General features: G+C 54.6%; 1 protein-coding gene and 1 long non-coding RNA gene across 2 annotated transcripts; one reads left to right on the top strand and one right to left on the bottom strand.

Annotated features, from left to right (window-relative positions):
• Window positions 1-46119: 46119 nt before the first annotated feature.
• On the bottom strand, window positions 46120-47540 carry DIO3 (iodothyronine deiodinase 3). Its single transcript, XM_061182905.1, has one exon. The coding sequence runs from the start codon at window positions 47538-47540 to the stop codon at window positions 46626-46628; it is 915 nt and encodes a 304-aa protein (XP_061038888.1). The 3' UTR covers window positions 46120-46625.
• A 4055-nt stretch (window positions 47541-51595) lies between these two features.
• LOC133085714 (uncharacterized) lies at window positions 51596-54053 on the top strand. Its single transcript, XR_009699587.1, has 3 exons — window positions 51596-51662; window positions 51920-51952; window positions 52867-54053. It is a non-coding gene; the product is annotated as an uncharacterized LOC133085714 (long non-coding RNA).
• The last annotated feature ends 16207 nt before the right edge of the window (window positions 54054-70260 follow it).

Genomic DNA, 70260 nt, shown 5'->3' with positions numbered 1-70260 from the left:
TAGATTCAATAGATAAAGTTGGGAAGAATTGACATCTCAAAATATTGAGTCTTCTAATCCTTTAACACAGAATATGCACCATTTATTTAGATATTCTTTGATTTCCTTCATCAGAGTTCTATAGTTTTCTGCATATAGATCCTGAACATATTTTGTTAGATTTATACCTAAGTATTTCATTTTTGGTGCCATTGTAAATGATGTTGTGTTTTTAATTTCAAATTCCAATTGCTTATGCTTTCATAAGGAAAGCAAATGACTTTTGTATTTTAAAATTGTATCCTTTGACTTTGCTATACTTGCTTATAGTTCCGTGTGTGTGTGTGTGTGTGTGTGTGTGAATTCTTTGCAGTTTTCTTTATAGATAATCATGTCAACTATGAACAAAGACAGTTTTATTTCTTCCTTCACAGTCTGTACATTTTTTATTTCCTTTTCTTAGAGCAATAGTTGGAACTGCCAGTATGATGTTGAATAGGTGTGGTGAGAGGGAAATCCTTGCCTTGTTCCTAATCTTAGAGAGAAAGCATCAGTTTCTCACTCTTAAGTATGATGTTAACTTTTTTTTTTGACAGATGTTCTTTATCAAGTTGAGAAAGTTCCTCTCTATTCCTAGTTTGCTGAGAATTTTTAAAAATCACAAATGAGTATTTGATTTTGTCAGATGCTTTTTCTGCATTAATTAGTATGGTCATATGATTTTTCTTCTTTAGTCTGTTGATGTGGTAGATTACATTAATTGATTTTCAATTTCAATTGATTTCAGTTAATTGAACCGGTATTGCATACCTGGAGTAAATACCATTTGGTCAAGGTATATAATTCTTTTGTGTATTATTGGATTCAATTAGATAATATTTTATTGATGATTTTAACCTTTATGTTCATGAGACATATTGGTCTGTCATTTTCCTTTCTTATAATGTATTTATTTGGTTTTGGTATTAAGATAATGCTGGCCTCATAGATGAATTAGGAAGCATTCCCTCTGCTTCCATTTTCTGGAAGAGACCATAGAGAATTGGTATCATTTCTTCCTTACATGTTTGATAGAATTCAACAGTGAAATCATCTGGGCCTGGTGCTTTCTTTTTTTGGAAGATCATTAATTATTGATTCAATTTCTTTAATAGACAAGTCTATAGAATAGGCCTACTTAATTTTTTCAGCTTTATTGGGATGTAATTGACAAATAAGAGTAGGCCTATTTAGATGACCTTACTCTCCTTATGTGAATTTTGGTAGATGTGTCTTTCAAGAAATTGGTCCATTTCATCTAAGTTATCACATTTATGGACATAGAGTTGTTCTAGTATTCCTTTATTATCCTTATCCTTTTAATGTCCAGGGGATCAATTGTGATTAACTCTCTTTCATTTCTTATATTAGTAGTTTGTGTCTTCTGTCATCTTTTCTTGGTTAGCTTTGCTAGAGGTTTATTAATTTTATTGACATTTCTAAAGAAACAGCTTTTGGTTTTGCTGATTTTTCTCTACTGTTTTCCTGTTTTTGCTTCCTGATTTGAGTTCTGCTCTAATTTCTATTATTTTTTCTTGTGCTTGTTTTAGGCTTAAATTGTTCTTGTTTCTCAAGCTTCCTAAGATGAATGCTTAGATTATTGATTTTAGATGTTTCTTTTTTAATGCATGCATTTAATGCTATACATTTCTCTCTAAGCCTTACTTTCACTGCATCCCACAAATTTTGAAAGTTGTATTTTCACTTTCATTTCGTTAAAAATATTTAAAAATTTCTCTTGAGACTTCTTACATGACCCATGTGTTATTTAGATGTGATTTGTTTAATCTCCAAATATTTTTGGATTTTCCAGCTATCTTTCTATTACTGATTTCTTGTTTAATTCCACTGTGGCCTGAGATGAAAGTTTGTATGACTTCTATTCTTTTAAATTTGTTAAGGTGTATTTTAGGGTTCCAGATGTGGTTTGTCTTGGTGAATGTTTCATGTGAGCTTGTGACAAGTGTATATTCTGCTGTTGTTGGAATATTCTAGAAATGTCAATTAGATCAAGTTGATTGATAGTGCTGTTCATGTCATCGATATCCTTACTGATTTTCTGCATGCTTCATCTATCGATTACTGAAAGAGTGGTGTTGAAGTCTCCAACTATAATAGTGGATTTGTCTGTTTCTCCATGTAGTTCTATCAGTTTCTGCTTTGTGTATTTTGAAGTTCTATTGTTAGGTGCATACACATTAAGGATTATTATGTCTTATTGAAGAATTGACCCCTTTATCATTATGTAATGTCCCTCTTTATCCCTGATAATTTTCCTTGCTCTGAAGTCTGCTTTGCCTGAAATTAATAAAGCTATTTTAGCTTTTTTTTTGATTTGTGTTGGCATGGTATATCTTTCTCCATTCCTTTGTTTTTAATCTATATGTGTCATTATATTTATAGTCGGTTTCTTATTGATACCATACAGCTGGGTCTTGTTTCTTTAATCTACTCTTTAATTGGTGTATTTAGATCATTCATATTTAAAGTGATTACGGATAGAGTTGGATTACTATATACTATATTTGTAACTGTTTTCATTGTGTTTGTTCTTTGTTTCTTTTTTCTTCTCCTCTTTTTTCCGCCTTCTCTAGTTTTAACTGAGCATTTTTTAATGGTTCCATTTTCTCTCCTCTCTTAGGCATATCAATTATACTTTAAAAAAATTTTATTGGTAGCCCCAGAGTTTGGAATTTACATTTATAACTAATTTAAGTCTATGTTCAAATAACATACTACTTCACATGTAGTGAAAGTACCTTATAACAGAGTATTCCCAATTTCTCCCTCCTATATCTTTTAAATTTGTTGGCATTAATTTCACTTATTCATATGCTATTAGCACAAAATATGTTTTTACTATTATTACTTTAAATAAACATTTATCTATCAGATTAATTATGAATAAGAAAAATAAAATATTTTACTTTACCTTTTAAAAATCCTTCTCTGATAATTTTCCTTTTTTAAAAAAATGAAGGTTCAAGTTTCTGACCTATATATGTTTTTCCTTCTCTTTGAAGAACTTCTTTTAACATTTTTTTGCAAAGCAGATCTGGGGATGAATTCCTTCCATTTTTATTTGTCTGGAAAGCTTTTGTTTCTCCTTCATTTTTGAAGGATAGTTTTTCTGGAGCTAGAGGTATATATTGGTTGGTGGGCCTTTTCTTTAAACACTTAAATATTTCACTTCACTCTATTCTTGCTTGCTTTCTGAAGAGAAATCTGATGTAATTATAATCCTTTTTTCCTCTCTAGGTAAGGTGTCTTTTTCCTATTGCTTCTTTCAAAATTTTCTCTTTTTCTCTAGCTTGAATATGAAATGCCTAGGTGTAGATTTTTTGGGTACTTTTCCTACTTGGTGTTTTCTGAGCTTCTTAGATCTGTGGTTTGCTATCTGCCATTCATTTTGGAAAGTTCCCGGCCATTCTTGCTTCAAATATTTCTTCTTCTCCATTCTCTCCTTGTGGTATTGCAATTATGTGCATGTTACATCTTTTGAAACTGTTCCACAGTTCTTGGATGTTTTGTTCTCTCTTTGTTTCATTCTTTTCCTCTTTGCATTTCAATTTGGAAAGTTTCTATTGACGTATTTTCCAAGCTCACTAATTCTTTCCTTGGCCACGTCCAATCTACTGATGAGTCCATCAGAGGCATTCCTCATTTCTGTTACTGTGTTTCCAATTACTAGCATTTCCTTTTGATTCTTTCTTAGTTTCCATCTCTCTGCTTACTTTATCTATCGATTATTGCATGTTGTCTACTTTTTCTGCCAGCACTCTTAGCATATTGATCATAGTTATTTTAATTTCTTGATCTGATAATTCTGACATCTGTGTCACAGGCAAATTTAACAGGCAAGTGACAGATGAAGAGCATACTTGCAACATCTAAAACTGACCAGGGGTTAACGTCTAGAATATACAAAGACTACAAGAAAAACCCTGGAAACCTCACTGGAAAAATTAGTGATCAATAATAGCTACCATTTATACAGTGATCACAGGCTTCTAAGCACTTACACAAATGTCAGAACAGAATGCATAAGACCTGTGAGAATCATGAGGAGGGAGGTTTTGGGTGGGTGGTGGTGGGGATTGAGAAGGACTATCTGGAGGTCATGGGTTCTGAAGAATAAATAGGAGCTTGCTGGGGAAGGGGCTGTGGTACAGGCATTCTGGGCTGTGGGAACAGCCTGACCAAATGTGTGGAGAGAGTCGTATGCAAGTCAAGTTTCTCACAAATACATGAGAGACAGTGGTAAGAGATACAGCCAGAAAGGCAGGCTGAAGAGCGAGGATGTGATCCTCTAGGTAGTAGGGAGCCATGGATGGTTCTTGAGCGGGTGCACTGTGAAGTGAAAGCGCTAGTTATGAATACAAGATGGACAGTCAGGGTGGGAGAAGATCTGGTGACGTGGTCCGACAGAAGTTGTCTTCAGGTCTAGTGAAGGAGGTAGAACATGCGAGACTTTGTGACTTGGCACGAGGTTTGAGGGAGAAGTTGGGGGCTGTCCCCCATCTCTGGTTCAGAGTACTGGGCAGATGGAGCTGCTGGTCAGGAGGGTGGAAGGGCAGGTGGGGGACACGAAGAGAACAGGCTGGGATGGGTCTCAGGAGCCAGGGGCGGCCAGGGGCTGGGGGTGGAGGGTGGGCTGCTGTCCCCGAGGCAGGCACTGGAGAGTGTAGGGAGGCCTTTGAGGGACTGTCTAAGGGTCACTTGCACTTAGTGGGCGATTGGAGGCCAAGGAGCAGGCATGGCTGGGGATGTAGGACCCTGCATCCCGGGCACCGTGGCCACCTCAGTTCCATGAGGTGGTGACCAGACCTGAGGCCAGTACAGCTATCCTGCACTTCCTGGGCCTGGAGTGTGGGGTGGTCAAGCCAGAGCAGTGAGGTCCTACCTGGACCAGAGACCCAGGACACTAAACAGCAGCAAGAAGGTTTGGGTGGAAGAAGTCAGGCATGGGGTGCTCCAGGCCACCCCCTTTGAGAGATAGGAGGACAAGGGCCCACCCCAGGGTCTTTCCCACCACCGCCCCATTTTCATGCTGAGGGGAGGGGTCTGAGCTCAGCTCCAGGCACCCTCTGGGCCCCCTGCACCCCCAGGTAGAGGCTGGGGGTGCCTCCTGAGCCTGTATGTGTGAGCCAGAGCTGTCAAGAGGTGGGTCTTGATTTATGCCTTGGTGTCTGTCCTCTGCCTGCAGACACATCCCTTCTGCAAACCTCAGCACGCCCGTCCCCCACCCAGAACTGCCCTTAGTCCATTTTCTCTGCTCCGAGAATGAGAAGGCCCGCTCTGGAGATGTGCACTTTTGACCTCCAATGGACACCCACTTTTTCTACCTCTTCAACAGCCTCCAGCCACCCTGCCCCCCGCTCGCACCTTCACTACCTCTTTGCTGGAACAGCTGAGCGTGTCCCGACTCTGGACCTTTGCTCCTGCTGTTCCCGCTGCCGCCGGGGCACCTCGATGGTCTTTCAGGCCTTACTCAGGTTAGAAGGGATCACTATCATCACCCTACCTTGCTTTTTCCCTTTAGCTTTTTATTTATTTTCATGTTTTCTTGTTTGCCTGTCGGATGAGTGTTGGTACATGGCTGGGCCTTCAGATCTTGTGGTCATTATGTTTGTAGAATAAAGCTAGTTAAAATAACTTAAAGACACCACTGGAGGGGTGGTCTTGAATTTGGGGACACAAATCCTGCAGTGAGTTTAAGCAGTAAAACTATAAAGTTATGTACTCTCTCACCTTCTCTGCTGAATGTATGCTTCGACTGATAATTTGGGTTTATATTTTCTGATTCAAATAAGAGCCACAGCAGTAACTTCACTGTGAATGATTTTAAACATGCCATTGGGAGACTTTCTGACAGAAAGTCCATACGGGAGGTTGGAAAAGCTAGAAGTGTTTAAACCTTCAGGGACAAGCTGATCCAACTTGTTCTCCATTGCCCCTGTGGACAGAGCCAGGGCTGGGGTGAGGGTGGGAGAGTTATGGAGCGGACCTAACTTAGCCAAAGGAAAAACTCTCTATATGTGAAGAATGAGCCAAAAAGCTATGTGCCTCTGGGCCCTTGGAGGTATGAGATCTTTGCCACTGGAGGAGTGAATGGAGAGGGTTCTGCAGAGGAAGAGTCCAGGATATGGGAAGGCCTTGCTTACACCTCTAGGTTGGGTGGGGTGGCCAGCAGGGCCCCACATCTGGAACTTGTGATTTGTAGCTTCTTTAGGCAGGTCCCAGGGGCTTGGACCTCAGAGCCGGGGGACAGGGTCCTCCTAAGAGGATCACAGTACTACCCCAGTCTACCAGCACCCTCCCCCTCCCCTGAACCAGAGTCCCAAACTTCCTTCTTCACAATTTCCCCCACCCCCTGTTTTCCCCAGAAGAAATTGTAGCTGGAAGCCCATAGTGCAGGTAAGACATGGGCTTTCTGATGGGCTGGGAGGGAGAAGAGCTGCTTACATTGCCTTTTCCACAAGCCACTCCTTCTAAAAGGCTCCTCGGTGGAAACTTGTACTTCAGGGACAGCCCAGGATAAAGGCCCTTCCCCTTCTGGGCCCAGTGGCTGAAGACTTGCCTGCCCTGCCACTCCCCATGCCCAGCCATACCACCCAGACTTACCAAACATGCCCTTTCTTATTATCCCTCACACTTTTCCACTTCAAATGTCCAGTTCCATTCTGCCTACTGGATGAACTCCTATACATCCTTCAAAGCCCAGCCTGGTTTCTCCCTCTCTTGTAAGCCTTCTCTACTCCTATGTAGTACTTTTAATTCTTCCCCTGAGATCCCCCTACACTGGATATACAGCTCTCCTACAGCAGGCATTGCCCTGTGTTATCATTATGTGCTGATGTGTCTGTTGTCAGTAAAGGACCGTGTTAGTACTTCTCTGTGTGTCCCTGGTGCCCTGAAGCTGCTGGGGCCAGGATGGTCTGGCAAGAGCAGGTGTTTAGAGAATATTTATTGATTCAATGCATGGATGGATGGGTGGGTTGATGGATGGATGGATGGATGGATGGATGGGAGGATGGATGGGTGGGTGGATGGCCTGGCTGACCTCAGGCAGTGGGCCTGAAATGCTTAGTTCCCAGAGCACAGATTTCAGCCCCCGCCTCCCCCGGGGCAGAGGACACAGCAGTCACTGGGTAGGAACTTGTCACAGGTGCGGCTTGCAGCTCCTGCCCGAGCAACCTCTGCTCACCAGGCCCCAGACCCACCTGCCCTGGTTAGTAGGGAGCCTCCCTGCCCTCTAGAATGAAGAGAAGAAAAAGTGACAAGGCCTTTCCAGAGAAGGCTTAAAAGCCCATTAGCACCCTGCTGGGCCCCATTCTCCAGGGAAGGGAGGACTGAGGGAAGCATTTGGTGTGAGAACAAAGCTCAAAGAGTCTTGGGGATGACTCGGGGCAGGTCCTGGGAGTGGGGTCTGCTCTGGGCTTGGCCCTCCAGCCGCTCTCCAAGGGCTCTCAGCATGGGATGCGCTCCCCTCCTCCCTCCATCTCCTCCCTCCCCTCTTCCCCCTCCTCCCTCCTTCCCCTCTTCCCCCCCTTCCCCTCCTCCTCTCTCTGCACAGGCCTGCCCCTGCCATGAGGTCAGACACCCAGGGTTCAGTCCCACTGGCATACCACAGACCAGGCTGAAGGACACCGTGTCTGGAGGATCAGCCTTAAGGCAGGACGTAAGTGGTGGGAGGAGCCCGCAGGGCGTGGACTTCAGAGGCCCTGGCAGCCCTCAGATGGCCTCCGTTCCCTTCCAGGGCCACGTCGACGATTCAATTTAGCAAGAAGGCCGCAGGCAGATGCGAGGTACTTGGAGATCTCTAGTCACCTTGGTCCTGGGGCAGCCCTGCTGGGTCGCTGCCCCTCAGGGCCCAGTGTCCTCATTCATAAAATGGGCATGAGTCGCTTGCTCCCTCCCTCTCTCCTCCCTGTCCCTTCTTGCCTCCCTCTCAGGTCCCTGGAGGCTTGGCTACTGGGCTCAGGGTAAGCACCTGGGATGGAGCTGCTGGTACCACCCCGCTGAGGCCTACAGAGCATATCCTGTTCCTGGAGTGATGGGCACGGGCAGGGGGTAACTGCCCCAGGGTACGGACGCAGCACAGGGGAGGAAGGGCACATCCAGCAAATAAGCCGCAGAGCTGGGCTTCCCACCGGGGCTCCTGCCTGTCAGGAGTCACTGGGTCAACACCGTGGTGACCTCTGTACCGCCCTCCCCCAACTCAAGGAAGCAGCACAGCTTCGAGGAGGGCTTCCAAGGACCCCCAAGTGGCGCCTATCCCGCGCTCTCCTGGATCACCTGCTCCAGTGGGCTACCTGCCCTGTTCCTGCACCCAGCCAACTCCCTTGATCGTCCCAGGGCCTGGGAGCCAGGAGGCTGCCCTTGGTCCTGCTTCCTGCTTTCCGTCCTTCCCTGAGATCCTCCACCAGGGTGAGCCTGGCAGCAAGGGGCGGGGCTGCCACCCTTGGCGGGGCCACAGGGCTCTCCCAAACCTGGGTCGTCCTCGGGCAGGGCAAGGCCTACTGCTCCTGTGTCACAGCTGGGGAAACTGAGGCCCAGAGGGGCAAGGGGCTCCTGAGGACCCTGAGTTGTGGGGAGCAGCTGGGAGGCGGTGGGATCTGTGTCCCCTGAAGATCCCCTGCCCAGGCAGGGGCTGGGGAGTCAGGGGTCTGCACCAGGACCGGCTCCCAGAGACCCTCAGCACAGGCCCTCCTGTCCCCGGGGCTCCCGGTCCACCCTTGCCCGCAGGCTCTCATGCAGGGGTGGGGCTGGGGGTGCCCAGAGCACGTGGCCTGGACGGGCGCATCCATTGTTTGCACATTACATGCGGCAGACTGCAAGTTAGAGCAGGAGCCCTCGGCCCAGCAAGTGGGGGCTCTTTCGGGGCTGGAGGCCCCCCAGGGGAGCTGAGTGCTGAGTAGGGAGGCTGTCAGGCCCGGCGTTCCCCGTCGCCCATCCCACCCTCTGCACACACAGCGCCCTGCCTGGGACACCTCCTCCTCCGGGAAGCCCAGGGGATGCACGGGAGCCGCCAGCCTCTGCGTGCACCTGCCCAGGCCCCCTTGTGTGCAGGAGGGGAAACCGAGGCTCGGAGAGCTGCCTGGACTCAACCAAGTTCGTGTGGGAGGAGGGGCAGCCTGGCGCTTTCCACGTGCAGACCCATGATCCCCTGAGGTCAGACCACTGTTGAGTGAATCAAGGAAGCTGCGGTGAAAGGGGGGCTCAGCCAGGAGTGCCTGGGCTCCTGGCTTCAGCCCCCCTAAGTGCTCCTCAGCTGTGCACCCTTGGCAGTCACCTCCCCTCTCTGAGCCTCCTATCCTGTGTCACGGGATGCCCCGTCCACCACGTAGTGTAGCTACAGTCCCCCCCGAGGGCAGGGGGTCCAGCGTCTGCTCTGGCCTCACTCACTCCTGAAGCAGAGGGCACGGGAAGTGAATATCCTCGCAAGACGGACAACCTGGGTTTGAGTCCCAGCTCCAAGGACCCCTGACTGTGGGTCCCTGGGTGAGTCACCCATCCGCTGGAGCCTCAGACTCTTCTACAGTAAAATGGGTGCGGCAGCCCCTCCCCCTCTGGGCTCCGGCGGGGCCAAGGGCCTGGCATGATGCCAGTCCCACCGCAGGGGCTCTTGGCGTCTGGCATAATAAGTAGGAAATGGCAGCGGTGGGAACGAGGTAGTCCGTGTGGGTCAGGCTGGCTTTGGGCTGGCGGGTCTGGGCCAGGCTTACCAAGGGCCTCAAACGTCGTTATGTGGTGAGGCAGCTGCTTTTGCCCGGAGGCAATGGGGAGCCATAGCAAGCTTAATCAGGGTGGTGATGCCCTCAGATTGCCTTCGAAAAGTCACTTTGTCTGAGGAGTGGAGGCTGCCTTGCTGGGAGGAGAGCGGAGGCCATGAGATGGGAGGGGAAGTGGCAGCCAGGCCCAGGGCAATGGAAAGGAAGGTGTGGCTTTGAGGGAGAAGCAGAAGGGGAGACACTAGGAGGGTGGATTTTCCAGTCTGATGATCTCTGAATAGTGGCTCTCTGGGTCACTAGCTGTGATCTTGGCAAGTCACTAGTGATCTTGTCACTAGTGATCTTGGCAAGTTGCTTAACTTCTCTGAGTCTCAGCTTTTTTCAGCTGTAAATCTGGAGTCGTGATGCCCTCTTTTGGGGTTGTTCACGAAGAAATACAGGCGAGGAGAAACACCCAGAAATTAGCGGCTGTGGTTATTTTTAATGGATGGGGCTTAACTATTGAGACTCCCAGGTACTGCCCTGGGAGATGAGGGGACGGAGTGACCATCAGTTGAGATGGTTTCTTAGTTGGGACATAGGTTGGGCTGCATGGGACAGACTCAAAATAACTGCGACTAAACAGGGTAGATGTTTATTTCTTTCCCATAGAAGTCTGGGTTGCAGGCCAGCTGTGCTCCGTGAAGCTGTCATGGCCCCTGCCATCCCTGGCATCTTGCCCTCATCTGCATGGTCCGAGGTGGCTCCCATCAGGGCTGCATTTTCCAGGGTGAGAGGAGGAGGAGAGGAAAGGAGCAGACCCATGCTGCCCCTTTAAGAGCATGACCGGGAAGTGGAACATAGAGTATACTCTGCTCACCTCCCATTGGCTAGAAATTAGTCACATGGCCACACTTGGCTGCAAGGAATGCTGGGAAATGTAGTCTTTATTCTGGGTGAGCCTGTGCCCAGCAAAAATCAGGGGTTCTATAATGTAGGGGGAAAAAATGAAACTGGACGTCTCTGCCAGAGATGGGGAATATGGGAAGAGGAGCAGATTGGGGTGGTGAGGGTGGGTGATAAGTTCCTTCTGGGCTGGATCAGTGAGGAGAAGACAGTTTACTCCCAAGTTCTCTGCAGCTGCACCATTGTGCCTCCACCCCTGTGTTGTCCTTTCCCCTTGACCTTCTCGCACGTACATCCTCTTGTATCACACAACACATGTGAGTCACATTCGAGAGCCACTCTCCAGGCGGGAATCCAGGGCTTATTTGGTGCCCCCTGGGACTGGGCTGTGATAATTTCCCAATTACTCTGTGGTCCCATCTTACGCCCACCCCAGTGATTTCTTTAATCTCATTTTAGGGGGTCATTTCCTGGGGCAGGGTCCCCAAAGCAGGGCAGACAATGACAGGCTTGAGCTAAGTTCCCTCATTCCCCCTGGCTGCCCCACAGAGTCAAGTGTCTGCCAAGGAACCCCGGGGTCCTCTGCTTGTCTCATCAGCTCCAGGGACTTAAAGCATAGAAGCCCTTGGTCTGCAGCAGACAGGGCTGTCTTCATTGCTTGGCAGGGAATCCCCAGCACAGCCTTTTCTGTCCCAACCTGGAAGTGTCCACATGCCTAGTCTGCAGCCAAAAGCTGGGGTGCTGTTCTCCAGATGATGAGATGGTAACCTGGGAGCGTGCAGGAGTAGGAGGTTTGTGTGTGACTTGTCTGCACTGTCTCTCCTGACACAGTATAGGGGCTAAACAAGTAGTTGACAAGTGCCTGGCACTCCTGAGACCAGGATGTATTGCATCCTTTGCTCTCCTGGGCTGGGGGACCACAGGCAAGTTACAGCTTCTCCTGAGACCCTGACATGGCTCCATGCCATGGACAACATAAATCTTAAAACAGACTGCATATCTTTTTTGCTTTGGCTGCTAGGGAGCTCAGTGGCAAAACTGGAGCCCAGTTTTAGGAATTGTACTCTTATTGACTTTCTGCTCTCATTTCTTTATCTACATCTTTATTCTTCTAATTCTGCCTTTTCTGATTTCATGGGTATTTGGGGACACAGTAGGTGAGCTTCATCTGCTTATCTACAAGATGGGGAAAATTGCATCTCCTTGGGTTCTTCTGAGGATCACAGGAAAAAAAGGGTCGTTTGCAGGAGAGGCTGGCCGGGGACTGTTGCACTGATGTTGGGATTTGGTAAAGTCTCACTCCGGCTGTGGACTCCCAGGGAGCCACCTCCATTGTGGGCACCTGCAGCTCTTAGAGATGGGACCAGGGATTCCACTCAGAAATCCTCCTGCTTCCAGGGGCTAAGTCTGGACTCCCTCCCCCCTCCCCCCTCCCCCAGCAAGAGTCAGCTCTGTGAGGTCCAGCTGGGGACCAAGAAACAGTTTCTCTCTTGTTTCCTATTCCTCATCCCAGATCCCTCCACTCACTGGGGGTGCTGACGACTGGGACCCCCCATCTTAGCCTCCAGACAAACTCTTCCCCCAGCCTCCCCCAGGATACCTTTGGGCTTCTCCTTCTGACTGGGCACCAGCTAGTGGGCAGGATTCCCCACTCCCTGGGCCTCTGGAACCCCCGAAATGAGGGCAACCCAACTTTCTGGAAAGGCTGGGATGTCCTGGGGTCTGTAAATTTTCCCCATCATAGGCGTCTTGTTTTATGGAGATGGGGGCAGGGTGGGTGCTTCCCCTCCTCTGCTTCGGAAAGATCTCAGGGTGCCCACGAACACAGACAACTCCAAAGCTATTGCTTCACGGAGGAAAAAAGGGCTGATTCTGCGGGAATCTGTGACTCCACACATGAGCTCTTGCCTCTGACTTTAAATTCACCCAAGTGGGGCCACTGGAAGCTGCTTTCCATTCTTCTGTGGAAGAGCTGGGCCCTTGTGGGGAGGCCGGGGAGACGCCCGGGAGCAGAGAACATCCTTGCATCGAGAGGCGTCTTGGGGCTGGGGAGGGGTGCTGGACGGGGTAGGGGTGTGGGTCAGAGCCCCGCTCTCCAGCTGCTTCCCTCCTTGGCTGCCCGCATTTTGTTCTTCTCGGGTCCCAACACTGCAGAGCGGTGAGGCGTGCCCTCAGAAATAGGGTATTGGCCGCGTCCTCTCATCGACCACGGAGGACCCCCCCCAGCTCGAGGTCGTGAGCTGAGGCCTGGCCAGCGCAGATTCCTCAAAGGGGGTGGTCCTGGGGCGCCCCCATGCCCGGCTTCCTCCGCCCAAAACTTCTGGCTGCCGTTTAGTGTCCCGGGTCTCTGGTCCAGGCGGGACCTCGCCGCTCTGGCTTGACTCCCCTCCCCCAAGGGTGCCGGCGCTTGCACTCTGTGACTGTACACTGAATGGGTGATGAGGGGTGAAGGGAGTCTGAGTGTGGGCTGTGAGTTACACGCACCAGGCGTAAAGGAGCTCTTCCCAGGCTCCGCCGCAAACCCTGCAGCCCCTCCTGGCTCCGTCTGGTGTCTTCTTTCCTTCTCCCTGGACGCACGTCCCAGGGAGAGCCCGGCCACCCTGTGGCTCTTGTATCCCTCACCTCATCACCGTGAACCCCACTGACCGGCCAAAGGGTGGAGCTCTGGGCTTGTCCAGGGGCGCCTCCGCCTGGATGACCCGGGAAACTGAGCTCATCGACCGCCCTGCCCGCCCCGCGCTCTGTGTCCGCGCTTCAGTCAAAGGCGCCGCCGCGCACACCAGGTTGCAAACCTGACATCACCTGCCCCTCTCCTTCCACATCAGACCCAGTATCTTGGCCCCGATTCCATCCCCGCGCTGCCTGTAACGTCTGTCCTCCGTCCTCTTCCATCCTCCGGGCTGGGCGGGCCGCTGTCGTTTCCGTGCCTGCAGGTTCCCGGCTTCTCCTCCCGCGGCCTCTTGCTCCCCCCTCTCCCCGGGGCCAGCGTGAGTCTCCTAAACTGCATACCCCGTCACGCCACCCCTCCCCTTGCTCAGCATCATTAGATGGAGGCTGAGTCCCTCAGGAGGCATCGTGGGTCGGGCTGACCCTGAGACAGAGCTTGGGGCACGAGACATTTACGGGGAATGGGCAGCTGTGAAGCCAGAGGCCCAGCTGTGATGCAGGCGCAACCAAGCCCGTTAGAGGGTCCCTTACACCTTACAGGGCCCACATGGCGGGGCCCATAGAAGGCCAGCCCGCTCTCATTCACGCCAGCAGAGGCAGCTCGGGGAGGCAGAGGCAGGGCCAGCAGGAGCTGCCCACTGGCGGTGGTCTGATGGCCACACTGCCCCCGGGACACCAGTCGCTCCTGGAAGGGACACTGGGGCGGCATGTGTCTGGGCCCGCTGCGGCCCGCTGCTCAGCCCCACTCCTCTGTGTATACTTGGGGAGCAGCTCCTTCAGAGTCCTGGTTGTCTCTCTTCCCGAGGGGAAGCTTTGATGAGGGATGTGACTGGACGCCACAATTGGTCTCGTGCGTGACACCCTCTCCCATGATCCATTCTGGACCCACCCCCTCCGCCGTCAACTCTGTGAACTCTGCTGCTTCCACGGCTGACCTGGAGGCGTGACTCAGACCCTCCCTCCCCGCTAAGAGAGGAGGCCGGCATTGTTATACTTATTCATTGGGAGTCTCGGTTTGGCAGGGAAGCACCGCGAGTCTCCCCTGATCCCACAGGCAGCCTTTCCTGCCTCGTCGTGTACCAGTGGCTCTGGTTCTTTCTGTCCATCAGTCAATCACTCCTTGAGACAGGTAATTCTTCTGCCCAGAAGCAGCCATAGCCTCTAATTCAATGGGGCCCCTTCTCTGTCCCCTGGTGAAAGGGTGTGCCTTTGGGGAATGGGGATCTTTAGCCCCGTGGAGCCCAGAATTGTGGGGGTGGGAAGCATAAAGTTCCCTAGGGGGTCAGGGAGCCCCTCCTGCTCTCATCCCTTGGGTTGCTCTACCTGGTGGGCACACGACACCACAGAAACCCATGGGCTGCACACAATTCATGTCCTTACAGAGGCCGCCTCCAAGCTAGTGCTCCAGGGATGCCCTTAGCGGACACTGCGGGGCTGGCAGCTCCGAATGGTGTGGTCTTGATAGGAGCAGAGGCTCCTGGGCCGTCTCCCACAAGTCTTGCTGTAGAGTGGCTCCCCTGGGCTGCTGTGATGTCTCGCAGGCTCCCGTGCCGGGGGCAGAGTAAACACTCTGTAAGCCTTTGGATAGCGGTGCTGACCAAGGTCCTGAGGTCAAGAAAGGCAAACTCATATCCAGAATAGGTGTCTATTCTTAGAAGAACAAACTGCCTATGATGGACGTGGCCCGGTGTAGTCAAGGTGCCACCAAGTGGCTGGTTGGCTTCCTCTAAGGAGGGTGCCACAATGGGGATCAGCGATGGTCTCCATTGCTGTCATGTTGGACGTTCTGTGGTGGCAGCAGACCCACCAGGTTTGATAAGTGGAGGTCCACGTTCCTGGGGCCTCAACACTGCAGCCACCACGGTCACTTCTTTCATGTGCCCATTGTGTCGGCGCTGGGGTGGTCATGACCGGCTGCTGGTGTCACGTGGCCGGGTCATTTTGTCCACTTGGTAATGTAGGGCCTCCCTTCAGGTGGCTGTTTCCTGGCATTGCCTTTTGTGTTTGCACCCAAGCGTACATCATGCCTCTGCCTCAGAATTCCTTGCCCCTCATCCACCAATTTTCTTTTTTTCCATTCAGGATCCTATCCAACTGGCCAGGCCACTTGTCACAGCCCAGGAGTCCATCTATACCCTGACCTCTGGCTGCTTCTCTTTCCACACAGGGCCAGTGACCCCGTGAGCTCTGCTGCTTTCAAGGCTGCCTTTGGCCGGGGTGGGGGTGGGTGGGTAGTGCCGTGTCGTCCATTTGGGCTTGTATCCAAATACTGAACCGACTCATTCATAAATCACATTCGAGATTCCTCCTCACCACGAGCACGGGCCTGAGCAGAGGGAGGGGTGCCGTGGGGATGGGGGCCCCCTGCTCCTCAGCCACGCCCTCTGGTCCTGCCGGTGTCTGATCCTGGAGCACCGTTTCCATATGGTGCTGGATTGCTGCTTGGCCTGGTCAGTCTTCTGACCTGGGTCTGATGGAACTCACGGTTTGCGGCTGAAGGTGCGTGGTCACTACGTGTTAACATGGTCAGGCATCCTGTCTTTATTAGGACCAAAGAGTACTCCAGGAGTTGTTTCCCCAAAAGTGTAATCCTCTGTTGCAGATGGTCTGCCTGGCGGCCTGTGCTGTGATCGTCCCACTCAGCTTGCCCAGACTCCGATGACATCTTTTCCTGCCCTGGGTACCTCCACTCAGTAGAGTCTGTTGGGTCCTGTGGCCCAGGATGCAGGGCTGCTTGTACTGCAGCTGCGACGTGCAGCAGAGCCAGCTCCTGATCTGGACCCTACTCAGAGCTGGCAGCCTTTTGCTTAACCCAGGATGTGGGCAGAGCAGTGTCCCTTGGGGCTGGGGTGGGGTGGGGTGGCAGTGGGTGCTGCTTCTAGAACCCGAACCCATCAAGCACAGTGCTTTCTTCTTCGTGGTAAGAGATGCACGCTGCAACAATTTGTCTTTCACTTTGAAGGGATGGCCCAGAACGCCCCTGACCGCTGCACCTAAAAAGGATAAGGATGTGGTAACCCCTGATTTACCACCCGCCCTTTGGAGCGTATGTGTCTCACCAAGGCCTTTAGTGGTCTGGCTCTGTCTTGCTTATTTGGCCCCGTCAACTCAATGCCATTGGTAAAACTGACCCCTATGATTTTCTGTGGACCAAGACACAGATTCTCTGGTCTGTATAATGACAGAGGGCAGGAAAGCTGGCACCGCCCCGGGGACTGTAGATGTATATTGTCGTTCCTACCATGTGTGGATGTGCAGTATTTCTAATCCTTCTTTTCGTCTGGGATAGAAAAGGATGCATTTGCTAGTGGGTGGCTGCATACCAGGAGCAGACCCTTTTAGTCTGCTATAGCAGAGAAGCCCGTCCTCTGGCACAGCCCTGTGGTCCAGGCTGTCCCTTGGTGGAGCCTGTGGTGGTTTTCATGATCCTCCAGGACCCTTTACGTTTCTGCTCAGGCCAGACTGGTGAATTAACCTGAGACATAATGGGGACCAACACGCATCCTTTATCTCCTTAAAGGTGACACTGATCTCTGTCATCCGCTTTCCTGGGATGTGATGCTGTTTCTGACTTGTGATGTTGGCGAAGGAGGGGTCAGGTTCAAAGCCTCCCACTTGGCCTCCCCCTTCCCATGGCTCTCACCCCCCAGGCCGGAACCCAATGCAGGAAGTGCACTGATTGCTGGGTATGCTGACTCCAACTGTTCACTTGGGGGTCATAGAAATCACTTCTTGATGGGTCTGTGGACCCCGTGGCTTCATGTAAAGCGGACCTTGGACAGGAGTCCATTTATTACCTGGCCTCTGTAGGCCCCGATCTAGCAGGGGCCGTGATGATGCATGACGTCCCTGGTATCAAAGCCAGTTCAGGCCCTGTGTCCAACAGTCCTGAAAATGTTTTTGTGTTCCCCTTTCCCCATTGCATTATTAGCCAAGCAGATGAACATAGGTCTCTTGGGAGGAGAATTGGGGAAAATATTACCGTGGATACTCGCTGTTATATCGTGGGGTCCTTCCTCCCTGGGAGTCAGCTGTCTCTTCAGTCGACGAGTCCTGCGTCGAAAGAGTGAGGCAGGAATGGAAGCTGGGCAGGGTGTATGCAGCTCCTTTGCCCCTTTTCTGTTTGCTCATCCCTGTTTTCCTTAGACCTTTAATCATAAAGATGAGATCATTAGGCAACATTTAACTTAGCTCCTGATTTCTTTTCTAAATATACACAACACCTTACCTAACCTGTTGATTCCTTTCCCAGATTAGAAGGAATAAGGGTGAAGAATGAAGTAGTTAAAGAAGGACTGACTCTCTACCCCTCCCTCCCCCTTAGTAAATTTGCAGGCGGACCACGTGGGCAAGACAGTGTCTCAAGGAAGATCAGGAGAAGTCAGCAGGCCTGCAGGCAATGGAAAAATGACAAAGAGTTTGACCTCCTGCCTTCATAATTAACTGAGATTGTTTCTCCCTTTACCCTTTAAAAATTGTCATGGCTGAGCAGAAGCTTCGGAGTCGGTCTCTGGACATAAGTCCACCATCTCCCCAGGTTGCTGGCTTTTCTGAATAAAGTCCTTTCTTCTTTACTGAAGCTTGCCCCTCAGTTTATTGGCTGTTGAGCGGCGAGTGGCCGAACCTGCGTTTGGTTACAGGGGGATCACGACTTTTTATTGCTGGGAACTCCCTCAGCCTTGGGTTCATCTGTACTTGATTTCTTCTGTTGGCACAAACTAAGAAATGCCCTTGTCTGTTCTGTGTCTCTGGCCCTTGGGTCGTAACTCTCTGTGGGCCGGGCTTTGTGGCTGCTGTGCTGGCTGGTCATGGCAATGATTGCAAAGCCCCAGCTCCTGGTGGAAAATGCCGCCCTCTGGCCTTTATTGCTTGGGTCCCTTGTCCCCAGGGCCATCAGCGGGCAGGGTTCTGTAACAGCCTTTCTTGCCATCAGCCCTGGCTTCCTTCCAGAGGATGGCCACCCCCAAATGTTGTGGTGATGCTGGAGCCCCTCAGATCTCCGCACTCGACGTGTCCTCTAGGCCTTTCCCTGGAACGTAGTCACCTGGCTGCCCTCTGGCCTGACAGTGTGTCCACTCCAGCTGCCTGTTTCCCTGAGCCTTCGAGTCCCTTCACCATGGTCTGCCACAGCCGTCCTGGCGTTTCAGCGTCAACCGGAGTGGCTGTCACTGGTTCAGGCTCCCAGGAGTCCCCTGAGTGTCTGCACCGTCTCTTGGGGTCCTTGCTGGAGTTGATCCTGTGTCTCAGGAGAGGCTACTGAGTGAACAGACCTCTCCCAGACAGTTCTGTGTTCCGGCTCTGACCAGACGGGAGCCCCCGGGGGCCCTGGGGCCCTGCCAGTGCGTGCTGGCTGCATCCCGCGGCTCCTCTGGGGCTCGGTACCTTTCCTCCCTTATCAGGGCCCAACATATCCCTAACCCTCGTCAGAGGCGTGGGAGTGGGGGAGGGTGGGTGCGGGATGCCTCGAAGGAGACCGCCCTCTGCGTGGTCTCCGTCTGCTGTTAGCTACTACTATGGGGGGCTGGGCGGCCACCTCCGCAGGCCCTGAGGGCTGAGTCGCTGGGGGAGTGAGAACCTTCAGGGGCATCTGCCTCCATCCCATAACTCAGGGTCCCCAGCTTTTTTTTTTTTTGGCTGTGCAGCCGGCATGCGGGATCTTAGTTTCCCGACCAGGGATCGAACTCATGCCTCCGCAGTGGAAGCGCGGAGTCTTAACCACTGGACCGCCAGGGAAGTCCCTGCTTTCCCAGCTTTGACATGACAGCCCCGCGTTGGTTGGATTTAGTCTTCCTTGAACTTCAGCCACTCAGACTGCTGGACTCTGGGCTTGGTCTGGGGCTTCCTCTGTCCTGCCCTTGAGGGAGAGGAGAGCCTCAGAGAGGCCCCCGGGGTTTCACTGGGCCTTCCATTGCCTGTCACTCACCGCAGCTGTTGTCACCTTTCCACGGAGCACCACTCCCCGTATCCTCACGTCTCCTGTGTCCCCCACGTGACTCAAATGCGTTAACCACAACACAGAGCTTCCCTCCCACCGCTGCCCCTTCCCGATTCTCCCCAGTGACTTTGCACCTGCACCCTGTGCCCCTCCTGCCAGCCGGGGGCCTCAGTGCCGGGCGGGGGCGGGGGGGGCCGGGCGCTGAGGGACCCACCTCTCCGCCTCCTGGTTGGCTTCTGGAAGCAGATGCCGAGAAGGATGTGGGTCCAAGAGGGTTATCAGGGTTGGCACCCGTGGAAAGGATGGGGAAGAAGTGGGTTTGGAGCGAGAGGCAGGCCTGACGGAGCCGGCCCTGGATGCGGGCTGCCTGGTGGGTGGTGGGACCCGGGCAGGTGGGCAGGGGAGTGGCGGCAGGAGGCCCTTGCTGACCACACTGCCCGCGAGAGGGGGTGGTCCTTCGTGCAGGGGGCGTGTCCGGCCTCTGTCACACCCCTCCCTCTGCACGCCCCTCCCAGTGAGTCCACCGGCCACGACGCACCTGCCCGTCTCAGCTTGCACGGCGGGCCGGCGCTCTCCTGACCCCCAGCAGCGCGCCCTGCCTGTCACAGCCACTGCTGCGCTGAGTCACAGGTGCTTGGTTTCCATTTGTTGGCCTGACCTCCCCCCTCCGCAAGTACAGGCATCCTGGTGGTCTGGTCGCCTGTTTCCCCGGCTGTGAGCGCAGAGGGGGCACTCAGTAAGTGTTGCTGAATCGAACACTGAACACCCACTCTGGGCTGGCTGTGTCCTGTGCATGATTTTACTTCACCTTTCACGAGAGCAGGTACAGGTATCCCCACGTTACAGGTAGGGAAACTGAGACCTAGACCTTCCTGCCACACCCATAGCACCCATAGAGGCCGAGTCAGGGCTGGACCCTGTGCAGCCCAAACAGGGGCCCTGGGTCCCCTCTTTGCAGGCAGCCCCTGTCATGTCCCTGCGCCCAGGTGTCCATCTCCAGGAGACGCCGCAAACCTCGGCCTCAGACTGTCTTTGGAAGACCACCAAACCCAAACAGGTTTTGTCCTTGGCGTCCCAGATCAGGAAGAGCCACCCTTAGAGGTGCTTGGTCCTCCCACTGGGGGACGGTGGTCTGGATGCTGGAATATTGGTGCCTTTGGGATGACGCAGTGGGTTTTCTGAGGGGTGGAGGATATGAAGGAGGCCTGTCTGGGGATCTGGCCTCTGTGTCCCCTGAGGTAGCCCCTGGTGGAGCTGACCTGCAGGCTGACCTCCTGCCCTGGGTCAGCCACTTCCTCCCACCTGGCCCCAGAGCTGGTGGTCTCAGGCGTGAAGTGTTTCCCCTCCAGGTCAGGTGCCTACTGTAGCCCCTGTCGGGGTCCCACAGGGAGGCAAGCTGACTTGGTTCCAGGGGCTCTGTGGACTCACACTGACCCTCCCAGGTTCTTGGCCCCCTGTCCGGGAGACCTTGGGTAAGTCTCTGCAGCTTCATCTGTAAACTGGGGCTAATAATGCCCATCCCACTGAGAAAATGCATGAAAAATCTCAAGATTTCCAGCCCAAAGTTGGTGCCAGCACTGCAAGAGGGAAAAAGATGCAGTTCTTTGCAGGGAAATTGGTTTGCATGTGAAGTGCATAACTTCTCCTTTGCCCTGAAACAGGAAGGGGGCGTGGGGTGCTGGGCCACTGCTTCTGGGGGGTGGATGTGGGCAGATAGGAACCTGCTACAGAGGCTGAAGCCCCACTGCAGTGCTCCATGGCTCAGAGTTAAGCATTGCCCACTCTAGGCTTTAAAATGCACCCTCCACCCACACGAGGCCCGGGTATGTGCTCAGAGGAGGAGCGAGGTGGCCCTGGGACAGGCAGGTGGCCACTGGGTGCTGTCCTAGCTGGGGGGCTGGCTCATCAGTGGCCTTGGCAAGTCACTTCTCCCAGGCCCTCACTGTCCCTGACTTGGGGACCTGGGGGTGCAGGGAAGCATCGCACAAGGCCCTTAACCCTTCCAGACCTTAACTTCCTCAGCTGTAAAGTGGAGATTTGAAAGTGCCTGCCTTCCAGGGCTGTTAGATGACACACATGCCTGGCACACAGCAGCTCTCCATAAGTGTCAGCTGGCATAATCATGACTTTTGTTGTCATTGTACAAGTCACTTGTGCAAAAGGAAGGCCAGCACTGGTGGGGACGTGCGTACCGGACTGCTCCTGGCATCCTTGTGTGCGTGCAGGCTGGTGCGGTCGTGCTGCAGAGACGCTGGACAAATGACCTGCGTGCCCACCCTGTGTGCGGTGATCCGCTCCTGGATGTAGCCCAGTGGTGCCCTGAGCCGCCCCACCGCAAGGGGCGTGGCCAGAGGTGTGAGTGGGAGCAGGAGTGGGTGTGTAAGACGTGCCCCGTGGAAGCTGAGCCGTGGCTAGACCCGAATAGACACAGCCACGGAGACGGATCTTCCAAACACAGAGCCGAACGGAAAAAGTAAGAGAAAGCATGTGACCTACTACATAGCGGTGTTTATGTTAATTGAAATGACATGCAGACAAAACATAGAGGACCAGTCTGCCGGAGCACATGCAGTCAAACAGTGCCCGGGCAACGCACAGGCAGGGCTGCTGCCCTTTGTCGGGGGTGGGGAGGAGAGGGTCTGAAAACCAAACAGTGAGCCCAGGACTTGTGTACGCACGCGTGACGGACCATGTGCTGTGAACCGTGCGGTCCATTAACTCAACTTTGTGCAACTGAGGTTAAAAGAGAAATGAAGAGAGACAGAGACAGAGACAGAGAGACAGACAGACAGAAAGACAGACAAAGTGCCCAGTCTGCTGTGCTGAGTTAAAGCCGGAAAGGGATCCTGGCCCAGGTCCGAGGCGGGGGCAGCAGCGGAGGTGCCCGGAGAGCCCAGCGGTGTCCTGCAGGCACTGCCAACCACAGGTGGGAGAACGCTTTGACCCGGCTTTTACAGTGACAGCTTTTTCCCTTTGTGACCTGCCTCCAAGGACAGGGACTTTTCTTGAGATTACTGCCCCCATGTTACAGAAGAGGACGCTGAGGCCCGGGGTGGGTGGGGTGACCCGAGGTTAGCATCCATGAAGGTGGGAGGGGGAAGGCGCTCTTGCTGGCGGCTGACTCAGAAATGCAGAGCTCGCCCTGGCGCAGAGCTGGCAAGCCTGGATGGAACCCCGGCCAGCTCCCTCCCTCCTCCAAATCCCGTCTGCGCCCCCTCGGAGCTGCCCTGCGAGCATTCATCTGAATCTAAGCAACCAGCACGTCCAGCGAAGCCCGGCAACACACGCACGTTTTTCTCCACAGCTCACTGTATGGGGACGATGGGTATTTACAGCAGCCCTGAGACGCTGCTCCAGCCGCCGAGGCCTCTGGCATCGCTAAGGACACTTCGACAGCGTGGAGAAGGGTTTTAGCAGCGAGTGCGTTTATCACATTAGCGTTCTTGGAAAACGGGCAAATCCCCATTACCTAAAGCAGCCACGTTACTGAGCCAGCACCCGGCCCCCCAGTCTGGGTAATCCTTATGGATTCTTTTGAACTCCACTGATTCCCCTGGCTCCCGCCTCCAAGGCCTGTTTTTGAGCTCCAGTAGCCGGCAAGAAAAGGTCCAAGGTCTTCGCCGGGGTGTTTAAGGCCCTGCACTGGTCCAGTCTGCAGGCTGTTACCTCATCTCCCCCAGCCCTTCCCCCACCCACAGGTCCCAGGCCAGTGGTTCTTAGGATGGGGCCTCTGGGGCTGAGGCAGGCCCCCACCAGCACTCCTCCGGCCCCCAGGCCTTTGCTCTGGACATTTCCACCTGCTCTTCTGGATCAACTCCGACACTTCTCCTCGGCCGCAATGGGCCGGTGCATCCAGAGGCCTCGTTCACTTGTCCCCCCAGCTGGGCACAGGCCAGAGCATCACAGTCACCCCGTGACATTCGCTGGGCACAAGATGACTTCCCAGGAGGACGGGGAGGCCCTTTCTCTGTTGCACTGGTTCCAGGGCTGCCTGCAGCTGAAGAGGAGAAATGGGCATGGCTTCCTCCAGGGACGGGGGACCACCTGGGCACAGCCAGGCAGAGAAGCTTCGGTGACACCAGCATAGGACGGGGTGACGAGCTCCGTGCTTCGAGCAGGGCCCCGGGGCAGAGCCTGAGACGGAGCTTGGGTGCCAGGCTTTACCGGGGAAGGGGCCCAGGGGTGGGAGCGGGCTGGGGGTGCAATGGCAGGGAGGGAGCACCCACCTTGGGGGCTGGCTGCTCGGGCCCACGGGGTCCTCCAGGAAGCTGTGACGATGTCTTAGGATCGTGTGCCCCCAGGCAAGGGGGAGCAAGTTCCTGCTCTGACCTGCAGAGGTCGGAGGTCGCCTCCAGGGTGCTAACTGCCCCAAACTCTGGGTTGACACACGTGATGCAGAGTGGGATTTCTGGGAGAAAGCCCAGGGCAGGGCCAGGAAGAGAGCGGGGGCGGGGGGGGGGCTCCCGAGCTGAGGCCTACATGGGGCTAGTGACCACTGCTGTGGCAGAATACGAGGTGACCCGAGAGGGTCTCGAGTGTTGCCTAGGACGGGTCCCATCCTGGGGCCCCATGCTGCTTTATTTATTAAAAAAAAAACAAACACTTCCTCTATTGTAGAAAATTTGGAAAATACAAAGTGTATAAAAAAGGAAATAAAAATTTTCTGCAATTCTTCCTGTTAATGTTTCCTTGTATTTATTTTCAATCTTTTTTCTCTATGTATACATGCTTCACACATAGGCATGTATGTGTGTGTGTGTGTGATGTCTGAGACCATGCAGATTTTGTCATATTGATCATGGATTTTATGCAACTTTATTTTTCCTTCGATATGAATTTCTATTTCTGGTTCCATTTTCTCTTTGCTCTTTGACGCCCTGGGCACCTCCTGACCATCCATCAGCACCGGTCGGCTGACTGAGACCTGCCCACTGGCTGGTCCTGCAGAGATGCTTGCTTACCGCACACCGTGAGCAAGGCTTTGCTGCTGCTGGTTTACACGTCTGCCCCCGCCCCAGCCCCTCAGGATGGCAGGCTCACAGGCTGCGGGGCCGTAGCAAATAAGTGAGAAGATGTATGAAACGTGTCAAGATTAATTCTTGGCACAGAGCAGGTGCCAGAGCGTTAGCTCCCCCCCACCCCCGCCCTTGAGAGAGGAAAAGCAGTGTAACTGTTTGCACAGGGCAAAGTTGATCTCGCTGATCCCTCTGTCTCGGTGCCCAGCATGGACCTTGGCATACAACAGGCACTCAATAAATGTCTACTGTAGCCAGCAAAGTATCAGACAGACCCTTTATTGCCACCAATAGGAACACAACTGGACTGGTTTAAACAAAAAATGGCTTTCCAAATGGGGAAGTCCGTGTGCAGTCTGGCTTTAGGGACAGCTGAATCCAGGAGCTCAAGCTGTGTCAGTGGGACTCAGTTTCTCTTTTCATCCCCCTGCTTGCTTCTGCACAGAAGGGGATAGGAAGGCCTTAACACTTTATTTTTGTTATAGTGGATGATCATAGCCAAAGAGGAGAGACCTCCCACAGGTCCCTATAGCAAATCTCCAGGAAGAATGGAAGGCTGGGCCTGGGTCATGGACCTTGTCCTGTGGCCATCTGGGATCAGCCTCATTGAGCCACACTGAATGCTCTTCCCATAGGAAAAGGGGTTCATTATTAAAGGAGGGGTAGGGATGCTGGACAAAATGAAAACCACATCTACTTCCTATGGGTCAATTAGGACACAGATTGTTGGGATGGGGTAGCAACAGATTTCTTTGAGGTGTCTGGAATGGCGACCCCCAGCCCAGTCTTCCATGAAGTTAGTCATCACCATCCCCAAATCCTGCCTGCAGGTGATTGGTTCTGGGGAGTCCCCTGAGCAGTTCTGCTGGGGGCTTCTGGGAAATTCCCTCCTCCCCCAGAGTCCCTGGGGAAGAGATGCTTCTTCTTTCTCTCCTCTTCCTTGGGCCTTGTTGGGCCTGCGTGTGACACCAGAAGGGCTGCTGCCATCCTGCCACCAGCTCTGAGGGTGCAAGAGCAGAGAGAGGAAGAGGACCTGTGTCCCCCAGTGGCCCTGTTCCTGAGGCACCGCATCTCACCACGGAGCCCTCCCTCCTCCTGGTTAACCGTCAGGAAACCCATTTGAATAGGAGTCAGCCATGACTTGAGGACCAAACCACTCTAACTGATAACAGCTGTCACGTTTTCTGTGCTATCGAACAGAACTGAGGCGTATATTTCACAACTTACTAGCTGAGTCCGTGAGCTTTTGACAGCTCTATCGCATTTCCAGAAGTTCTAAACATGTTTCTCCTCTGGGAATGGGGCTGCGCATGAAGAAGGGGTCCCCAAGATGTACAAATCGTACTTAGGTAAAAAGAATGCCATTTCCTTACCGACTCTTGTAGAATTGCATGGATGCTGAAATCAACAGAACTAACGAAACTGCAGCCCACCCTTCTCCAGGGCTCTGGAATATTTAAACTCAGGGGAGACCAAGAGGCTGGGTGACATGGAAGGCTTGGGTAGCCTTGGTCTTGTTAATGATTTCAGTCCCAGAGCCCAGCCCAGAACGAGGGGTCACTGAAATATCTGTTGAATTGATGGTCTTCCCCACTGCAGACAACTGAATTGCTGAGCGGATGGATGGATGGATGGATGGATGGATGGATGGATGGATAGGTGGGTAGGTGGGTGGGTGAATGGATGGATGGATGAGTGGGTGGCTGAATGGTGGATTTTGGATGGTTGGATAGATGGGTGGAACTTCCTAATTTGGGGAAGCAGGTGTTCAGACCGGGGTCCCGTTCTTCCAAGGAAGTCCAACATTTTTGCCTCACGTCAAGGAAGGCATGTGCCCTCACCTGCACCTCGAGCTCTGACACTCAAAGAGGGGTGGGTGAGGATTCGGTTTGCTAGCTCAGGGCCCAACAAGCTCACCCAGATACTCCGCAGGCTCTGTTCTGGAAGGCCGGGGCGGAGGGAGAGGGGAAGAGGGGAGGGGGAGGGACAGGGCTGCAGTGCCTGGGCAGATTTGCCCACTGCCCATTCAGTCCCGGGCTCCTAATCCTGGAGTTCGTTCTCCCAGGAGTGAATTCTAGGATAGGGAACAGAAATCAGGGAGTTGTTTATGAGGTTCAGGGTTGAGAAACATAGGTAGACTCAGGGACACAACACGGGAAAATCCTAGGCAGGAGAGAGATATATATATTTTAATATCTTTATTGGAGTATAATTGCCTTACAATGGTGTGTTAGTTTCCGCTGTATAACAAAGTGAATCAGCTATACATATACATATATGCCCATATCCCCTCCCTCTTGCGTCTCCCTCCCACCCTCCTTATCCCACCCCTCTAGGTGGTCACAAAGCACCGAGCTGATCTCCCTGTGCTATGCGGCTGCTTCCCACTAGCTATCTATTTTACATTTGGTAGTGTATATATGTCCATGCCATTCTCTCACTTCGTCCCAGCTTGCCCTTCCCCCTCCCCGTGTCCTCAAGTCCATTCTCTACCTCGGCACAGGCAGAGTATTTGAAATGAGAAATTGGCCTCCATGGTCACGACATTAGGAAATCGGGCCCCAGGGCCCCCGTGTCTGAGCATCCCACGCCTCCCGGGGACGCCCTGTGTTCTGTGGGAATGGCTCCCCCGGGGTTGTGCAGTGTATCAGCTAAGCATGCAGAGGTGGCCTGCGTCCCCTGTCCTCCAGGCCTGCCATCCTTGGAGGAAACTGAGCATGGGAGCCTGGGGCTGCGTGTGTAGACATGCACACGTACGTCCATGAGGGGGTGTGTGCGCCTGGGTCTCTGGGTAGAGTCTCCTGCGCGTGCACGCCTGCCCGTGTGTTGTCCGTGCTTGCTTGTGTGTGTCTCTCCGTGTGTGGCAGTGAGAAGACACACCGGAGCAGGGGTGAAGCCTCAGAAGCCCCGTGGGACACGGCGCCCTCACGGCCCTCTTTAGCTGGTCGGCTCCACACTAAACAGAAACTCTCTTCAAGGCTCTGAACTCAAAAATCTCAGGTCCACTTCCATCTAAATAACCAGAGTTCTCAGCACCCTGCAGCCAGGAACTGTTTCCGAACTTCTTGAAAACAAGAAGCCATGCTGGACACAGCTGGAAGTCACCCAGCCCCAGAGGAGGGTTGTTTGGGGTAGAGGATGGGGGTGAACTTGGGGCTGGGAGTGGGGCGGCAGCCCCGGTTCCTTCCGCAAGCCTTTGCTGTCGGCTCCAGCGCTGTCAGCTCTGGGAGCACCCGGGTCCCTGCTGCCCCAACCCAATGACACCCTCAGTCTAGGGCATCTGACCGATCCCCCCATACTGGGTCCTGGGGACCCTCTCTCCTCAGGGACACTGTGAACCCCACCCTATTTCCCACGGCTGTCTTGGAACCCTGGTTCTCCCTGACTCAGGTTTCCCAAACTTCCAGGCTACGGCAGGGCACACGGGCCTGTATGCAGATGCCAGATACCTGCCAGAGCCCACCACCGCTCCGTCTGCCTTCCCCAACTGTAGCCAGAATGAACCTTCTAGTGGGTTTTGCTAAAACCCCATTGAGATGTTGGGTCATCTTGCTAAGAGGCCAAGGTAGGCCAGTCACCATGGTAATAGCCCGCCTTCAGTGAGCATGGGCCCGGTGTACCACGAACACCCAAAACCACCTGGGCAGGTAGGTGCCTCTTTCAACCCCATTTTTTTTTTAACATCTTTATTGGAGTATAATCGCTTTACAATGGTGTGAACCCCATTTTTCAGAGAAGAAATCAAAGGACAGAGAGGTTAATTCACTTGCCCAAGGCCACACAGCCACAAATAGAGGAGCATAGATTTTTTTTATGGTTTATTACAGGATGTTGAATATAATATACAGTAGGTCCTTGTTGTTTATCTATTTTATACATAGTAATTTGTATCTGGTAATCCCAAACTGCAGCCCCATCCCTTGACCGCCCTTTTCCTTCCATGTCTCCGAGAGGTGTTCTTTGACAGTCTCATGGGGTGAAGCCACCTATGCTGTCCCACCTGGGCTCCAGGTGAAGACCGCTCTGACTGAGGCATCCCTGTGTCCCTGTCTAAGGGAGACTAACTCCGCCGGGGGCTGACACCAGTGCCAGGCCAGGCGCAGTCACCTGGGAAAGGTGGGCAGGACCGGGTTGACCCTGAGCAGTTACAAATCAGGTGAGTGTGGACGGACAGAGAAATTCTTTGCAGCCAGGAGCTGGACCCCAGGGTGGGCTTTGTGCCCGCCTTCCCACCCTCGGGGTGTGCTCGCCAGTTGTTTTCTTAGACTCTCCCTTTCTGGCCGTATGACACAGGGTCTAGGAGCCCCCAGAAACTCCCAGGCTTATCTGTTTATTGATGGGAGGTACCTGTCTCCATGAAGATGGGCATGTTATGGCCGTGGAAACAAAGCTGGTATGTAAAGAAAAGCCCTTTAAAAAATTTAAAAAAAAATTTTATATTGGAGCATAGTTGATTAACAATGTTGTGTTAGTTTCAGGTGTACAGTAAAGTGATTCAGTTATACATATACATGCATCTATTCTTTTTGTAATTCTTAAGAAAAGCCCTTTACCCTCCATCAGCGAGGGGGAAAGAACCCCGTGATGGCTCCCCTGAAAGCCCTGAATTCTGGGAATGTCACTTCCACTCCCATTACGCTCACCACGTGCTGGCCTTCTGGATGGACACAGCCCCTGGGTGACGTCTCTGCCCTCCACCTGTCCCCACTGCTTTAGAAAATCCCACCTTATTGATGATATTTCTCTCTGGAGTGCTGCTGACAGCGAGGGGCTGCAGCCACGGGAGCTGTGAGTGGGGGTCTGGGAACCGGGGCTTCGTCCTGGCATCTGGGTGACCCTGCCTCTCGGTTCTCAGACGAAGGGTCGTGCTTGCAAGACGAGGGGCTTGGATAAATTTCTCTCCAAGCCTCCTTCTAGTCTAGGCATCTAGGCTATTTATAACTCTAGGAATTATTTGCTGATGCCCGCCGACTGCTTTTCCTTTTCAAGTGGCCTGTGCAATATCTGCAAGAATGAAAGGCGATAAAAAAAAAAAAAAAGACTCCTTCTGTAAATGATTTATTTTCTAGAAGTGTCATGGCAATTGCAAACACTTCTGAAATCTGGAAGCTTTTAGACCTGGGCCATATTGTTCAAACTGGGTCTCACTGGGGAGAGATGAGATTTATTTGGAGTGGGGCGCAGGGGCTCTGTGTGAGCAGCAACCCTCATAGCACAAAATAGCGACAGCCAACATCTCCCTGGCGCTGTATCCAGGCACTGTGACACGCACCTTACTTTGTCAACCCCAGTAGTCCTCACAAGAACCCTATGATGTAGGTGCTACTATTATTATTTTTTAACAGAGAAAATAATTTTTTACAAATAAGATATGTTGTTTTTTTTCACACACACACACACACACACTGTATTTTATTTTTACAAGAGATAAATAGACTGACACCAAGCATTGTACATGGATGACCACAACAAAAGCAACAATGATTGCAATTACCAAACATGAAACACACTCATACTATGTCATAATATTGACATTCAGTCCAGTAATCCTCCACTGTAACAGCTCCTTTACTTTGCAGTGAAAATTGATTTGTATATTCTTTGCCTCTGAGTCCTTGTGGGATTTTTTCTTTTTTTAAATTCAAACAGAAAGTCACAAAAATTATACTCATCCTCATCAGTTCACTCAGTCCCATGTAATTAATTTTTTTTTTTTCATCTTGATCTTTTGTTAGCACTTTTATGAGCTCATCAGTTTTTCATTAGAGTTCTGAAAATGCTTATTCATTCAGTTCAGCAGTACAGTCAGGTACCAGAAACCTGTACTTGTCAGAGTCTTTTCCATGAACTTCCTGAAGATGAAACCCTTTTATAGGAACATATTTACAAAAGCATCAGAGTACACCCAGAACTGTCTGTAAATGACAAAAACTTAAAAATGACCACGGTTAAAGATTTGATGAAAGTTCATAATAATGCAGTTGACAAGAAAATTAGTTATTTCTGAGATATACATTTTAAAGTAATAACTAGGATTATGACTTATAACATTATACCAGAACATATAAGATTTTTAGAAATTTCATGTGTCTGAAACATTTATATTAACATATTTCCATACAAATAACCCAATGAAAGTTTAGTATTAGTTGTTTTGTTTGTTTGTTTATACTGCAGGTTCTTATTAGTCATCAATTTTATACACATCAGTGTATACATGTCAATCCCAATCGCCCAATTCAGCACACCACCATCCCCACCCCACCGCAGTTTTCCCCCCTTGGTGTCCATATGTCTGTTCTCTACATCTGTGTCTCAACTTCTGCCCTGCAAACCGGCTCATCTGTACCATTTTTCTAGGTTCCACATACATGTGTTAATATACGATATTTGTTTTTCTCTTTCTGACTTACTTCACTCTGTATGACAGTCTCTAGATCCATCCACGTCTCAACAAATGACTGAATTTCGTTCCTTTTTATGGCTGAGTAATATTCCATTGTATATATGTACCACAACTTCTTTATCCATTCATCTGTTGATGGGCATTTAGGTTGCTTCCATGACCTGGCTATTGTAAATAGTGCTGCAATGAACATTCGGGTGCATGTGTCTTTTTGAATTACGGTTTTCTCTGGGTATATGCCCAGTAGTGGGATTGCTGGGTCATATGGTAATTCTATTTTTAGTTTTTTAAGGAACCTCCATATTGTTCTCCATAGTGGCTGTATCAATTTACATTCCCACCAACAGTGCAACAGGGTTCCCTTTTCTCCACACCCTCTCCAGCATTTGTTGTTTGTAGATTTTCTGATGATGCCCATTCTAACTGGTGTGAGGTGATACCTCATTGTAGTTTTGATTTGCATTTCTCTAATAATTAGTGATGTTGAGCATCTTTTCATGTGCTTCGTGGCCATCTGTATGTCTTCTTTGGAGAAATGTCTATTTAGGTCTTCTGCCCATTTTTGGATTGGGGTGTTTGTTTCTTTAATATTGAGCTGAATGAGCTGTTTATATATTTTGGAGATTAATCCTTTGTCCGTTGATTCGTTTGCAAATATTTTCTCCCATTCTGAGGGTTGTCTTTTCGTCTTGTTTATGGTTTCCTTTGCTGTGCAAAAGCTTTGAAGTTTCATTAGGTCCCATTTGTTTATTTTTGTTTTTATTTCCATTACTCTAGGAGGTGGATCAAAAAAGATCTTGCTGTGATTTATGTCAAAGAGTGTTCTTCCTATGTTTTCCTCTAAGAGTTTTATAGTGTCCAGTCTTACATTTAGGTCTCTAATCCATTTTGAGTTCATTTTTGTGTATGGTGTTAGGGAGTATTCTAATTTCATTCTTTTACATGTAGCTGTCCAGTTTTCCCAGCACCACTTATTGAAGAGACTGTCTTTTCTCCATTGTATATCCTTGCCTCCTTTGTCATAGATTAGTTGACCATAGGTGCGTGAGTTTATCTCTGGGCTTTCTATCTTGTTCCATTGATCTATGTTTCTGTTTTTGTGTACCATATAGTCTTGATTACTGTAGCTTTGTAGTATAGTCTGAAGTCAGGGAGCCTGATAAGATATGTTTTTTACAAATAGAAAAATGCGACTTACAAATAAGGAAATTGAGGCACAGGGAGAAAAACGACCCTTCCTTGGTCACACAGTAGGGCAACCTGTGTGCTGTGGTGATTCGAAAGGGAGAGGGCTGGCCTTGGGCGATCCACAGCCCCGAGTTCAAATCCCACCTCTACTGCTTCCTGGCAGCCTGAGCCCCCGCGCTTTGCGTCTGGAAGCTCCACTGCAGGAAGCCTGCTCCTTGGGGCTCTATGGGTGTTTGCTGATGGGGGCAGCCGTAGGGTTGTCTGCCCCAGGTCCGGGGTCTGTGGCACTCCTCCCAAGCACCTGGGGCTGCCTTTATCTGCTAAACCAGGAAGACTGTGCTCTGGGCCCCAGCCCTCTGGGAGCTGCCCTGCAGATGCACCCATACAACAGGCTCTCAACCAACGGCACGCGTTTCTAGCCGAGAGGCTCTGTGGCGCTCCTGGGGCTCCAGGAACAGCGGGTCCAGGAAGGCGGAAGGGAATGTCAGCTCCTCTGGCTCCAGGATGTCTGCCCACCCCTTGCACAGATGGAAACACTGAGTCTAGGAAAGGAAGGAGCTTATCACACTGATGCGGCAGCAGCTTGTTCAATCCGAACCCACGCAGTGAGGTGGGCAGTACCACCCCATGTCACAGAGGAGGGAAACTGAGGTCCGGGGAGATGGTAACTACTTGTGCCTTGCACTTTTCATTCAGAGCTTGTGCAGATGTACCAGGGCTTCCTAAAGCTGGGCGTCTTGTTTCATTTTGTCCCCCACCCCTAACTTATCCCTGCTGCCCACCCAGGGCCCTGCTGGAGTGTTGAGCCCCAGGAGCCTTTCCTTTCCTCTGAGTAGATCCCGGGGTGGCTTCATGGCACGTGGCAGAGGCTGAAGCAATGGAAGCTCACAGCGCAGCTCAGTGGCTCTCCACCCAGGTTCGGAGAGGTGGCTGGAAATTCCTCCTTACCCACGTCTGCCTGTGGTATAACCCAAGTGCAGGGTGCCTGCACAAGTGTCAAGGGTGGCCATGGAGCCACCCTATCTGGGGGCCCCCAGTGGTTGTGGGAACTCACCTTCCCTTTTCCTTTGGCTCATGCAAGGATGCTAGAAGTTTGTAGGAACAAGGCCCGTGGGCAGTGGGTTTGGGGAGAGTGGTCCGTATTCTGGCAAGGAAGTGCCAGCCCTGGGGCTGCCGGTGCAGCCCAGGCCACAGTCAGTTGGACTTGACTGGGGTGATGTTCTGGTACGTTCGTTAGTCAGAGTTGTAAATGCAGTTAAGCCCACCCCTGGGAGCCTGATGGCCTGGGGTGGGATCCCGGCTCTGCCTCTTGCTAGCGGGGTAATGGAACCTCCCGTGCCTCAGTCTCCCCACCTGCAAAATGGGAATTATAATCAGGTCTTCTTTGGAGCGTTGCTGTGAAGATGCTTTTAGGGAGCCTATGTGAAGTGGTACCTGGAGGTGCCCCGCAGTTACGTGCCAGCTCCTGTGCACCTGCTCCAACCGCCCCTGGATCAGGAGGGCCCCTGGCGATGTCCTACTGTGAGACCAATGTGACCGCATCACAGAGGAGAGGGGCCTCCTAGATGCTGAGGTCTTATTTCTCATTTCACCTGTTGTGAGAGGTGAAATGTGGTAGGACAGGGGGAGTGCGCTCTGCTTTTCATGTTAAATTATGAAATATTTCAAGCCTGCAGAAAAACACAGAGAAAAATAGAACCAAGACCGTGGCCACTACTCAAAATTAATGCATGGCAACCTTTGTTTTTGATTTTTAAGCATGAAATCTACGTTAAATACAGCCAGAGTCCCTTTGTCCTCCTTCAAAACTCACCCCCCACCCCTCCCCAGAGGAGGCACCCCTTTAAGGTCCATCCCACTTCTCCTGCACGTGTGTCTATGTCCTCATTGTGTCTATGTATGAGTGTCCCTAAGTGTATCTTAGATAATTTGTGCACTTTTCACATACATGGTGTGCTTTTATACACATCCTTCCGCAACTTGCTTTTTCCAGCCCACATCATTTTTTTAAAAATTGGGGTAAAGTTCACATAACATAAAATTAGCCATTTTATTTTTTTTTAATCTTTAATTTTTGTTTAGCTGTGCTGTGGGGCTTGCAGGACCTTAGTTCCCTGACCAGTGGAAACGCGGTGTCCTATCCACTGGACTGGCAGGGAACTCCCCAAATTAACCATTTGAAAGTGTACACTTGAGTGGCGCTTAGTGCATTCACAGAGCTGTGCAGCCATCACTTCTGTCTAGTTCCCTTCGTCACTCCCAAAGGATACCTGAGACCCAGTAGCAGTCATTCCCCGTAAGCCGTCTGGCAACCACCAGTATGCTTTCTGTATCTTCCAGATATTTCATACAAATGGAGTTATACAGAATGTGCCCATCATGTTTCTGAGGTTCGCCCCTGGTGAGACGTGTGCATTTGGTTCGTTCTTTCTAGTTGTGATAAGGGGTCCATTGCTCCATAATTTATACCCACCGTCCCCCTGCACCTGCCACATGTCATTCCAGCGCTCCACCGCTGGGGGACCTCCCTGTGTTTCTGGGGAGGGTCCCCATCCAGGCGTTCTCCTTACCTGATGGATAGCAGGGCACCCAAAATGTAGTGCTTAAAACAATTGTTTCTCTGCTTCTGGGGATTGACTGGGCTCAGCCGGGCGGTCCTTCCACTGGTCTTGCTTAGAGTCTCTCCTGCAGTCAGGTAGTGGCTGGTGCCGGGGGCTCTGGATGCTGGGATGGCTGGGCCTCTCTCCCTTTCCAGCAGGGTAGCTCACCCCCTACATGGTGGCTCTGGGCCCCCAAAAGCATGAAAGCAGAAGCTGCCAGGTCTCCCTCAGGCCTGGACCCAGATGCCCACACTGTCCCTTCTGCTGGTTAAAGCCAGTGACAGGCCGGCCCAGAGCCAGAGTGGGAGGGGCCACAGCAGAAGTGGTTGTTGGGGACCGTCTCTGGGGACCGGGCTCTGGGGCTCAAGGTGGCTTTTCTGCGTGATGGGTGTGAGTGCGTCCAGTTCCTGTGATGCTGTCGGGTGTCTCCAAAACTCGTCTCCTGCTGGCCCCTCCCAATAGGGCAGAGGACCGATCCCGGGTTCTCCGTGTAGACACCCTTACGTGTTGCCAACTTAGGTGGGAAGTGGCGTGGCTTTGCTGTTTTGGTTTGCATTTCTCTGGTTCCTAGTGAAGGTGCAATAGTTTCCTACTGCTACTGTGACAAAGTACCACAATTTAGGGGCTTGGAACCGTGAAAATTTGTTCTCTCATAGTTCTGGAGGTTAGAAGGCTGGCTCGGGTCTCACTGGGCTGAGATCAAGGTGTTGGCAGGGCTGTCTTCCTTCCAAAGACTCTAGGGGAGAATCCCTCTTTGTTTTTGCCTTTTCCAGCTTCTAGAGACACGTGCAGTCCTTGGCTCATGGCCCCTTCCCCCCTCTTCAAAGCCAGCAGCATAGCATCTTCCAATCTCTCTCTCCTCTGACCCTCTTCTGGGGACCTTGTGATGATGACATTAGCCTCAGTGGGAAAATCCAGGATCATCTCCCCAGCCTCAAGGTCCTTAACTTCATCGCATCTGCCCTGTAAAGGGACCTATTCACAGGGTCTGGGGATTAGGACGTGGACACCATTGGGGACATTCTTCTGTCCACCATGGAAGGTGAGTGGCCTCACGTGGTCTTTGCCGTCTTCCTTTCCATGTTGGGCAATTTCCGGTTTCCACTCTTTGTCCATTTCTCTACTATGTGTGAAAGTTCATTGTCTGTATTCTTCTGTTGGCTCTAGGGGCCACAAATATGCTTCCGGATCTGTTTTGTCCTTTTTTTAAACAGCTAGGATGCCAGCAGGAAACAACTGGTACCCTCAAATCGGGGGTTTGAGGACAGTTTAATAAGAAGACTACTTACCGAGGTGTAAAGAAACCAACAAGGGAAGGGGTGGTGCCCAGGGCTGGTAGGGCTGGGAACCATTGCCACCCCTAGGCCTCAAGGGGCGAGGAGAGGCAGGCCTGGGTGGAGAAAGTCCACCCAAGGCAACCCTGCCGCCTCCAGGCTCCTGCTGGCGCCTCCTGTTGGCAAAACGCAGAGCCCATAGAAGAGAGCCCGGTAGCTGGAGAACCCAGGCTGGCCGGCGGAGAGCAAGCTGCGGCAGTGATGGGGGTCTGGAGGGAGAAGCGTAAACACCAGGACAAGTGCCAACTTTTTTCATAGCATCTTTGGTTACAGAGAATATTTTTTAATTTTTCCATAAGGTGATATTTCCTTTATGTTTATTTATCTTTTTTAAATAGGAAAATCTCCCCTATCCTTAGAACATAAAGATATTCTTAAAAAAAAACCTTGTATGTGTCTATACAAAAAATATATATTTAAAAATTGTGGTAAAATACACATAACATAAAATTTACCATTTTAAACCATTTTCGAGTGTGTAATTCAGTGGCATTAAGTTCCATCCCATTGGTGTGCAAACATCCCCACCATTCACCCTCAGAACTCTTTTCATCTTGCACAACTAATACTGTTCTCGTGAAAATACAACTTCTATTCCTCCCCTCCCCCAGCCCCTGACACCCACCATTTTAATTTCTGTCCCTATGAATTTGACTCCTTTAGGGACCTCATACGAGTGGAATCATAAATGTTTGTCCTTTTGTGACTGGCTTATTTCACTCAGCATAATGACCTCAAGGTTCATCCAGGCTGTGCCCTGTGTCAGAACGTCCTTCCTTCTTAAGGCTGAGTAACATTCCATTTTAGTGTAGATCACATCTTGTTTATCCATTCCTCCATCCATGGACACTTGGGTTGTCTCCACCTTTTGGCTACTGTGAATAATGCTGCTGTGAACGTGGGTGTACAAATATCTCTTTAAGAGTCTGCTTTCAGTTCTTTTGAATGTGTACCCAGAAGTGGAATTGCTGGATCAAATGATAATTTTACATTTAATTTTTTGGGGACGTGCCATACTGTTTTCCACAGTGGCTGCACCATTTTACATTCCCACCAGCAGAGCTCAAGGATTCCAATTTCAGTACACCCTTACCAGTACTTGTTACTTTCTTCTTTTTTAAAAATAGTAGCCATGCTAATGGGGGTGAGGTGGTATCTCATTACGACAGAGGCATACTCTTCCAAAAGTTGTAACTGTTTGATTTCCATACTCAGATCTTTAGCCCACTGGCAACTTATTTTTCTGTAGGTGTGGGACAGGGATACAGTGTAGTTTCCTCCTCATTGGTCATGGGTGGGGCACTGACTGCCGACACCCCTGCCTTGTGTGCGGTGTCCCCCCAGGGGCACCAGCCTCTCTCTGGGCTCTGTGGTCCTTGTGCATCCTGGGCCGCTGCCTTAGTTTTTTGTTATCACTTGTAAGCTGCTCTATTCCCTTACCCTGGCGGTGCCAAGATTCTTTTCCAAAGACAGCAGCCCCGAGCCCCGGACCCGGACAGAGGCTTGTCCCACAGCCCACCTGCTCCCCGCATGGCACTTTCCTGCCTCTCCCCAGGGCCTTCAGGCTAAAGCGTCAGCGCCACAAAGGACCTTCCAGCCCCACTTTGACCCCTGCCTGCCCCTTCCTGGCCTCATGGACTTTACTGCTGCTGCCCAAACCTGCTAGAGTGTTCTTGCTGCCAACGCTCCGCACATGTCATTCTTTGCATCCCTGAGGCCCTGGGCTCCCACCTGAGTTCGCAATCCTTCATGGTACACCTCCTCTGGGCGGCCCTCCTTGTCCTCCTGCCTTGGGTTTCCCACCTCCCGGACTTTCTCCATTGTTGGTTTCTGTTTCTCCAACTAGCCTGATTGCTCTGTGAGCGTGGGACCAGGCCTCCCCTGTGCCTCGTGCAGGCCTGGTGGGTGTTGGGGGCTCACGGAGGGTCTGGAGAGTGGAGGTATGTGGCACCTCCTCACACACCTGCACTGCATCTCTGGCTGAATGACGGGCTGTGCCTTTTCCTGGCCTTTGCACGCGTTCCTCCCTCTGCCTGACACCTCCCCCTACCCACCCCGGCTCTGCCTCAAGCCTTGGCCTCCCTGGGCCAGCAGGGTCCTGGCACACTGTGATGGCGAGTATCCGCCTGCCATCTTCACGGCGCCCGGCCCGGGGCGAGCAAACACGCAGTAAGGGTTGTCCCCCTGGACAGCGGGAAGAGCCAGGGACATGGCTTTGGAGGCCAACAGCGTGTATCCCGGGGATGTTACCTGACATTGCCCAGCTCCATTCTCCTCCCCGGAGAACTGGGAGCAACCATAACCCGGTCCACTGTGCCGACCTGAGGAGCCAACCCTACTCCTGGGACCTACGGCTTGTGTGTCTGTGTGAGTGCGAAGGGTGCGTGCAGGCCTGGGCCGGGGTGTGATGAGGAGGCTGGTCTCTGGGCACTTGGGCCTGACTGTCGGGGTCGGATTCCCAAGTATGCATCCTGGGCAGCCGTACAGGTCCCTTGCTTGAAGGGCCCCAAACTGGATTCAGCGCTCTGTGGTCACCGGCTTGAAATTCTTTTTTTTAAATTGAGGTATAGGTGATTTACAATGTTGTGTTAGTTTCTGGTATACAGCAAAGTGATTCAGTTATATATGTATAACTGAATATATATATGTATATATATATATTCAGATTCTTTCATTACAGGATATTACAGGATATTGAATATAGTTACCTGATCTATACAGTAGGTCCTTGTTGTTTAGCTATTTTATATATAGTAGTGAGTATCTGTTAATCCCAACTCCTAACTTATCCCTCCCCCTCTTCCCCTTTGGTAACCATACGTTTGTTTTCTATGTCTATGAGTCTGTTTCTGTTTTGTAAATAAGTGATACCTACAATGAGGTACCACCTCACACCAGTCAGAATGGCCATCATCAACAAGTCTACAAATAACAAATGCTGGAGAGGGTGTGGAGAGAAGGGAACCCTCCTACACTGTTGGTGGGAATGTAAATTGGTTCAGCCACTATGGAGAACAGTATGGAGGTTCCTTAAAAAACTAAAAATAGAGCTACCATAAGATCCAGCAATCCCACTCCTGGACATGTATCCAGAAAAGATGAAAACTCTGATTCGAAAAGGTACATGCACCCCACTGTTCATAGCAGCACTATTTACAATAGCCAAGACATGGAAGCAACCTAAATGTCCATCAACAGAGAATGGATAAAGATGTGCAATATTACTCAGCCATAAAAATGAATGAAATAATGCCATTTGCAGCCACGTGGATGGACCTGGAGATGATCATACTAAGCAAAGTAAGACAGAAAAAGACAAATATCATATGACATCACTTATATGTGGAATCTTAAAAATGATGCAAATTGAAATTCTTAATACTTTTTGTCTTTGCACTGTGTTTTGTAAGTGAAGTTGGATGGGACACAGGAGCAGGCATGGAGCAGAGGTGATAGCACCTCCCGGTTCCCTGCCGCCAAGTCCCTGTGTGGCATTCGTGATGCGGTGAGCAGAGGGTGTCAGGAGCCCTGCAACAGCAGGGTGTTAAGCAGGACTCAGAGTGAGTCAGAGGTATGTAGGTGTGTTTGGAAGCAGTCGATCGCTTACCCGGAAAATGATGGCACGGAGGAGGGGGGCAATCGGGCAGCCCATAGCTCCTTCCCCTTGCATCCTGTCTTCCTCAGCAACAGAGTGTCCTTAAAACGTGCACCATGAAGGGAGATGGAAACAGCTGAGTCAGGTTTGCACAGTATTTCCACTGTGCTAGTGAGGGTGAAATACAGGGGCAGGTATGAGCTACAAAATACAAATCGTGTAATTTCAGTGATTCCATGTTATGGACTAAATGCTCTTCTACTTGCGTTTAAAACTGGAAAGATGAATGGCAAAATTCATGCTAATAATTTGAGATGGTCAACGTTATGAGTCAACTTGACTGGGCTGTGGGGTGTCCAGTCATTTGGCCAAACATGATTCTGGGTGAGTCTGTGGGGTGTTTCTGGATGAGGTTAACATTGGAATCTGAGGAGACTGAGGAAAGCAGATTGCTCTCTCAGTGTGGGTGGGCCTCGTCCAATCAGTTGAGGGCCTGACCAGGATAGAAGGGAGGGAGGGAGAACTCGCTCTTTCTGCCTGACGGTCTTGGGGCTGGGACATCAGTCTTCTTCTGCCTTCAGACTCAGACTCAGACTGGGACTTATTCCATCAGCTCTCCTGGGTCTTGGGCCTTTGGACTTGGACTAGAACTTGTGTGAACGGCCCTCCGGGACTCTGGGTTGCCCATGGCAAATCTTGGACTTGTCGGCCTCCATAATCACATGAGCCAATTCCTTATCGTAAATCTCTCTCCCTCTCTCTCCCGTTGGCTCTGTTTCTCTGGAGAACCCAGACTAATACACCATCCAAAATGTTAATTTTTCTTTATTGATAATGACGTTAAGTAACAAATAAACACCACAAGTTGAGGTACCAGGAAAGAAAGGAAAAAGCGTTATATTTTGTACTTTTACTGGCCCCTTGCCCCCTGCTTTTTGTACGAGGGGCTCTGCATTTTCCTTTTGCACTGGGCCCTGCAAATGACATAGCTGGCTGAACTGATGGCCCTTTCTTCCTTGGCTCCAGGTCGCCAGATACAGTCCCTGGGCAGTCTGGGGGCCTCTCTCTGGCCACAGAGGCCCAGCTGCCTCTGGAAGATGGAACTCAAGATCCTAGAGACCACGGCTTCACCTTTCCCACCTATGGTCCTTTGAGCTCTGAGGCTGGCCCTGCCTGAGCCTGAGAGATTGCATTATTGTCACCTCCCCCCTTAGGACTGTCACATTAAAAAAAACAACAACCCAGGATGTCCAGTTATATTTGCATTTTAGATAAACAATGAGTATTTTTTTTTAGTAAAAGTATATCCATGCAATATTTGGGATATACCTATACTAAAAAAATTTTTGTTGTTTATCTGAAATTGAAATTTAACTGATGTCCTGTACTTTATTTAGCAGCCTTACCCCCTTCCTCCCTTTCCAATGTCTCTTATCTCAGCGCCACCCCACCCAACGCCCACCTCCCACCCCTGGGTCTGGTCCAGAGCTCCCCATCTCCAGCCAGAACCTCTCTCTGCCCTGACATCTGGGTTTCTACTTGCTACAGCCATTGTTTTTTTCTGTTTTTAGTCTTATTTTTCTGTCATAAGAGCAATACACGTTCACTACAGAAAAATCACAGGCTACAGACAAGCAACAAGAAGAAAGTAAGAAAACACTCATAATCCCGCCCACACAGAGACAGCTACTGTGAATTCCTTGGGATAGATTTTTCCAGAGCTGCATGCGTGTGTTTCTTTGCAGATATTAAAAAAGAGCACGCACACTCACCGCCCAAATCAGACCCACTGTCCTATGGGCTGCGTTTTCATGTAACCACGGAGGGAGCAAACGGTCTGCATGGGGGAGACTCAAGGTCCTTGATCATTTAGCCACTGTGAGAGGGACTCTGTGTAGCCTGATGTTAAACCCCGGACACTAGGGTCAGAGAGGCCTGTGGTCAAAGCTGCTCTCTAGTCCGTGATCTTGTATTTCACTTTGCAGGGCTGCTATCACAAAGTACCACAGACTGGGTGACTTAAACAATAGGAATTTATGTTCACTGTTCTGGAGGCTGTGAGTCTGAGATCAAGGTATCAGCAGAGTTGGTTTCTCCTGAGGGCTCTCTCCTTGGCTTGTAGATGGCCGTCTTCTCCCTGTGTCCTCACACGGTCATCCCTCCGTGTGTGTCTGTGTCCTAATCTCTTCTTTTAAGGACACCAGTCAGATTGGATTAGGGCCCACCCCAATGCCCTCATACTAACTTATTACCTCTTTAAAGATCCTGTCTCCAAATAAGGTCACATTCTGAGGGGCTAGGGGTTAGGACTTCGACATATGACTTTTGGGGGTGGACACAATTCAGCCCGTAACCCCTTGGCCCAGCTCACTCCAGCCACGCCAAGTCTCAGTTTCTTCATCCTTGAAATGGGGCTAATGATCGTACTCATCTAAGAGGGATGTGCGGATGACCAAATCAAATAATTCTGATAAAGCACTCTGCCCAGTGCCTGGCCCCTAGATCAAACACTCAGATGTCACTTCCTACTATGGCACGTGTGGGTAGTCCCACACTTGGAAATGTTACTTCTCTGCAGATGGATGTCTGCATAATATAAATAGGAGGCCACGGACCTCTTGGTTACCTACATAGCCCTCTACCCAACAGTTTATTTCCTTCAGGTATTGTTTTCTGAACACAATTTGCACTTTTAGGCCTCCGTGGCTTTGCACTGGCAGTACGCTCTGCCAAGGATGCCCTTCCTTCGCTGTCTGCCTGGAGGCGGCACTTGTGTCTTCAAGGGGCAAATAAGACCTTCTCTAGGAACTCCTTTCATGCCCCTCTCCCTGCTTAAGGCTAAACCATGTGCTAAGCTGACATGGACCTTGAAAATACTAATGATGAGGATGTGGTGATGGTAATGATAAGAGTGACGGCTGTCTCACCCCCTCCCGCCCATTGCTCTGAGCATTCCTTGAGGGCAGAGGTGAGTTCCTTCTGGGGGTGGGGGGCACTCAGACATCTAGATGGTGCCTGGCACAAGTTATCCTGCAGGCACAGACCTGCTGAGACTAGATGTATGGATGGGCAGAGGATGCCGGGATAGGGAGCGGCATGAAAAGTGTGTGGGGCCGGTGTGGGTGATCGTCAAACGCTCTGCAGTGTGATCCTGATGACAGAATGACGGAAACTAGATCTGAGAATGTGCTCGGATAGGGTTGTCAATCTGTGAAGTAGAGTCTGGAAGGAAACACACAAAACAGTTCACAGGGGCTGTCTGGAGATGGAAAGACTGGGGACACTTGGTGGTGGCTTTCAAACATTTCCAAACATTTTTGGTCCCTCGGGAGAAATACATTTCACATCAGCCACATTGCTTGTGTGTGTGCACACGTGCACACACACACGCACAGTTAAAACAAAAGTTTCAGGAAACTGTAGTTACTTAGATGACATGTACCTTGGTATTTATATTGTATTTATTCCGTTTCAGTTCTTCAAAATGCTTGACTTGATCTGATAAGTTGATTTTTGACCCGCCGCTGGGACTTGACATGCAGTTTGAAAGCTCCTGCTCTAAGCAAGCCTTGCACTTTCTGCTCTATGTTCTTCTGTATTTAAAATTTAATATTGAAAATGCATGTATGTCTCATCTTCATATTTTTCACTTAAAAATAAGGAAGAGAGAGAGCGCACTGGGAAAATACAAAACAATAAAATCAAATAGATTTTCTAGAAGGCAGTTTAGCAAAATGTGGCAAAACAGGCATCTTATAGATGTGCATGTGTCTAGCAATTTCACTTTAAGAAATGTGCTAGTGGGGTAAAGGTGTGTAGAGCCGTGGGCACAGTTTGAAGAATGTTTATAACAGTGAAGCATCCCTCGCACCTGGGGCGCCCATGGAGCCATCTCTGTCCCTCTGTTCCAGGACGTGGCCTGGTGTCATTCAATACTTATTTACAGACATGGAAAGAGGGAAGGGGTGCATGGAAAGAGGGGTGCCAGGGAGTCAAAAGTTAATGCCAGCCTGTAAAAGGATAATCCCGCTCTTGAATGCGAGAGGCAGGTGAGAAAGTGCACACACCAGGAGGTTACCTTAGGTTGATTTTATTTTCTTGGGACTTTTCTGTGTTTTCGGCAATGAGCGTGCATTCTTTTTGTAAGAAGGGGAGATTTTAAAGAAAAAGGGAGAAAAGAAAGGGGAGAAAGAAACAAGAAAAGGAGGGAAAAGGAAGAGCGAGAAGGAAACGGACTGATGAAGGGGAGGAAGGGAGACAGGGAGGCCGGAGAAGAGAAAGAAGAGAGGGGTGGCTGGGGCGCCCCTGGAGCGGCGAGCGCACCGGGACGCGCAGGCTGCGGCAGGAGCCGCAGGTCTCGGCGCCGAGCGCTCCGAGTTTCGGTCGGGGAAGCCCGAGGAGGCTCAGGGGGCGCAGGCTCCACGGGAAGGGCAGGGCGCTCAGCGCGTCCAACTAGACCCCCAAGTGGAGGACCGGGACGAGGAGCTGCCCGGGCATGCAGTGGGACCCCCGCGGCGGCGCCCCGCCGTCCCGGGCCTCCCTCCGCTTCCTCCCGGCCCCCGAGCCCCCCGCGCCGGGCGGCGCGCCCAAGAGCTCTGGGCGGGTCCTCCCCGGCGCCCGGCCGCATCCCCGCCGTTTGCTCAGTATTCTTCTTGGGGGTTTTGGGGTGAGAAGAAGCGCGCGGGAGGAGGGGGATGGGAGGAGACGCAGAAATACCATCTGTGCCAATTTTTTCTTAAAAGTAATTTTTTTTTCAATTTAAATACTTTTAAAGCAAAAAAAAAAAAAAAAAAAAAAAAAAAAAAAAAAAAAGAATCCCCAGCTCAGGGTGTCAGTTCGAAAAAGTTTCAAGGAGGAGCGGCATGGGGGCTGGGCGGGGAATTGGAGGCGGCGTTGGTGGAGCTGGGGCCTCTTTCCTCCATCCAGCCTGCTGGAGACTCATCCCCGCAGACCCCCACTCTCCCCCACCCCCCGCCCCACCTTCAAGCGCGAGCGCTCACACCCAGGCGCTCACCGACACCGCCCCCCACCCCCACCCCATCCCGGGACTGGGATGGTCCTGGGTTCTCTGGCCGGGGAGGTTCGGCTCCTCGCCTACCCCGACTCCCGGTCCACGGACTCCCGCCTCAGCGCTCCTTTCTCTGTCTCCCCCGACCCACGTTTCTGCTCAAGGGGTCAGTAGCAGAGGGAGGAGGGGGCCGAGCTAATCTCGCTCTCCCGGAGTCGCCCTCACCTGCGGAGCAACAGGGGAGATAGTGAGAGCGGGGACTGCGAGAGAGCGCCTGGCCTAGACAGCGGGCGGGGGTCTGTGCTCCTCTCCCAGCCCCGGTCCCGGCCACCGCCATCCCTCTCTGGTCTCTCTCCGCTCAGCCACCTCGCTCTCCTCGGCTTCCCAGAGCCGAGCGCGTTGGGGGTGGTGACGAGGTTTGGCTTGAACTTGGGGAAGCGGCGGAGGGGCAAGAGGAGGGGGTGTCCTGGGCAGGGGGCGCACTCGGCGCCACCCCCGCCCCGCAGTAGGAGCTGCTGCTAGAGTGATGGCGCTGCAGGCCCGCTCTCCCTCCCCCGTCGCCCCTCCCTCCGCCACCTTGCGCTATTCTAGTAGCGCCTCCCGGGGACCCCAGCAGCCAGGCGGAGATTGGGGGGTGGGGGAGACGATCTTGTAGGTTCGAGAAGGGCGCGAGGGAGTAGGGAGGTGCTAGAAGGGGGTTAGGGAGGAGCCAGGTGCGCAGAGGTGCCCGCGGTGGGCGGGAGCCCAGCCCTACCTGGTCCAAAGACCCCCGGCCCTCCCCCACACCGTCCCCTCCCCCCACCGACTGTCGCTGGGGGAGGTTAGATGGGAGGCTGCAGGGTCAGCTGTAACTGCATGCGTGTGTGCGCGCGCGCGCGGCGGCAAGTGCGGGCCCCGTTGCCTCTCCCGCCTCCCTCCAGGACCCAGCCGGGCTCGACTTCTTAGCTCTCCTCGCGACCTCACGTTCCGCACCCCGGGTGCGTGCGTGGCTGTGCGCCTCCCGGGCACCGCCACGGACCCCTTTCCTTCTTCCTTCCCCTCCCGCGCCCCCGCTAGCGTAGGCTCCTTCTCTCCACCCTTCCCCCCAGGGTCACTATGGGGACGCGAGGGAGAGATTTGTGTTTAATTACTGCCGCTTTTCAGAGGGAAGAAAAAATAAAGGGACCAAAGGCAACCCGAAAGCAATTTACTTCAAGCCTTTATTATTGTAGTGTAAAAAGAAGTTTATATACAGGGAATATTTCCAGCGAAACAATCACTAAATGGCCTTCAGATCAGGGGCCCCCCGCCTTCTGGCCCCGCAGTCGGCAGCTTTGCCTGGGAGACCCCTCGTTCGGGGTTCCCAGGCTCTCCCCCCACCTTTCTCCCCCAGACTCCACCACTCAAACCCCGTGTGCCAGGAGCCCCAGCCCCTTCCTTCTCCCTGGGGCGCTGCGAACCTCGCCAATGCCTCCCAAGTCGTTTTCCTCTGTCCCGAAGTAGTTCCCCAACCTCCCTCTCCCACCCCGTTGACGCGGTTTCCTCATGGAAACCCAGAGCACTTTCCCCTCTCGTTTTAGGCGCTACTGCGAGCCTCCTGCAATTCAGAACCAGCTCGTGGTCAAGACCAGTTAGAGACAGTTCGTCATCAGCAGCGGGGCTCGTGAGCACCCAGAATAAAGGGGGGAAATAACCCTGCCTACCCTTCCCCACCCCAAACCTCCTCCCCCAACTCAGGGACAAGAAATAGACACAAAAGCAGCAGGGCATCCCTTCCCCGTGCGCGACAGGTGTGGGTGCCAGGCAACTAAGGCGAGCGGCTCGCGCTGCTGGAACCCAGCTGCGCCCAGGGCGCGCGGGCGCAGCCAAAGTCTCTTCGCGCGGGGCCAATGCGCCTGGCTAAAGGCACGCTGGCTATTCTCTTCTGGGGAGGGCGTGTGAGATCGCGTGGCAGGGGCCTCTGCGAGGACAGGTCCAGGGGCACACAGGCAAGGGTGGCGCTGCCTCCGCACTCAGAAGGGGATTTAGAGCGAGTCAGGCAGGTACAGGCAAGGGCAGTCACAAAGGCAAAGTCCGGGGAGGTGGAGGAGAGTCTTCAGGTGGCTTGGCTGAGAGGGCAGACTCAGCCTTAGATCCATGGCTCAGCACATCTGTGTCACTGGGCCCTCGCCAAGCCTGACTTTGTTTGGGGGCGTTTGCACGTGGGCTTCGAAGGCTCGAAGGCATGGCCCGCCAAGTTCAGTCAATTGTCCATTGGTTATTTACACTCGACGGGTCTGAGGGCCATGCAGCTGCTCATCGTAGCGCTCCAGCCAGGTGCGCAGCTCGGAGACCTGGTAGCCATCGGGGCCACGGCCGCCCTGGTACATAATGGTGCCGCCCTGGATGACATAGAGGCGCTCGAAGTAGGCGCCGTAGGCGGAGCTGCTGGAGTTGGCCATGGTGTCGAGGACGAGAGAGCATTCGGGAGCACCTTGCTGCAGTACCCGCGCTGCGCTGACCCGGTCCTCCAGGCTTCGGTGCTGCGGGATGCTGTAGGGAGAGTCCGTGGTGACCCAGCCGTCCGAGGGGTGCGCTTCCTCGATGTAGATGATGAGGAAGTCGACGTCGCGATGATACTTGGTGACCAGGCGCTGGAAGGCGCTCATGCGCGCCATGAACGGTGGTCAGGTGCAGCTGCCGAAATTGAGGACCAGCGGGCGGTTTCCTCGGGCGTAGTCGAGGATGCGCTGGTTCTGGAAGCCGTCGGGCAGGACCACCTCGGAGTTGGGCGCCGGACCGCCTTCGTGCGCCTGCTTGAAGAAATCCAACTTCTGGCCGTGCCACACCGCCCTCAGCGACGCCAGGGTGCACAGGCGGTTGTCGTCGGACACGCAGATAGGCGGGTCGTCGGGGGGCATCTCCTCGCCATCGCTGTTGAGCTCCACTTCAGTTTGGGGCTGACCCCGGCGTCGGCGGCCCAGTAAATGCTTGCGGATGCACAGGAAGTCGAGCAGCCAGAGCATGAAGGCCGTGCCAAGGAAGCGCGGGAAGAGCACGAGGCACGAGGCGGTCTGGGCGCAGAGCCTCAGGGAGTGAAGCAGCAGGGAGCGGAGCATGGTGGCGGCGCCCCCCAGAGCCCCCTGGGACCCTCTACCTTCCCCCACCACCAAACGCGGGGTGGCTTGGCGAGGCATCTGGGCTTGGGCGCTGCGGGGAGCTCAATTTATAGCCGAGGCTTCAATTGGCGGGAGACTCCACCTCCGGCCCGGGTCCGCCCCCTTGCAACTTGAGCCCGGAGGGATCACCCGGCGGCGCGGCCAGTGCCTTAGAAATCGCGGGCCGAGGGCTGGCACCAGCGGCCGGAGGGCGGGGCGGCCCGGCCGGGGGCCGGCGGGGGCGGGGCCGGGCCCCGAAGCCCGCTCGCGGGGGCGGATAACCCGGACCTCAGCGGGCTCCCGGGACGGGCAGCTGAAGCGGGGACCCGGTCCGCGGCGGAGGTCCTCCGGCGAGCGCGAGCGCCGCGCCGCCCCGGTCCCGGCGGCCCAGCTCCGGCCCGCGCCCCCCTCGCCGCGCACCTGAGCCGAGCTCCCCGGCGGCCGCCGCGCTGCGCCGGAGCTCCGGTTCGCTTCCCGCGCGCCGCCGCCAACGCCGCCCCCGCCGCTGCTGCTCGTGCGGGGCCGCTGCCCAGGTGCCGCCGGAGGCCGGGTCCGCGGCCGCCGCTTCGCCGGCCCCGGCTCCCGCCCCGCCAGGGACGCGGGCCCGCGAGGAGGCAACTTTGGGCCCCCGCCGCCTGCCGCGTTCGCCCGCGGGTGCCGCTCGCCTCCCGGAGCCCGCCCGCCTCCCGCGCGCGCTCACACTCGCGCCTCGCACACGGCCGCCCCCCGCACCGCCCCGCCACGCACACCGCGCTCGGCGCCCCCCGCAGCCGCCCGAGGCCGCCGAGCGCCGCCCCGGCCGCGCCCGCCCCGTCCCATCGCGCCCCGGCTCGGCGCCGCAGTTCTCGGGTCAGCGGCCTCCGGGGCCCGGCGGGGAGGTGCGGAGGGCAGGGCCGGCGGGCCCGTTACCGCCCGGCGCCGGAGACGCAGAGGGCCGGGGAAGGCAGCACCGTCCCTGCGCCCCAGCTGAGCCGGGAGCGCTCCGGGCGCGGGGTGCGGCGGGCGCGGGGCGCGGGGCGGCGGGCGCGGGGCGGCGGCGGCCCCGGGCGGCTCTCCCACTAGGGGTAGCTGTTGCCTGAACGCCGGAGCGCTCCCCTCCTGCCGCTCGCCTCGCCCGGCGCAGACCCGGCCGCCGGGCGCACCCGTCCCGTGCGTCCCCGGACGTTGCTCTCTGCCCCGGGAACGTCGAGACTGGAGCGCCCGCGCTGAGCCACCTTCGCCGACCCGGAGCGCTGCGGCTCGACTCACCGCGGAGGCGCCGGGACGCGGGAAGTGCGTACTCTCAACGGGGAATGTGTGTGGAGGCTTTTAGGGTGCGGGGCAACTCCCCAACTCCGTGGGGCCGGGGTCGGCCCTGCCGCCGCGTCCGGGATCTTCTGATGACTCGCTGCGCGCGGCGCGGGGCCGGCGACTTGGGGCGGCGGAGCGGGGAGTACCTTGACCTGGGGTCCCCGAAGCCGGGAGCCAGGCCCGCCGAGCCTCGGCCCGCCGAGCCCCCCGGGGCGAGGCCTGGACGCGGTCGCGAGCGATTTGGACCCCTGGGGAGTCGAGCCGCCCGGGACGCCCTCGCGGTCGCGGGGACTCGTCTGGGGCGGCGGTGGCTGAGCCCGAGTCCGGCGCCACTGCCGCCTGCGTCCCGTGCGCCACCCGCCCCGGGGACCGGCCGCCTAACTTCTTCCCGGGACGGAGACAGCGCTCGCGCCCCGGGCGGAGGTGGGAGCTCGCTGGGCCGGATCCGGCGAGGGCACCGCTCTCGGCGGCGGCGGCGAGGGCACAAGTCCGGAGGAGTCAACCTCGGGGCAAGGAGCCCCCACCCAGTACTCACCGGGCCCCAGCGGGCGCGGGGGGAGATGCCCATCTTGGGCAGAGGTCCTCTCCTCCGGTTTTCGCGGCCCTGGCGGGACCCTCTGCCCCGCGAGCTCCCACCTGGGACCGTGGCAACAGCAGGTCAAGACCCGAGTGGAAGGAAGGCTGGGGCGTGAAGGTAGACCCTTTGCTCTTTCTTCCAGCCAGGCGATTTCTCTGCTGCCTGGGGTGGCCGCGTTGGGGGCTGCGCAGCCGGGGAACTTCCCACCCAGAGGAAAGGCAGCCTCCTCCCCGCTCTTCTCAGCGGCCGCGCACCGCCCCTCACCACCGTGGGTAAGGGGGGGTCTTCAGGTGGGTTAGGGAATTCTCCCCGATCCAAACCTGGCTGGGGGGGGCGTCCCCCCTGCCTTCTTCCCACCCCCGCAGGGCACCTCTGAGTTGGCAAATCGGTTCCTTGCCTTATTTTTTGCGGGGGAGGTGGGGAGAGTAGGGAGAGAAGTCTTCTATTTGGCTGGTCTCTGAGAAGCGTTTTGGGGGCCTGAGGTTGCCCCTTCCCGGGCAGGGGCCGAGGAAGTCCCAACTTTTGTTGCACAGACCCTCCAGCCCTGCTTCCTTGATTTCTGCGGGGTGCCAGTCTCGGACCTGTGCCCTGCCCCCACCCACACAGGAACTGGGCTAGGGCCACGGGGCAGTCCCCCCTACCCCCTTTCCGCATTTAGTGTCAGAAAATTAAAAAGCCACCATGGGCTGGGAGAGCCTTCGGAGGTGGCTGGGATGTAGCGGTGGTGGTGGTGCGTGGGGAAGACGTGGTCTGGCGCAGAGGTAAGACTGGTCCCTCTGGACCCTCTGTGGGCAGCCAGCGAGACCACCAACCCCCAAGCCCTCTGGCCCCAGGGAGGCGCAGGAGAGCAATGCTTGTCCTCAGGGCTGTTAGCTGTTCCGGTGCATCTGCTTCTGTTCCTTGGGCTGGCAGGCTACACCTCACACCTTGGGAATCCAGGACATCGGACAAGGCGCTCAGGACCGTCTGGCTCCCACAGACCCTAGTGCAGGTGAGGACAGACCCAAGGTCCAGGTGGTACTGGCCTTTGGGACACAGACCCTGGTGTGGTGACTCACTCCAGTGCTCTGTGCCTCCACCCCACTCCTCCCTCCCTCTCTCCTCTCTCTCCTAAACCCTCTCTCCTCCCAGGCAGCCCCTGTCCCCTTCCCCACCTCCCCAGGGCCCTTCCTACCAGCTGCCCATCCTGCCCTGACCTGTCCTGGCCCAAGGCCAAGTCCTACCTGGGACTCTGGGGGGCACTGAGCCTCAGGCCCAGGGGGACCAGAGTTGGAGCTGGGGCTGTGCCCACGCCACTGGGCTGGGCAGGCTGGCCTCCTTCCTGCCTGCCCTCCAGCAGCTCCAGCAGGGGGCGGGCAGGGGAAAGAAAGGGAAAGACAAGTTGGACTGGGTCCATTTGGTGTCCAGGAGCAACTTGGACACGGGCTAGGGGGAGGGGCAGGCAGCTGGGGCCCTGGAACATCCGGGGCAGGGTGGGGAGGGCCTCCCCTCTTCCCAGACTGTACTCCGGGGGCTGGGTACCCACACAGGGAAGGCTTGTCTCCGACCCCTCCGCCACACTGCCCCGTGTGGGGCTTGGTGGGTGGGAGTGCGGTGGGCACGGCCTCTGTCTCCCTATGGGTAGAGCAGCTCCCAGCGCCAGGGAGGTTGATGCTGAGACTTACCATGGGGCAGGTCCGGCCACCCTACAGACGGCCTCCCGGAGCTTTAGGGAGGAGAAGGGGCAGCCCGCACACCTGGCGAAGAGGGTCGCAGAGTGACGGGTGCGTCCTGGCTGTGCCCTTGCCCAGCATCATAGTGACCTGGCTTCTGGGTCTCAGCCCTCCTTGGCTACTGACTCTTTGTCTCCCCTGCCCCCTCCACTGGCCTCCTGATGCTCTGGGAGATCCCAGGCCCTGTCCTGCCTCTGAGCCTCCTCTCATGCTGTTCCCTCTAGCCTCCTCCCTCCCCTGGCGACTCCCATTTTTTCTCTTCCTCTGCCTTCACCTCCACCTGGGTCCAGCCTGCCCCACCCCCACTGGGGGAGCCGAGCCCTCCCTCCTCGCCCTCCTGTGCCCTCTCCCTTCCTCCCTTCCCGGGCATGTTTCACCACTAGTTTCTGTGTCGGCTGCTACTCAGGCCCTGCTGGGATCCTCTGCAGTGACTAACCTGCATCCAGCACCCCGGAGGAGCCCAATAAACCTTTGTGAAATGAGTACCTGAGTGCAGTGTGGACTAATTGAAAACTTGTTTCAGGCGAACTTCAAGATATTTCATCCCGCCCTTTTGCACGCTGGCAGGCAGCTGTGAGCGAGGTAGGGCGTGTCTGCGGCCGGGCAGTGAGGACCTGGGGCGGTGGGCAGGCAGTCCCCGGGAGGTCCCCTTCAGGCGTGGCATCTGATGAATCCACCCGTCTCCTGGCCGCTGGCCCACCTGTTTCCCTTCCTGGGATAAGCAGGTCCTCCCATGGGTACCCGGGCCGTCCCCCGAATGTGCTCACCCTTTTCTTTTGCTTCAAGAATGATTTTTTCTTTCCAAACCTCCCCTCTGACCCGACCTCTCTCGACTCCAGCTTGGCTCGGCTGAACGGGTGGACGCCCTGCAGGTGGGTTGGTGGCTGCGGCCTCAGCGGTCTGGGCTTAGAGGTGTCCTTAACACAGAGGGTCTCCATCCCTCTTCACGTGACACACCGCGGCCGGGCACCCTCCCGGGCGCTGACGGGGGGGCTCTGGGGTGGTTGGCAGCCTGGGACCCAGGCCTGGAGAGCTTGCTGGGGCCCCAGAGCTTGGATGGAGGAGCGGTGTTGGCAGTATCCCAGGACTGGGGGAGGCGCGGGGCTCCCGGTCGAAGAGAGGGGAAGGCCTGGAGGTGAGGCCCTGGCTACCTGCTGCGTGACCTGGCTGTGTCCTGTCCCTCCCTCTGGCCTCATCTGCACTGCACGGGGGTTGGATGGCTGCTTTCCAATGCCTTCCCTGTGCTCTTCTTCCACAATTCCAGAAGGTTCTAGGAAGTCCTCTGGGCCCTGCCCCTGCATGCCGCTCTGGGGCTGATGAGACCCCCACTTGAGGCCAGAAGGTGCCTCTGGCCTCGGGTCCTCAGTATCTGCTCCCAGCCCATTTTTCACCTGCCCCATTCCTGCCGCAGCTCTGGGGCCTCACATTTTGGCCCATCCCTAACTCTCAAACCCGGCCTGGCTCTGACTTGTTCCTGCCCTGAGCTCAGACACAGCTGAGCGTCCTGCATGCTCCCTAGAGTTCGGCCAGACCCCCGCGGAGGCTGGGCCGACTCCTTGCCCAAGGGCCTGTATGGGAGGCCGTGGCTGTGGGACCTGCCTGGGGCCAGAGGGGCGGTGGGAGGCTTGGCCACTCGTGTGACGGGCAGACCCTGCTCTGAGCCCTAAAGCTGGCTGGAGAGGCATCTTTGGGGTCAGTCTGTCCTGTCCATCTCTTACCCTCCCTGGAAAAAGGTGGGGTACAACCAGCCAGCAGACCGGCCCCCCAAATCACTTTGCTTCTCCAGGTCTCAGTTTCCTCGACTGAGAGGTGAGCCCGATGCTGTGGCTGTGCTGTGTTCACGTTACCGATGCCGGCAGTGCCCGCTGTACACGTGTGTGCGTGTGTGTCTACTTACACCCGGCCTTGTTCTGAGGTGCACTTCAAGCCTCTTGTAGGAAACCGTGGAGGAGCAGGGGTGCCACAGGTGAGAAGAAAAAGTGCGAACAAGAGGATGGACCCACTCCCCACTGGGGACCCAGTGCAGCCTCAGCGCCTTCCACGTGGGCCATGGACCCATCACAGATTTTGCCTTGAATATCCTGGTGGTTAAACCCAATTGGCTATGACTCCCAATGTCCAGAAGACAAAAGTGACCGTCCAGCTGCCCGAAATGTGCGCCTGTGGGTGTGGCCGTGCTGGTCGGCATCCCAGCGATATAGCTTCTGAGGCGAGCCAGCCTGGGTCTCGGAATCCAGGGATCACCATGGTGCAGACGCCCCAGGGCTGTGTGCAAAGCAAACGCCGTGAGGCTGGTGGCTGCCAGCGTGGAGGAGCTCAGAGCAGAGGGGACCCTTGTCCGGCATTGCTGAGGGCTCAGAGACAGCCAGTAAGGCGGCGACGGAAGCAGTGTGCTCCCCGGGGACGGCTTGCCACAGACCCGGCTGTCTTGTGGTGAGAGTGCCCTCCTGAACTGTTTTGGGGCCCCGCCCCCTGCCTCCAGCCCAAGCCCTGGTCCATGCCAGGCTCCCAGGGGGGTCTGGGTGCACAGTGAGTTAGGCGTGGTGTTTGCCCTCCAGGAGCCCCCCAGCCCAGCCAGCGCCCTGGGAGGGGTAGGTGTGCTCATGGGAAAGGCCCCTTGTCTTCGGTGAGACCTTCAGGAGCTGGTGGGAGACATGAAGGCTCAGGGAAAGCAGGGTCTGTGTGGCTCTGTGTGTCACAGCAGCCTCTGTGTCACTCTACCACGGCCAAGGGGTGTGAACTTGGGCAAGTTACCTGAACTCTCTGTGCCTCCATCTCACCATCCATGAAATGGGCAGATCATTCAACCCCACCTTTTAACGAGGTAGGAACTTTTATTACTCCCATTTTATAGATGGGAAAACTGAGGCTCAGAGAGGTGATTTACCTAGGAACACATAGCTAATGTCTGACTCCAAAACTCACACTCAGTGATTAACAGGAGATGTCCAATCAGCGTACTCTGGGGACAGAAGGGGCCTGAGGAGGGAGGGGAACTGGGAGTGGGGAGGCTGGGAGGAGGGGATGTGGCCTCTGAGTTTGATGGGAGCCCTGGGGAAGAGGAGGTCTGCTGAGATCTTTGAGGACACACTGAGTTGGAGGTGCCTGCAGGTCTCGGGAGAAGATTCCAGCACTGGGCGGGGGTAGGGGGGTGGGCGGAGGGTCGAGCCTCAGCATCGTGGGCATAATAAAGCTTTGCTTTTGGAATTTCACACTGTGTGGGGAAAGGTGGTTGCTGACAAGCAGAGGGAACATGGCGGGAGGGATAAACTCCACGGTGCCTTCCCCTTGGTGGAGAAGCCAGCTCACCCCTCGCGGAGCGGGCTGAGTGCTGGGCTGCTGGCCCCGAGCCAGTGCAAACACTTCTCTGAGGATGGCGTTTCCAGGGCCTTTGGGCTGTGGCAGGGTCTGGATGCCCATCGGCCAAGGCCATCCTGTAAGGACCAGGCCTTTCCATCTGAAGGGTTGCTCGACCTTTGGAATCTCAGGGACTTGATTCAAATCCTGACTCCGCCTCCTGTAGGCTGTGTGGCCATGGGTGCGTCCCTGACCCTCTCTGCGCTGTGGCTGCTCATCTCTGAAGGAGGGTGCTAGTACCCTCTGCTTGTGGGTTTGTGGAGAGCCCAGGAGGGCGTGGATGTGGTGTGCCTGGCACATGGCAGCTGTCTGTATATGGCTGCTTTTCCTTTGCCAGTGTCTGACGGATTGGATGGAAGGGGTTGGCGGCAGTTCAGCTCTGAAAGGGTGAAATTCACGGGCACTGGTGGTGTCACAGGGTTTCATGGGCCGTGAATGGGGGGGGGTTGGTGGCGGTGACCGTGCAGCCAGAGTGTACCAAGAGGGCCCTCCCTGCCGCCTCATTCTCCAGCTGCAGAAGCTGATCTCATCCTTCCACAACTGCCCCTTCTCCTTACATCCTGAAATACAGAGAGCTCTGCTTCCCCGTGTCCCCTCACTGACCTCAGGCTCCCCGAGGGCAGACTGGGACTGACTGAGCTGTCTGCCAGGCCAGCACATGGTGGGCCCAGGAGAGCTTCTGGACTTGAACCCACTCCCAGGGTGACCTCGAGCAAGCCCTCAGCCTCTCTAAGCTTCAGTTGCTTGAGGGGATGTGACGGCGCATCTCAGAGCAGGCGGGATTCCTGGTGAGTTAGGCTCTGTTGGCCCTCCGCTTTCATGCGATGCTGGGTGACAAATAACCACACAGCAGCGAGCATGGTTTCTCACATGCTGTGGGGTTCAGGGGCTCAGGGTGCCCTGCTGATCTTGGCGGGCTCCCTGGTGTGCCTGGGTGTCGGCCGGTGTCAGCTGACCTAGGATGGCCCAGGCTGGGATGCTCTGCTCCACGGGTCCCTCGTCCTGCAGCAGGCTCACCCGGGCCCGATCCCAGGGGGATGGCAGAGAGGCACAGAAAGGAAGCGGCCCTGATGCACGAGCTCGTTTGAAGCCACTGCTGGTTCTATGTCTGCTCACATCCTGCTGGCTCAGGGAGGTCCCGGGAGAGTACCCACGCGGGAGTGAGGGCCTGCAGAGCTACCGGGGAAGCTCGGGACACCGGGAGGTGTGCAGGACCCTCTGCCATGGGGATGGAGCCAGGACTGGAGCTGGTCGCACCCTCACCCTGCCCTCCTGGCGCCTGGCCCAAGGTCACGTAGGAGCCGGTGCCCAAGCTGGACCAGACCCAGCCTGTCTGACTCAAGCCGGGTCTCGAGGGAAGACGCATTTCCATAGGGTCTCAGGTCCCCCCTCACCCCTCCCCTGCCACAGCCATATGAGGCTGGAGGACTGGCCAGCGTCAGCGACAGGGAGGGACATGCAGCACCCTTCTCGGAGGACCCGTGTCCCATGGTCCGAATGGCACGTGGGCTCACTGATGCACTTGGCGAGTCCTTCAGGGAATGGCCCCGCGTCCTGCTTGGACACCGACCTGTGCGTGACCTGGGGTACACTCCTGCTCCCATGGGCCTCTTGTTCTCACCTGTACGATGGGGATGGACCCAGTGATTTGTAAAGGAACTTCCAGCCTAGGGCTGGGGGGTCAAGGGGTCTCAGGGAGAGAGACAGATAGTAGGTTTGAGAGAGAGCCATCGAGAGAGGCAGAGACAGAGAAGAGTCTGGGAGGCAGGCTTCCTGCCTCTGATATTTGTCTCTTTCCAGAAGCTTCTGCAGGCCCCGGGGTTGGGGGGTGGGTGCAGGGGTATGTAACCCCCTTCTGTGACTCTGAAACCCCCCCCATTTGCCTGTCAGCTGGCCTGCTGGGCAGGTCTTTGGGCAGAAGGGCAGAGTGGGGGGTCCCTCTGAATCAGGGGCCGTATCTTGCCTCCCTTCCCTGCCTGGGGGTGTTCCTGGTAGGGCAGGCGTGTTCATCTGGGACAGGAGCGTCTTACCGTGAAGCTGTTCAACATGCAGGAAATACGGTTACTAAGAAGGACTGTGGAAGATCTATTCTAAGTTATTTCTCAGGAGCAGAGTAACAGCTGCATTGGCTGCTCCGCCTGTAGACAGAGGGACCGGGATGCAGGGATGCTTTAGAACTTTCATCAAGTCCCTACTGTGTGCCAAGTACTAAGTGAAGTGTGTTTTCACGAGTTAGTCCTGTGGTAGGAACCTCTGTTCTCAGCCGTGGTGAGGAGGCTGGGAGAGGGGTCCACGCAGAGTCCTGCCGAAGGCGTGCGGGGTGGCATGTCCGTTCATTCATTCATTCGTTGGTTCATTCATTCAGCACCTGCAACGCTCAGCTGTTCTGAAGACCACACCAGCCCTGTCTTGGTGGGGCTCTGGTCGGGGGGGGGCGGTGAGTGCTGGAATTCCAGGTGAGTTTGGATGTTGGCCTGGGGCTGGCATCGCAGAGATGATGGCGTGGTCATGCCCTCAGACTGGAAGTCTTCACAGGCCTGTGTAAACCTGGTCTGTACCCTGTGGCCAGAGGGACAAGATGCCAATGCTGATGGTAGGGGAAGAGACCTCACCCCGGAAGGACCTGGCTTCCTATGGGCCCTTCTGGGACCCACAGTGAGCCAGTTTGGTTGGAGTTTTAGAGCGACTTGTTTGGGGATGTAAGAGATACGGTGGGTTTGGTTGTGGGGAGGAGGGGGGCAGGCAGAGTAATCACGTGGCCGCCCTGTGGGAGGCTCCAATGGGGTGGGTTCCTGAACATCCTTACCCTGATGCCCCTTGGTGTCCCCAAGCCTGCTTCCTGTCCTGAAGGCTTAGAACTGAGGCCGAGAACTCCCGGGAGTCCTGTGGGCCTGGGGAGGGCGGTGGACAGCCTAGTCTTGCTGGGGCCCTTCTAGGCTTCAGCCTGGGCAGCCCATGAGTCCACAATTTGGGATTTGGGTTCTAGGAACTCTAGGAACTGCTCCCCAAGACCCCAGGCCTGCCACCGGTCTCCCTGGGGGTGGGTGGTTGGCAGGTGGGGCCCACACCAGACAAGGAGAGCCCAGGGGAGGCCCTGTGAGCCCTGGAGGGTGGGTCAGAGCCGCCTATGGGGTGGGCGGAGACCAGGATGGGGAGGGAGAGGCCAGATCCTCATTCTAGAGCAGATTTTGAAAGTGGCAGGCTGGGAAGTGCTTGGGCAGGTGTAGCGTGAGTATGCTGGCACAGAGGGCCAAGCCCCCGACCTCCTTCCCTCCTTCTCTCCCCCTCCCTTCCTCTCTCCCCCTCCCCCCTCCTCCACACTTGCCCCTCCCTTCCTCTCCCTCTCCCTCCCTCACTCAGCCAGCGACCCCTGTGCCCCTGACCGTGCTCCCTGGAGGCTGGCTCTGTGGGTTAGAAGATGCTCACAGCAATGTCCGAGCCTTTTACGGCTAGAACTTCTGTGAGCACCAGGGGGTCAGCTGACGATGAAGGGGGACAGTCTGGTAAAGACATGGAATCCACCCCCGGCCCTCAGCTGGGCAGGTGGGCTCAGAACCGCCCTGCTTCCGGGACCAGGAGGGCTGCAGCCAGAGCTGAGTAATGGCAAATGAGCGTCTCCGGAAATCAGGCTGCAGGTCGCGGGCATGTCCTGGGCAGTCCAGCCGCCCATCATCCCAGGATGGATATGGTCACCTCCCCAGACCCTATGCAGGGCCCCCTGCTGGGGCCAGACCCTCCTGATAGGCAGCCTGGCCTGGCTGGTGGTGGCCCCAGAGGGATTCTTGGGGTACCTCTGTCCTCAAGAAGGGCTCTTTGGAGAGGAAAAAAGAACACATTTCAACACCTCCAGATTCTGAAAATGGATTTCTCCCAGGGAAACAGAGACTCAGAGCATGCTCCCTTCCCTGAGAGAGAGCCAGGAAAACAGCGGGGGAGCAGGGGAGGGGGAGGGGGAGGGGGAGGGGAGAGAGGCCTCGGCAAGGACGAGGATCCTGGAAACAGGACGTGGAGCCAGAGAGACCTGGATGCAAGTCCTGCCGGCCAGCGACTGGCAGTGTGACCCGGGCAGGCGACTTGCCCTCTCTGGCCTCAGTTTGTCTTTCTGTTCAATGGGGTCCCCCTCTCCCTGCCTCATAAGGGATGCTTTGAGGACGTGATGTGGATAAAGCAGTTCTTGACCTTCATCCCTTTTTTCAGGATGAAAAAGCCTTCCCGAGTCCAGGATGATAGGGTCAGAGCATTTCTGAAGGTCATCCTATTGGACCCAGGAAGGTTCAAGAGTGCCGAGGGCTCTGGGCATGACTGCTCTGTGGCCTCGGTGAAGTGATCGGCTGTCTCTGGGCTCCAGCTTTCTCTTCTGTAAATGGGAGCAGGATCTCCACCTTGCTAGTTACTGGGAGGGTCAGCTGGGACATGAGTGTATCGCCGGGCACAGCTCCAGCTGCCATGGTGCTCTGAGTGGCTGGGATGGGGTACCTCGGGACAGGGTTGCGGGGAGGGCAGGGCCTGTCTGCCCTGGGCCTGGCTGGGCTTCGGCTCATCCGCCCTTCCCTTGCTCGTCCCTTCCAGGGCGAGTCCTCTCCCTTCCCTTGCCTTGGCACAGCTTCGAGGCTGCCTCCTCCAGGCTGTCTTCCCAAACCCAAACGTCTGCTCAGGATTGAAGGGTTCCCTGACATCGGCAGGTCTGCGCCATGCTGTCTCTCTCTGGGGACGTTGTAGCTGCCTTCTGTTCGGCTTCTACACCTCCGATCTCACCTCCTCCTCTCCATCCTCCAGAGCCGGGTTTGAAAATCTGCTCTCTGCTCAGGATGCTGCCCTGCCTGCAGCTGCCCGCAGCTTCTGAGTAACATCCAAACGGCTTGGCCTGGCCTTTGAGGCCTCCAGGTGGGGCCTCTGCTTCCCTCTCCTGGTCCATCTCCTGCCCCTGCCCGACACTGACCCAGCGCTTCTGCCATGGAAACATCACAGCCGCGACTCCACGAATGCCAGGCCTGCGAGCGGTGATGGAGACCATCAGCCTTTCCACGGGGCACCAACCAAGGCTCAGGGAGATGGGGCTCCTCGTCATCTGACTCAGTGTCTGGACTTGGGCCCCTGTCTCTGGCTCCAAGTTCATGCTCTTCACAACAAACCACAGTCTCTGCACACGTGCTCTATCTGCTACGGCTACCACCTCTCCTTCTGGAACTCCTTCCAGCTTGTCTTCCAAACCCCAGTTGTCCTTCAAGGCTTGGCCTGGACGTTGGCTCCTCAGGCCACCTCTCCCCTCCCCTGCAGTCTGCGTGGCCTTTTCCTCGTGACCTTGGCTCACCGTGGTCCTGGGAGGGAGGGGAGATGGTGTTCCAGGCAGAGATTGCTAGTTGTCCCCCAATATCCACTTTCCTCTCTTCCTAAAGTAAAAGAAACCCCAAACTTGGGCTGGCGACATGGCTGCTCTTTCAAGTTCTGAGCCTCCCTCATAGCTCCGTGTAGCTTTTTGACCAATGACATGTGAGAAGTGACGTGTGAAGCCTCTGGGTCCTGCCCCTAACGGGAAGAGAGGTGGCTTCCCTTCTTCTTCTTTCTGTTCCCACTGCTGGATGACAGAAGCGATGGCAGGAGCTGGAGCAGCCATATTGATTGCAGGTTGGAAGCGGGATGTTGAGGATCACAGAGCAACAGGGCAGAGAGGACCTGGGTCACCATAGCATCAGCCTAGACTGCTGAAGCTCAGACTGTTACATGAGAGGGGGGGGGAAAGAAAAACAACTTTCTCTCTTGTTAAATCCAGTGTTATTCTGGCATTTGCTACAGCAGCCAAAATGTATCCTAATTAGTACAGATCTAGATAGAGAAGTCAGTCAACTGTTTGCAGAATGACTAAGTGATTACCAACCAGAGGTCAGCGAGCCACAGCTTGGAGGCTGCTTTTCAGAGCATGTGGCAGTCTGCGGTACAGAGGGCTGTGTCCATGGGTTTGCGTGCTGGCTCTGCCTTGTCGTAATTGTGGCTCCTTGGACAAGTCTGCGTAATGGCTCAGCGGCTCAGATGCCTCTTCTGTGACTTGTGGCTGAGAGGAGGTGACGCATGTAAAGGGCCTGGTTTCAAAGGGGCTTGTTCGTGTTGGTTCTTCTCCTGGGCTGAACTGGCTTTGGTGAGAGCTGAAGGGTCACCCCTCCTCTCGCCTGTCCCTCCCCCTTCCTATTCAAAGGGACCGCCCTCCTCTCCCCTGCACCCTCACCTTTCCCTGGGAGGGCTGGTGGATTTAATGAGCCCACATGAAACATCCAGCTTGTAACAATGAATATTTTCCACCAGGACTTTTCTTGCGCTTAAATTAATGATCTCAAAATCTCTGGAAATGGCAGCAGAAGAGAAAGGGGAGTTTCCTTTGCAGAAGCTGTTTTTAATATTGCAGAGTTACAGGCCCCCAGGGCTTCCCATGTGCCCCTCTAGGCCCAGCTGCCCACAGGAAGCAGTCCTGACTTGACCCTTTGCAGGAGGCTCCTTGGCGGCCTCTGCCCACCCCTCGCTGGCTGCGCAGTGCCCCGTGGGCCACACCTGGCCCCTTGGCAACCTCCAGGTGACAATAAAGGGCCCCTGAAGTTCTGACCAGCAAAGTCAGGAAAAGGCTTTCCTCAGCCCCATCCGTCTTTGGGACCTTGAACTACAAGACCCACTTGCCTGGAAGGGGCCAGAGAGGCCCGGAGTTTCAGGCTCCCCACAGGTGGTGCTGAGGGTGGAGGACTGAGAATGTGGGTCTGGGGTCCCACCCCACGTCAACCTGGGCAGCCCTGCTCTCTCCTGCTTTAAGAACAGGGTGTCCCTTTCAATAAGCTACAAGGGGTTTCATGGCTATAGAACAGTAGTTTGAGATTAAATGGTGCAGGTCCAAGCCACCCCGTTTTAAACAGTTTTAATTGTGGTAAAGGACATATAACATAAAATTTACCATCTTAACCATTTTCAAGCGTGCAGTTCAGTGGCCTTGAGGGCATTCACAGGGTTGTGTAACCATCACCACCATCCATCCCCAGAACTTGTTCATCTTGTAAAACTGAAACTGTCCCCATTAGACACTAACTTCCCTTCCCCTTCCCCCAGCCCCTGGCAACCACCCTTCTACTTTCTGTCTCTATGAACCTCACAGAAGTGGAATCATAAGTCTTTGTCCTTTTGTGACTGGTTTATTTCACTCAGCGTAACGTCCTCAAGATTCATCCCTGTTGTAGCCTGTGTCAGAATTTCCTTCCTTCTTACGGCTGAATAATGCTCCATCCTAGTAAATAGCCCATTGATGGACTTTGGGTTGCTTCCACCTTTTGGCCATTGTGGATAATGCTGCTGCGAACATGGATGTACAAACGCCTCTTCGATATTTCAGTTCTTTTGGGTGGAATTGCTGCATCATATGGTAATTCTGTGACTGTTTTTTTTTTGAGGACGGTCCATACTGTCCTCCACCTCCTCTGCCCCATTTGACATTCGTACCAACGATGCACAGGGGCTCCTATGTCTCCACATCCTCATCACACTCGTTCTTTCCTTTTCTTTGCTGTTTTATTTCAGAGTAGCCCTCCTCATAGGGTCAGAGCCGCCCTTCTTACAGGGGATGAACTGAGATGCAGGGTGGCGGCTGGTCCCAAGGCTGTTTGTGGGTCTAGGGTGGGGACCCTTGGGGAGTCCAGCCTTCAGGCTCCTCTGTCCACCCCAGGGGGTTCGTCCTAGGGGTGGCCCGTGCGCTTCCTGAGAGCCCTCGGCCTCCGAGCTCCCCGAAGCTTTAGGCAGTGATTCCCCTTGTGCCTCCTCCTCCGGCGCCCGAGTCTGGATGCTTCCCTGACAGCCCTGTTCTGGAAGGCGCACCAGAGGAGAGATTCCCCAAAAGGGGATGAGCATTCAGCCAGCTGCCCTTGAGGGGCTCCTGGCTGGGTTAGGGGCCACATGGGTGCCGGTGTGAGATGTACTCTGATGGGGGCGACTGAGCCCTGGGAGGTGGACCAGGAGGGGGCAGGGACACCTGTTGTTCTTCACTCCTAAAATGCTGCCCTTTCTGTGGCCTCAGATCAGGGTCAATAGTGAAGGTGCCCCACCCCATTTTGACCCTGAATGGGCTTACAGCCCACGAGAAGCCAGAACTTGGGTCTTGAGTCGGGGGACCCAAGGCCAGGGGATGGTCACTGCCAAGCCACCTGCTGGTGGGACCCTCCAGGGACTGTCCTTTCATTCCTGAGGCTCAGGCCTTTTAGAAACCCTAGGCCCATCCCATCCAAGAACTAGAGGCCATGGACTATCCCATTAGCTTCCAACAAATTCCTCATTTGTTCAAGGCAGAGAACCCTGAGGATTTAGAAGGCTCCGCTGAGGACGGGACACTGGGATGAGGGCTGTGTGTGGGAGGAGTTGCTGGCAGCCTCTGGCCAAGGAGGGTTATATCAGGCAGAAGGGACAGCATGGTTGAAGGCCAAAGGGGCAGGGGAGCTCAGAGCAGTGGGGGAGGGGAGAGGCTCCCTCCAGGGCAGGCAGGCCTTGGGGACCCCTGCAAGGGTTGGGGTTGTATGAGTTTCCTATCGCTGCTGTAACAGCAAATTGCCATAAATGAAAAGGAGTAAAACAACATATATATATATATATATATATATATATATATTTTTTTTTTTTTTTTTTGAATTTTATTTTATTTATTTTTTTATACAGCAGGTTCTTATTAGTTATCCATTTTATACATATTAGTGTATACGTGTCAATCCCAATCTCCCAATTCATCACCCCCCGCCACTTTCCCCCCTTGGTGTCCATACATTTGTTCTCTACGTCTGTGCTTCTATTTCTGCCCTGCAAACCAGTTCATCTGTACCATTTTTCTAGTTTCCACAGATATGCGTTAATATACGATATTTGTTTTTCTCTTTCTGACTTACCTCACTCTGTATAACAGTCTCTAGATCCATCCATGTCTCTACAAATGACCCAATTTCGTTTCTTTTTATGGCTGAGTAATATTCCATTGTATATATGTACCACATCTTCTTTATCCATTCGTCTGTCGATCGGCACTTAGGTTGCTTCCATGACCTGGCTATTGTAAATAGTGCTGCAATGAACATTGGGGTGCATGTGTCTTTTTGAATTATGGTTTTCTCAGGGTATATGCCCAGTAGTGGGATAGCTGGGTCATATGGTAGTTCTACTTTTAGTTTTTTAAGGAACCTCCATACTGTTCTCTATAGTGGCTGTATCAATTTACGTTCCCAACAACAGTGCAAGAGGGTTCCCTTTTCTCCACACCCTCTCCAGCATTTGTTGTTTGTAGATTTTCTGATGATGCCCATTCTGACTGGTGTGAGGTGATACCTCATTGTAGAAAACACCATATATTACCTTACAGTACTGGAGGTTAGAAGCCCAAAATGGGCCAGCGGGGCTGGTTGCTTCTGGAGGCTGCAGGGCAGAATCTATTTCCTTGCCCTTTCCAGCTTCTAGAGGCTGCCTGCCTTCTTTGACCTCCTTTCAACCTCACATCACTCTGGTTCTGACTCTCCTGCCCCTGCCCCCTCCCCCTTCATTTAAAGGACCTTGGCGATGACACTGGGCCCACCCAGACAATCCAGGATCACCCCCATCTCAAGATCCCTAACTCGATCACTTCTTCAAAGTCCCCTCTGCCACAGAAGAGAACATGTTCTCAGGTTCCCAGCATCCGGATGAGGCTGTCTTTGGGGGCAGTGATTTTGCTGACCACGGGGTATAGCTTTTTCTGGATGGTGAGGGGGAGCCACTGAAGGTGTTAAACAGAAGAAGGTTGTGGCCAGATGTGGGCTTGAGAAACATCTCTCTGGGAGGCCGCTGCAGCTGTGGGAGCCCATGGACTAGGGCATGGCTGTGGTAGATGCCCCTCCACGGAGGGGGGATCGTAGCTTTCACAGCTGAAACCCCAGCCCCCCAGCAGCACCCACTTCTTCTCCAGGAAAACTAGCACTCCTCCTTCAAGGACTAGCTCAGGGCTCAGGCCTCTGTGCTCACCGGCCCTTGCACCTGCACCGCGGTGTGGTTTAAACCATGAGGCTCTGTCCCCAGTACTGTGAGCTTCTGGGACCAGGGCCTGGCCTCAGGCAGGCCCAGAGTACCCAGTGAAGGTCTAGGGTCATCAGTGTAGAGTGTGGCGGGAGGTGGGTGAGGGACAGTCAGCACACGGGGGTGCCCCAGAGGCCCCACTCGGGAGTCTGGCTTGAACCCCTTGGTGATGGGAGGCCCAGGTGGCCTCCTGCAGCCCAGGAATGGCAATTTTCTTAGGGTCAGTGGTAGAATTTAGCCAGGCCAGGTCTGGGTGGGGCAGTGGGGTCCCCTGAGGAGAGCTGGGGCCTAGCACATCAGCTGAGAGGAAAGCCGCTCTGCTCCTTTCCAGCTGTGGAGTTTACCTTGAGCGGAACCAGCCTATGCCCCAGACGCCCTGGCAGCTGAGGCGAGACAGACGGTGAGATCCTGCGGGGGGCCCAGTCAGGGGCTGGCAGCTCCTTTCCGCTGGGGAGATAAGGCAGCACCTTTGCCCCAGACTTACCCTGAAGCCCCTCCCACCGCTTCCTCCTCTCCCGTTCCCCTTGGTGCTGGCACTTGCTGCCCTCAGCCTCCCAGTCCTGCCCCACGGCAGCTCCTCATCCCCCACCACTAACGGCAGGGAGCCCAGTGCCACCCTGGCCTCCGGCTCCTGGCTCTGCCCTCTGGTGCCCTCTGAACGTGGCCGCCCCTCTGCCCACTGGGTGCCCGGATGCAGAGGTCACAGGTCCCCAGAGCCTCTCTTTTATTTATTCAGCAACATCCATTGAGACCTCTTTTTTGCCAGGTCGGGGCTGGGTGCTGGGACACACAGATATCACAGCCTTTGCCCTTGGGAAGGGGGTCCCTTGCCTCCGCAGACACAGGCAGTTTCCCAGAATGAATAACTGCTTCCACAGGCCGTCACAGGAGGGGGCCGGCTAGGCTGGCGGGCTCTGGATCCTCCACCCCAGCCCTGCTCAGCCCGACTGCTTTGAGATGTTCCACTCACTGCACCTCAGGACAGCATTTTTTTGGGCAGGTGCAAAGCCCCTGAAGCCCTGAGATAAGAACCAATCTTGTTCCTGCCCCAGGACCTTTGCACCTGCTGTTTTCTCTGCCTTGAACATCTTTCCTTAGCTGCATGGCTGCTTGTATGAGTGTGGATACAGGGTTGGCTGCCATGGTAAAATCCAAAATCACGGTGGCTTAAACACAGGAGAAGCTTGTTGCTTGGTCAAGAAATGTGGGTCACCAGGCTCTCACGACATGATTTATGTCATATCCTTATATCATCAGTTTTATCATTTGCTTAATATTTTTATTTAAATCAACTTGCTTTTTAAACTTAAATGCTTATGACCTAAGCAATAGAATCTGAGACTCTGGGTCTGATATGCTAGTTATATACTTTTGTCTTAATACATATGAGCATAAATAACTAATGAAATTTACAATTGTTTTCCCCCTGGATAGCATTTAAAATCACTTGTTACCTTCCTTTGAGAAATCCTGAACTACCTAGCCGGAGAAACTGAGGCTCTGTGAGGGGATGTCATGTGACTAGGCATCTGAGAGTCAGTGGTCCAGCTGACCAGTGGCCCAGACCATTTGCGTGCCCTCCAACAGCTGCCTCATTGCCTCCTGGGTGAGTACTTCAGGGACAGAGTGATTTGTTGGGAAGTGAATCTCATGCCACTGTTCTCCAGCCTGCAGCCTGCCCTGGCCAGTCGGTCCCGCATTCCAAGGCTCTGTTGAGCCCTTCTGTGGCACCTGGTGTTTGCAGCTGGCCTGGCCAGGGCCCCCAGGCCACTTGGGCTTCACCTCCTTCCACCTTCATCCTCAATGCCCTGGAGCCCTGAACCCCACCCTGGCCTGGAGGAGGGGCTCAGGGATGGAGGAGTGATGGGCAGAGGGACACCGTCTCACCTGCCCAGCCTGTCCTGGTCACCATCCCAGGTCCTATCTCACAGACAGCGATGCCTGGCGGGCCTTTTCCTTTTCTTCTGAGCAAGATTTGGTGGGACACCCGCTGTGGGACCCTCAGGAGGTATTCTTGCTGGGCTGGGAGGAATCGTGTCAGCGCTCGGGTGGGGGTGGGGGTATTGGGGCATCAGACCTGCATTCTAAGGACTGGAAGCTCTGCGGAAAGAAAAGCATTCCAGATGGAGACACAGCTACTTCACTGGGGCGCCCGTGGGAGGGAAGGCAAGATCCAGCTGGGGGATCATGGAGGGCTTCCTGGAGGAGACGGTGAGTGCAGCATTCCACAACCACACTGTGCTGGGTGCTTGAGCTACATCACATTATTTATCCTTCCTGGTGCCCCGTGGGGAGATGGGCATTACTGTCTGCAGTTTGCCGAGGGGGACGCTGCTCGGTGATTCCAAGGTCACAGCCTGCAGATCGCAGAGCCAGCATCCGACTGTGTCTTAGCTGCTGCTACCTGTATTAGTCACCTATCACTGTGTAACAAAGGACCCCCAAACTTAGTGGCTAAGACGACAGCATTTATGCTCTCACTCTGGACGTCTCTTAGCTGGGTCCCCGGCACAGGGTCTTTCCCAGGCTAGGTAATCTAGGTGTTGCCTGGGCTGTGCTGATCTCGAGGCCCAGCTGGGGAAGGATCAGCTTCCAATCTCCCTCACTGGTGGTTGGCAGGATCCCTTGCGAGCTCATGGCCAGAGGCTGCCCTTGGTTCCTGGCCACATGGGGCCCTCCAACATGGCAGCTTGCTTTATTGCAGGCCCCAGGCGGCAGAGTGCAGTGAGACTGAAGGCCAACCTTTCAGCATCCAATTAGGGGAATGACATTTCATCACTTTTGAGAAGTGAGTCAAGCTGCCCCCTGTCCCATGGGGCAATGGAAGTCATTGTCCTGGCTCCTGCCCTTTGAGGCTGGGCAGTGGCTGGGCTGTGACTTGGAGCAGCGACAAGAAGAAAGTAGAAAAACATTCTGGGCAACAGCTGCAGAGGGGTTTCCGAACTTCACAGCCCACAGCTGCCCGTCCCCTGGGAGGCGCCCCATCTCCCAGCACTGGCTGCTTCCTTCCTCGCCCCACCCTGACCCCTTTGGCCTTCCCTGCTGCCTCCAAATCTGCCTGGGGATGGGCTTGGTTTCGGGGGCCAGGCGGCCCCCCACGGTACCCTCTCCACCAGCACTCCCCCTCCCCCCAACACCTCTTTGCAGGACAGTGGGGAAGGGTTATGAGGAATTGACCATTTGTCTTTCAAATGTTTTGCAATTTTCCTGGAAACGTGAGTGATCCCAGAGGGGCCCAGGCCCCTGGTCCCACCTCCACCTGCTGCAGCTCCGGTGACCTGGGCTGGGGAGCCAGCAAGTCCCACCACAGCCTTTCCAGGAACTGGCGGTCCGTGGCTGGGCCGGGCCCCCAGACTTGCAGGGGCAGCAGTGGAGGGCAGCCAAGGTTCTGGTGCTGTTGGCATGGCGGGGGGGCGGGGGGGGCGGGGCGCGGGCATGGGGAAGGGAAGAAGGTGAGCCGGAGCAGGGTACCCCTGCCTGACTTCCACTTCCCCGAATGACCCCCTACAGGCCTCCCTGGGGTTTTCTGCAGCTCTGGGTTCCCTCTTCCCGCCCAGGCTGCTCTGTGCTCCTGGTCACTGAGGTGCACAGCACAATGACAGGGCTCCGCTGGAGAGATGGCGGCCTGGGATGCAGGCCCAGCGCAGGTACCAGGTGACCTTGGCCTCTCTGAGCCTCTGCTTCCTGGTCTCTAAAGGAGGAGTGGGGAGTGTGTCCTGCACTGCCCACCCCATAGAAGCTCCCCTGCACCCAAGAGCAGTGACCTTCATGGCTCTGGGCTTCACTTTCCTCTTCTGGAAGATGGATTGCTTCCAGGGCCAAATAAGATCATGAGAGATACAGCCTTTTGTGCAGGATCCTGCTTAAAGTGAACACCCGGGCTAAGAAAGAAGAGGCAGGTCTGGAGCCCCTCCCCCAGTCACGTGTCCTCTGGGAGCAGCAGGGCTGGGAGGCTTGGAGGCGGGACCTCGGCATCCCCAGGTGTGAAAGGGGCTGTGTACCCTGCCCTGTCCAGCAAAGGCCCAGGGTTGGCTGTCCTCAGGGCTGGGCTGGGTGGATGGCCCTGCTCCCGCCTCTGCACGCCCGGCCTCCCCCTCTTCTGTTGTCTACCATGGTCTTCTGTCTTCTGGAACGTCGCTGCCTGCTCAGCCCTCAGCCGCCTCCGATGTGCCTCCCCTCCCCCGTGCCCCGGGATCTGAGGGTGCATGTCAGCCTGGAGATTGATTAGCAGACCCTCCCTCCACTAGTACATTATCTCCCTTCGGGCTACAGGATGCTGCCCTCTGCATGTTCCTGCCCACCTCCCCGCCCCCCGAGCCCTGTCTGAGCCCCCTTTCTCCCTGTGGCCGCCCCTCATCTGGTGCAGTCTCTAGCCCAGTCACCACTGGGCACTGCCCCTTCCCTGCGGGTGTGTCTCACACCCGCCACGTCACCTGAACTTCTCCATCAGGATGTCCCCCAGGCAGGTCACACTCAACACGGCCAAACGTGTCTCAGTGTCTCCCGCCACCGTCCCTCTGTCCAAATCCGCACCACCTCTGCCCCCGCTCCCACCCCAGCTCCTTCCGATGGGCCTTCTATTCCACGGCCACCTCCTCTGCCAGGCCTCCTACCTTCTCTCCAGAACCGAAGCACGGACTGCTTCCTAATCAGTGGCCGTGCAGAGCCCGCTAGCTGTCGCCACCAGCCACTCCTCCAGCACCCGGCTGCCCCAGAAGATGGCATTTCCCAGCTCCCCTTGCAGCTAAGCGCGGCCGGGGCCTGCGTCTGGCAATTCATTTGTGCAGACTCACAGGTGCAACTTCCGGATTCTCCCGGGCAAGGGAGGCCACTGGGGGCCGTGGGCCCTGCCCTGGGAAGTCAGAGCCCCCGGAGAGGAGGCCGACCTCAACAACCACATGGAGAGGAGCTCCTGTTTCAGTCCAGACTTCTAAGTGAGAAGGAAATTTTTATTTGCTGAAGCCACTGTCATTTGGGGTCTGTGACACTCAGTCCCACCATGATGTCCCTGCATGCACTGTCCCCAGCCCATCCCAGCACCTCTCCCAGGTTGCCCCAGGGTGAACCTGGCCCTGTCGCTCCTCAACCCCACACCCCCGGGGTCTCCCTGCACCCTTGAGGGGGTCCCAACCTTTCACTTAGTCCACTGGTATCTTGAGACTCGTGCCCTACTCCCCCGCTGGCCTCATCTCTGGGCCCTCAGCGCCCTGCACTTAGTCAGTCCGAAAACCTCTGTGGGTGGAGCACCTACTGTCTGCTGGGCCCTTTAGCAGGCATCGGGAGTGCAGCGGTGAACAAGACTGTTCTTGGCACTCTGGACGAGTGGTTGTTTCTTTCTAGATGCGTCTGCCCATGTGCTGGGGCTCGTGGAGGGCAGGGCTGTCCCGGGTCCACCTCTGAGCCCCAACTGCCCGGTGGAGGGCTGAGCATCCTTACTGAATGAATGAACACATCCACTGTGTCCCTGATCACTGCGTGGGGTTTACACATCTCCGGAGACAGGGTGGCCCTCCTCCACTCCCTTCGGCTGCAGGGGGCCTCCGGGCCCTTTCCCTGCCAGCCTCGGCCCACCTCCAGACCCCTGCACCTCTGGCATCCTGTTGTCGGGGAGAAAGGGCTGACTCCTCTGGCTCAGGGGTGGGTCCCTGCTGCCCCAGGGCTGCCACACAGCAGGTGCTGCAGCAGGCCTGGCCCCAGGCAACGTGGCCAAGAGCGCCTGGTCTCTGGGTGTGGGGCTGGTATGGGCACAGATGAGTAGCGGCCAAATACCTCT

This window comes from Eubalaena glacialis, chromosome 2, assembly GCF_028564815.1.
Source record: "Eubalaena glacialis isolate mEubGla1 chromosome 2, mEubGla1.1.hap2.+ XY, whole genome shotgun sequence".
Classification (NCBI taxonomy): Eukaryota; Metazoa; Chordata; class Mammalia; order Artiodactyla; family Balaenidae; genus Eubalaena; species Eubalaena glacialis.
The sequence above is the reverse complement of the archived record's forward strand: the minus strand, read 5'-3'. Positions and strand labels throughout refer to the sequence as shown.